General features: G+C 33.4%; 5 protein-coding genes across 9 annotated transcripts; 3 read left to right on the top strand and 2 right to left on the bottom strand.

Annotated features, from left to right (window-relative positions):
* Window positions 1-443: 443 nt before the first annotated feature.
* Window positions 444-5,365, bottom strand: LOC108321895 (protein LSD1). Its single transcript, XM_017553795.2, has 7 exons — window positions 5,022-5,365; window positions 4,612-4,725; window positions 4,265-4,375; window positions 1,777-1,883; window positions 1,075-1,155; window positions 882-953; window positions 444-782 (listed from the first exon to the last, which is right to left on the bottom strand). The coding sequence occupies exons 2-7, from the start codon at window positions 4,721-4,723 to the stop codon at window positions 741-743; spliced, it is 525 nt and encodes a 174-aa protein (XP_017409284.1). The 5' UTR covers window positions 4,724-4,725; window positions 5,022-5,365; the 3' UTR covers window positions 444-740.
* A 1,458-nt stretch (window positions 5,366-6,823) lies between these two features.
* Window positions 6,824-7,883, top strand: LOC108321886 (CASP-like protein 1B1). The gene is made up of 3 exons (XM_017553782.2): window positions 6,824-7,093; window positions 7,186-7,309; window positions 7,472-7,883. Exons 1-3 carry the CDS (start codon window positions 6,855-6,857, stop codon window positions 7,703-7,705), a joined length of 597 nt encoding a protein of 198 aa, XP_017409271.1. The 5' UTR covers window positions 6,824-6,854; the 3' UTR covers window positions 7,706-7,883.
* Window positions 7,884-21,478: 13,595 nt separating this feature from the next.
* Window positions 21,479-31,123, top strand: LOC108321893 (lysine-specific demethylase JMJ18). Of its 4 annotated transcripts, none has more exons than XM_017553788.2 (12): window positions 21,479-21,545; window positions 21,983-22,069; window positions 23,259-23,330; window positions 23,493-23,570; window positions 23,665-24,177; window positions 24,275-24,496; window positions 24,927-25,088; window positions 27,583-27,951; window positions 28,122-29,160; window positions 29,254-29,357; window positions 29,895-30,092; window positions 30,297-31,123. In XM_017553788.2, exons 2-12 carry the CDS (start codon window positions 22,028-22,030, stop codon window positions 30,657-30,659), a joined length of 3,162 nt encoding a protein of 1,053 aa, XP_017409277.1. In that variant the 5' UTR covers window positions 21,479-21,545; window positions 21,983-22,027; the 3' UTR covers window positions 30,660-31,123. The 4 variants fall into 4 exon arrangements, with proteins under 4 accessions (XP_017409277.1, XP_017409281.1, XP_017409276.1 ...); XM_017553792.2 differs by having other exon boundaries at window positions 21,534-21,545; window positions 23,264-23,330; XM_017553787.2 differs by lacking the exon at window positions 21,479-21,545 and adding an exon at window positions 21,557-21,714.
* Window positions 31,124-33,080: 1,957 nt separating this feature from the next.
* LOC108321894 (subtilisin-like protease SBT2.2) lies at window positions 33,081-39,443 on the top strand. 2 transcript variants are annotated; one of them, XM_017553794.2, is made up of 11 exons: window positions 33,081-33,566; window positions 33,860-34,019; window positions 34,183-34,580; window positions 35,059-35,154; window positions 35,804-35,876; window positions 36,209-36,269; window positions 36,339-36,491; window positions 37,298-37,629; window positions 37,884-38,154; window positions 38,347-38,628; window positions 38,819-39,443. In XM_017553794.2, exons 1-11 carry the CDS (start codon window positions 33,304-33,306, stop codon window positions 39,226-39,228), a joined length of 2,499 nt encoding a protein of 832 aa, XP_017409283.1. In that variant the 5' UTR covers window positions 33,081-33,303; the 3' UTR covers window positions 39,229-39,443. The 2 variants fall into 2 exon arrangements, with proteins under 2 accessions (XP_017409283.1, XP_017409282.1); XM_017553793.2 differs by having other exon boundaries at window positions 36,209-36,491.
* A 612-nt stretch (window positions 39,444-40,055) lies between these two features.
* LOC108321866 (putative receptor-like protein kinase At3g47110) lies at window positions 40,056-43,412 on the bottom strand. Its single transcript, XM_017553762.2, has 2 exons — window positions 40,671-43,412; window positions 40,056-40,556 (listed from the first exon to the last, which is right to left on the bottom strand). The coding sequence occupies exons 1-2, from the start codon at window positions 43,342-43,344 to the stop codon at window positions 40,141-40,143; spliced, it is 3,090 nt and encodes a 1,029-aa protein (XP_017409251.1). The 5' UTR covers window positions 43,345-43,412; the 3' UTR covers window positions 40,056-40,140.
* Between the last annotated feature and the right edge of the window lie 8,856 nt (window positions 43,413-52,268).

Genomic DNA, 52,268 nt, shown 5'->3' with positions numbered 1-52,268 from the left:
CAATTTCAAAGAAAAATCATTATATATGAAATATCATTTACGTAATTCAATCAAACAACTTTCACTTTAACTTGATTTTGATTATTTTCATATAATTAAAAATTATTTTCAAAAAGAAATGCCAGCCAACAGGTAGAATTTGAGCTCAAGTAATGACAAAAGTGTTAATCATTTTCCTGAAAATGTTTTTCAACAAATTTTTTCTGTTTACCTAAAAGTCAAATTAAGATAATTTGTATATCTCAGTTTCCAAATCCGCAGGGTACAATCCAATTTCTTTTTCTAAAAATGACCAGTAAAAATCAATCATATCAATAATTTTGTCAAGCAATGCTTGCAAAGCATCAACAAATATTTCAACACATAACCAAGAAAAGAACAAGTGTTTCACAAGCCATAAAAGAAAATGTAGCATTTACTAGTCTAGGATTTGAAGGTCAGCATAATCTGAATGAACCAATTGATTTGGATATTGAGTACCAAGGAAACAACAAAAGCAGGCTCTGGCAATCACACAAAATAGGTTTTTATGCCCTTTTCACAACCTGTCCGCCTCATATACATTCATACATACATATCCATCCCACTCTTGGAATGGAAAAATATTCATTTCAATTAAACCACTGCAGGCTGCAATATCATATATATATATATATTCATATACACAAACAATATCTTCATGTGACAGTAGCTGTGGTGATGCCTCGTGACATGTACTGTACCTTGTATGTGTGATGGTGCTATTTCTTATCTGTTGTGACGCCGACCACAACATTGCTCACCTGTGACACGCCACTTCTTTTAGGCAAAACTCGATATTCTAAAAATCACAGGTGGAATCATATATCCAGATTCAAAATTAAAAGCAATAATAATTTTACCAATTTCCCACTCGAATCCACAGACATTGGATTTTCTACTACTACTGTTTGACTTTGAGATTGAGGCATTGACTGCATGTTGACAATTAATGGCATAATCAGAACAAATAATCACAAAAAATAAAAAACATAATCTCACACACACACACACACACACACACATATATATATATATATAAGAATAATAGCGTACTGCTGAAGTAGAAGGTAATGTTCCAGTATTGGCTGTCCCATTGGGTCTATGGACAGGGATTGGAAGCCGTCCATTGTTCGTCTACAAAAGACAGTAAAGAGGAGCAAAAGTGATGAAACAGTATAAAAAATACCTACAAAAAGCTAAACAAATATATATCATATTCACATGAAACAAAAGTTGAGAAGTATGAAGGAGAATGACAATCTCATCATTATATATTCAGTATATCAACCCTTTACATAAGCATCAAACATTGATTGAAATTCCAGAAAGTTAGCGTAGAGGTAGGACGCATAAGTGAGGTTTTAACATCCAATGGCCTCCCATCTTTTAGGCTGGATCCCAATCAATGAAGAAAATAAAAGAATAGCTACTGGACACGGATGGTAACAGTACGAAATAAAAGAATAGCTAAATATCTTCAAATGATCTAAATATTAAGCCTTTCCTGTTAGAAAACATAGGTCATACATGAATATTGTTAGGAGTACCACCACATCAAGTAAGATGAGCTACTTGATGTGGTACTTGAGCCTTGAGATTCTCCCTCCCACCTAATGGACTAGTCTTTTGGGTAAGGCTCTACTCTTGTGTTTAAGTCCTAACAAATGTCTACAAGCAATATACAATGCCCCATAACAAATTTTATACTAAAAAGTTGATGCTCAGATTAACATAATTCTATCAATAGAAACTTACATTAGTAACATAGTGGCAAATAGCACATTTGACTGAGGGAGCTCCGTAAGGATACATGAGGGCTGTCCGGCAGTTCCCACAATGGACATGAGCTACCTGATTAGTTGCTTTATAATGCCAGATACAAATCCCATCAACGGATAGTCAGTAAACAACTAATTGAACAAGAAGCATACGTTATTAAAATATAACAAGGAATTTATCATTGGACTGGCATTAGAATAAGAAAACATAAACAGATAAAGCAGCATAGCATAGGCATCCATCATCTTGTAGCATGACAAATAACATCTTATGAATATGAGGTCCTTGTGGTAGCTGGAAAAGTGTAGTAAAATGAATTGCACTCATCAATACAAACAGTTGCAAAGAAAATGGACAGAATGAAAATGACACTAAACTTGAACTAAAGGAAAGTAACTAACGTGCAGTTCAGAATTATTAATATTGGAATTTAAAATAGGATGAGAAAATTATTATGAAAGTATATATTTTTTAAGCAAAGAAACAAAACTCAATGCTGGATTAACAAATAGCTGGCTATAAATACATATGCTTGTCATTTATTTATACAGTCAGGTTTTAGATCATTGTGATTAAGATTGTTCTTCTACAGAGCGTAAGCAATAGAAAGGGGGCGAGGGTAAATGTAAAGAGTCAACATATTCATTGATTGATCATGAAGGAAGAATTGATGAATGTGGCAGCTGCTTCTTGTTTTGGTGAAGGGGGGGGGGGGGGGGGGGGGGGGGGGGGGGGGTGGATGAGATTCTGACACGGAAATCTATTTTCTATATGATATGTTGGAAAATGAGTTCAGTAAAAGAAAATGTTCAACATTCGCAAAAAAGTTGTTTCAGGCTTCAAATCCATGCACTATTCCCATCCTGTTATCCATTTTTATTTCATTTGTGCTCCTCCCCCATGCTATCCATTGTCCAACATCCATTCATCAGCTTAGGAGCCTGATTGTCACCTTTTTTGGAAAGCATTTTAGCAAAACTAAACCTCATTTGAGTCAATAAACCCAATGAGTTCAAGGTCTTAATCACAATGCCTTAGATATATTGGGTTTTGTTTACACCAAATCTGTTTGTTCAGCTTCATTTTAGCCTTGCAAAAAAGGCTGAGGAATTGATACTTCAAGTTCAAACCCTAAACACTAAAGTTATACCAAGAAGCACGGTGAGAGTCAAAAGCTTCTAGAAACAATCAAGGTTGACAATACCATAGATCCTACGTTGTATAAGGCAGGACAAGTACCATGAGATGTTAGATCCTACTATCATCTAAAACTATATTCAAGAATATATGTATATATACACACACGTGTACGTGTAAAATGAGACAAGGCCCAATAACATTAAAATGGCGATAACAACTATTATATGATAAAATTTAATCAAAAGAAGTCACAGAAACAAGTGGAAAATGACAAATATAAACCCCAAAAACAAGCAGTAAATAACAGGACAAATACATAGGAATTCAGAATAGATGAAATAACATAAACTCAAGTAAAACCAATGGTGGATCTTGGCTACATATTTTGAAGGAACCAAAATAGTTAAATGAAGTACTAAAGAAATTGTGAAAGGCAAAATTAGGTTTTAGTTTGGGTGAAAACAAATGTCAAAACAGAGTAAAGAAGTTGTCATTTTAATATTTGAGAGTATGTGAAAAAATTATGCGCTGAACTTTAACTTCCTTTTGCCCAAATCATCAACATGCCTTTGGTGAAAGAATAATACTTGAACACGCACAAATGAGTTCCAAGGGAAACTACCATAACCTTTGGCCAAACCCCAGCCAACGGCAGCTATTTCTGTGAATGAAGTGGCTGCTACAAATCTTCCAGTACCATAGATAGATAAGTTCCAAGGGAAATCACCATAACCATTTTTCCCCAAGAACCACCAATACTAAGCCCTTGTCCTCTGTTAGCATTACAACAAACTCAAGTAACCAGACGACCTATTACAGCCTGCAACCCTGTGTCGTGTGAAAGGAATCTCACATAGTTTTTTCAATCTCATATTCCATCCCAAACGAATTTAGAACAAAGAGAGGTAGGTAATAGCAATACTAGATGAGGAGGACTGAATTGAGGTCACATGATCTCCCTCAAAAAGAGAAATCTTCTTTCAAATAATCAAGTTGGAAAACCTCCTTGCCCTCAAGTCCAACAGTGAAACGTTTCATTAAGTCCCCATTCACTGCCTTTAATCAACATAAAGATAAAATATACACACAGAATATACAGGAAATAAACAAAGGGTCACCTTAATGTACCCCTCGCTGACCCCTTCACCAGAATTTGGTAACAACATTCATGACTAGCCATATTCAACCACCAAGTAATCCAACAAATTATCACCGCAATTATAAAATAGAATATTCATATTAACAAGCAATTTGCAATCCACCAAAATAAATAGTAAACCACCAACCCTCAATCAAATGTCTGGAAAAATATTAAAAGCAGTACCTGGAACAAGGTTTACAGTATGACAGCAGGAACATCTCACACTTGTAGCTCCACGAGTATACATTAACAACGTCCTACAGCCTCCACAGTAAAGTTGAGACATTTCCATCCCTGCAAGAGCATTATTATGGTAAAGATACGCAGAATAAGCGTGAATGGAATCTGATTACATGCAGGTACTAAATCCAGTAGGTAATATGGTTTGTTTTAGCCTAATCTCCCTCATTTGTTCCAAATTGAATAATTAGCTCATACCAATAGATAATAAAGGCCAGAAACACAACGAAATATAACTCGTAAGTTCTCCTATCTTAAAATTCCAGTAACAGAAACATCAATGAGCTTACCAGGTGGAGGAACAGAGGTAATCGTGTTGCACAATGCACAACAAACATTGGTTGCCCCTCTCGGGTAAAGCAGAAGGCTCCTACAACCATTGCACACAAGTTGGCTCTGCATAGCTGCAAAGTTAAAGACCATCATCAGTAAAATCAACAAAATTGAAACCATGCAACCCCTACGAGTCACAGACAATTCAACCAAAATCCCCACTGATTTGTTTTGCAAGTAAAACAGGAAACCAGACCCCGAATGGCTGATCCAAATCAAAAGATTCAACACCAGGAATCAAGATTTTCACACTTTGAATACATTAAACACCAAAAATTAGAAAACAAATTATGCCCCGGTCCCAATATCCAAAAAAAAAACACCCCCCAAAAAAAAGTCATAGGAATAACAAAGGATCTGGCAATACCTGTATCTCCCGACCCTGCTGCGACAACCGATTCAGACAACCAAGTCAAATAACAAGAAAACAAAACCAAGATTATTTTTTATTTTTTTATGTTTCGGAGAAAACGAGGATGTGAACGGGAAGAGAAAAGATTGAAATAGGAATGAAGAAATCTGAAGATATGGGCGCAATAAGGAGGTTGAGGATTGAGATTAGATTCTCTTTGGAGAAAAGGAAGAAGAAAATCAATCCAACCCTCTCTCTCTCTCTTCAATTTCTGCTACCAATATTTCCTCATCGTCTTCTCACCCCACACAACACACTTTCGGAAATTTCTTCAGCGACTATTAGTCTCCCTTTTTCTAAATCATCACAAATGTATATAACATTCCCACCTTTATTTATTTTATTAATTAATGATAAAAAAACGCTTAAATTCATTATTATTCTTATTTCTATATAATAAAATAAATTCATTTAGTCGATAACCTCTTATTTTTCATTCCATTAATGAAAATTAACCTACCTTATAAGGTGCTATTATTTTTTTTCCACGACAAATGCTTACAAAATTATGCAAAGTATATATTATAAAATCCATGTAAATATATTTTATTTATATGTCTTTATCAACAAATGTGTGTGAGAGAGATACAGAAATATATTACTCTTGTTCTTAACGCGTACGCAATTTTTCTCTTGATAGCAATTCAAAGTCACCTATTTTTAACCTTATCGCAATTCACAATCCTAGTTAATATTTATATTTATTTATTTTAGTTTTTATATAAGAAGAAAACATTCCACTAAAATAAGCTACCAATACTCAAGACGATAGAGACTGATTGGTCGGAAACACATATTTTAAATATCTCTTACCGAAATATGTTTATTTTTTAATTATTTGGTAATAATTAAACTTCTTAAAGAGAAGTGAAACTTAATTAAATGATTTCTTAGTCTTCCACTGCTGGAAGATACCTTTAATGCAAACCAAGCAAATAGCTTAGAGTTGTTGTGATTATAATAACACTCACTCCGCGTCCCTCTTTTACTCATTGTTAAATTAAATGAGTTAGCATTGTCAAAATTGGCTAAAAAGTCATGAGTCAATACAATCTATCATATATTTGAGCCTGCCTGAGCTAAAAAAAAAAATAGTATGAATTAAAAAAAAATCAGACTCATTAAAAATTCAACTTAACCGAATTGAATCTACGATAATTATTAAAAAAAATAAAAGTTTTACATGTTTTTTAATTTCTCTAAGATTTTGGATTATACTGTATTTTTTGTGATTTTTAGATTGTATTTAAAATTTAATATTATTTTAAATTATATTTCATTATATTTAGATTAAACTTTATTTAAAATTGAAAAAAAAGAAATGATTGAGGAAGTCAATCCATTTAATCTACGTGATAATTGGCCGGATCAGATAATCCTTTTGACAATTCTAAGAAAAATAATGTAAAGAGGTCATAATATAATAAGATAATTCAGTAATAAAGCTAAAAATCCTAAACAAGAATAAATTTGGAATTTTAAAATTTACAAGGTGCAAATTGAAACGGTGGGGTGCAGAAAGAAGCGCCCTTTTAAATGACTCAAACAAGCATTAATCAAGTCCACCTTGCCAACCAAAGACTTCACACCAATTAACAACAACTAAATTTAGTTGGTTCGACAACCTTAAGAATTCACACATAGAATCCACATTTAACTTCTTAGACTTAACAATCTTATAGTTCATCAATTTTGCTTTCTTCCTAACTATAATAACTCATCTCTCACACCATTTTGCATCATCTGAAATCATTTTTCTCACTCCAATAACAGCCAAAAACTTGCAGAATGGCCTCAGAAAATGCAGAAAAACTAGACATCAGTTTCAACACTGCGTCTGATACCAAACAACAGAAGAAGGAATGGATCAATTTGTCCCTTAGGGCTCTCTCATTCTTTGCCACAGCATCTGCTACATTCATTATGGCACTCAACAAACAAACCAAAAGCTTGGTAGTGGCCACCATTGGCACAAACCCACTAACAATCACTCTCACTGCTAAGTTTCTCCACACTCCAGCATTCGTGTAATTAGTTCTACAAATCATCGTTTCAATTTTCCTCTATCCGTTTATAATTTTCTTGACACAGGTACTATGTCTTCCTTATTGTGCTGCAGATTCTTCGTGATAGTGAATGGAATCGTCAGTCTCTATAATTTGGTGGTGATAGCAGTGGATATATTAGGACCACAATATGATTACAAAGGACTTCGTCTTGGACTAACAGCAATTTTAGACGTGGTATATATATTTAAATTTTAATCAGACACCTTCAAATTTGTCTGCATATTTTTTTCACTTGAATGAAGAATCTAACTAGAATCTATTGCCAACATGAAATTCTGAATTTTTTTATATATCAAGAGTTGTATGACTAAACACAGTGACATATTTTTGGTGAAGATGGCAGTGGCTCTGGCAGCAAGTGGAGATGGTGCAGCAACTTTCATGGCAGAAATAGGAAGGAATGGGAATTCACATGCAAAGTGGGAGAAGATATGTGACAAATTCCAAGAATACTGCAACAGAAGTAGTGTTGCCCTAGCTACCTCCTTCCTTGGCATCATTCTCCTCCTAATTGTTACTGTCATGTCTATCACCAAACTCTTCAAGCTAAATCGTATTAGCATCTCTTAATCAATGTATCACTTCATAATAGTGTTATTATATTCTGCTTTATTTTCTTTATTCACCTGTTTCATCTCTGCCATGTATCTTGGACTTCTGTGAAATTTTCCAAGTTTTGTATAAGACTAGTGTTATACTGATATATAAATTGTGTGGTGAGTTTTAAGTTTATAATTTTTAGTTTTCATATAGTCGTTATTTTAATGTATTTTTTCAAATCATATATATATATATATATATATATATGTATATTCAGCATGTCATATATATTCTAATTTATGTTTAAAAAATACTCTTTTATAAATATGTTCTTTTGTATATATACTTTAGAAATAGTATTTTTTGTCATGTAATAGAATAAAAGTTAGTTATATGCAAAAGTTAATAAATTATTTTAGAAAAGCGTTGACACCATAGATGAAAAAGTTGTATGTTGAAGGCTATTTTCTTTTAAATATGTGTTTTTATGTCAAAAGTTCACTCTTATATTTACCTGTAAGATAACTCTTATGATCAATTTATACATAGATATTAATGTGAATCAAAAAGTTCTGTTTTTACTCAAATAAAAAGAAAAGTTTCGATAAAATTAAGTTAGAAGATAATAAATAAGAAAGAGAAAGCAATATGTCTATAAATTATAAAATTTACAATTACAAAATTTAAACATTGTTGAAAAATTAAATTAAAACAGGTTGTAAAATCCTTATTTTTATATAAAAAATAATTTAGTAAATTAATTATTTTTTGGATAAAAGGGTAACAAACAAGATAAACATATCCTTGAAAAATAAATTAAAAAACTTATAATGCATTTTTATTTTCCATACTAATTTAGACACTAAAATCATTTTCTAATAAAAAATCAGCAAAGTGTTTTCACTAAAAGTATTATATATATATATATATATATATATATATATATATATATATATAATATTGATATTATGATATCATTTATAAGTATAAATGTTTAAAATAAGAAATTATTTTCTATACAAAAGTATTTTTATTTAAATATACAAAAAAAATTGATTATATTAGGGATATGTATTGAAATTAGGTAGAGATAAATTATTTTATTTTATTTTACTAAATAATCAAACAAATGAAAGAAATTAATATATTTTTGTATGTACTTAAATGTAAATAAGATGAGTATAATGTAGCAAAATTGTTTAGATAAACTATCGTTGACCAGAAAACCCAAATTTTCCAAACAAAAAAATATTTAAAACAATATTTCTATTTTACATACAAGAGATATTAGAATTTAATATTAAAATATACTAATTTTATATAACTGATTTATAGGACATTATATCGGTAGAGTAAATTATATACTTAAAGCTCAAAAATGTTACACCAAGAAATTAAATATGATTTAAAAAGGTTATTAGTATTTAAAAATTTTAAATATAAATTATCAATATAAAAATTGTATTAAAATTATACTCACTTTATAAAAAATTGTTTAAGTATTCGGGTTAAATAATAAGGGACTTCATTCTCCATTCTACATTTTTCTTTTCACATTCCCAAATCTTTTTAGATGTTGTGAATGACTTCTTTTTATTTTGACTAGGTAAAAACATATTCATTCTCACCTCTTTTTAATTTTTGGGTTAAATATGTTTTTAATCCCTAAACTATCAAGCGATTTTGGGTTTCATCCCTCTTCGAAAGGTTTGTTCATTTTAGTCCTCTTAGTTTTGAAACTCTTATGTTTAGTCCTTAAAATTGAATGACGTTAAATTTTTGTATGAGGTGGCTAACGATGAGCCAGGTGTGTGTCACGTTCGAGGTTTCTCATCTCTTTCACACCCACCACTGTTCCCTTCCCTAAGTCTCCATTTTCATCCATTTGGGGTTTCTCATGGTGTAGGTTCAGATCATGCAAGGGGACAACCCTGATCATCGCCCCTACGCCGCCTCCCCACCAACAACAACAGCCTAGGGTCCGAGGGTCTCGTCAATGGTTTCGAGACAATTATGGAACACGGTTTTCTCGCGCTTTGTTAGGCATATTTTCTTTAGACGTGTTTCCAACAGAGACACCAAGAACCCTTCTTAGCTCTCTAGTATATTTTCTATTGCATTCGGTAATTGAATCTAGTGGCAAACACTGTGGCAAAGGTGGCATATCCGAAGAAGTTATCCCGTTGTTGCTACTACTGTTCAAATTATTTCTTGAACTCAACATTAAGTTATCAACCTCACTAAAGCTTAGAAGGCAGGTCAAAAGATATACTTTCTTTTGCACTGCAAGATCAAACTGAGTCTCCCAATTCCTGCCTGAAACCTATTAATGCAGAACAGAAATATTGATTATTACCCGCTAGAAAACTTTTAGATAAACTTTTCTGCAAACATTTTAAGAGAAGAAAATAAGATAAAATGAATTGAATTTCTGTCATTAGTTAAAATCAACTTTAGCACTAAACTTCAATATAAGTTTCTCATTAAACTTGTCCAAGGGTTGAAGATGGTTAGTTTTAGAAAAACCCAATTCATTTTACTTCCTTATGTTCTTCTCCTTAAGTGTTTACGAAGAAGCTTATCCAAACAATGCTAACGTACATTATTATACTATAAACAAATTAATAACGAATCCATTTACAACTCCAAATATATTTATAGCACGAGATTGAGCAAGACAAAAGGAAAGCTGAAACAAACTACTTATGAAAACTCCTTACTGCATGACGCTCAATATAAAAATAAGCAAGCACCCACTAACATCAATGCAGCCATCCCATCCCATTTCAAAGAAGGTTGACACTCCCTAACATACATTGCCAATTTCACGAAATCACAACACCAAATTTCCCCGCAACGAATAAAACTAAATGTCAAACATCGAATAGTTCAGAAAATACTACTAAAACCAAAAAGGAATTTCCCCTCACTAAAGTTAAAAAGAGAAAAAGAAACAAAATTGGACCGAAATTCTTTAGTAAAACCGAAACGACAACAAACAAAGAAATGAACTAGATAGTGGCAACCATCATACAGGCAAGGGTGTAGGAAAATTCACGAAAGATCAGAATTGGGGATACATGGGAGAATCAATTCGTTGAAAAAAAAACCTAGGTTGAATTGGAGAAATTGGGGAAAAGAGGGTTGGAAACAGATTAAAAGAGAGAATTGAAGCAACAGAGGAGACCCTCGGACCCTAGGCTGCCGTTGGTGGTGGGGAGGCGGAGGAGGCAACGGAGGGACAGTGAGATTGGGGTTGTCCTCTTGCATGATCTGAACCTGCACAATGAGAAACCCCAAATGGATGAAAATGGAGACTTAGGGGAGGGAACAATTGTGGGTGTGAAAGAGATGAGAAACCCCACATGTGGCACACACCTGGCTCACCGTTCAATTTTAAGGACTAAACATAAGAGTTTCAAAACTAAGAGGACTAAAATGAACAAATCTTTCGAAGAGGGACGAAACCCAAAATCGCTTGACAGTTTAGGGACTGAAAACATATTTAACCCTTAATTCTTTGAGCAACTTTCAGCTCTTACATTTATCCTAACGTCACACACTCACCCTGATAATCTCTTCCTATCTCACAAGTTTTTTCTTCGAATTCCTGCACCCCGGAAGCTCAACCCTTCCTTCCTGCATTTCTCCCTTAAAAGTAAGTTTTTATTTATTTTTTTTTTATTTACTTTTGTATTGCTTATTGATTTAGAAATAATTTGGGGATCAAAGAATTTGAATCTAGGGGTTTAGATGGTTAATTTTGGTTGATAGGTGAAACAAATTTAAAAAGTTCTAGTGGGTGAGATCTTACCAGAAAACATTATATTTGAAGGGTAAAGATTGAATTTCAAAACTATATTTTTTTTAGAAAGCACCCAATTTAGAAATTCAATTTTGAAAAACACCAAATTTTGAAAACCGGTTTAAAGTTTTATTGGATTTCGAAATCCAGTTTAGAAGTGTACCATATGTAAAAATCCAATTTGTCAGACCCGTAAACACTAGATTTTGAGAGTAAATACATAATTTCAAAACTAAAAAGTACCAAATTTTGAAATTATGTTTAGGAAAACATAAGATTTTGAAAACCGATATAGGAATATATCGAATTTTGAAATTTGGTTAATGATTCTTTCAGATTTTAAAATCCAATTAAGGAGTCTCTTGGATTTCGAAATCTAGTTTATAAGTCTCCAAGATTTCAAAATCTGATTTTGTTATTATATATATATATATACATATATATATATATTGGATTTGCTAACTTATGTAATCGGTGTACCAACTTTTAGTTGACAAAAATATCCTCATATATTATGGATTCTAAATTTTAAGATTCAGGGTATTTGAATAATTTATGATTTTTATTATTTATTTTAAATTAAAAATAAAAATTATTAAAATACCTTCTCTTTAAAGTATGTCTTTTTTTTTATGAATAGAGATTTTTTTGTTAACTAAAATTTGGTACATTTTAAGAAATTACATAAATTAGCAAACCCATATATAAATAATTTGATGTGTTCTACTTATGTTTTTATTGTTTATTTATTACAATATGGTAAAAACACAAGGTGTCTCTATACAAGGTGAAGCTAAAAGGAGACTCTTTAACATTTCTTCATAAATGAGGTCATGATGGTGAAACTGAAGAAGCTGCACCATTAGCTTTTCTTAATGTTGATGGCCAATATAACGATGGTTTTAGGTAAGCAGCGCGATGATGTTTTTTAGGTGACTAGCAAGAACATGAAATTGGTAAAAGAAAGAGAAATCATGAGTTGAATTGTGAAGTCATTGATAAAATTAAAAAAAATTATGAGATGAAGCTCTAATTTAGTTATGATTTTATAAAATTTAAAAGATAATGTTCTACCTTAGATTCCAATACTATAACCACCTATAATAAAGACATGAGCATACAATATCAATAATAATAACTAAAATGGAAATCAATAATAAATTCATAAAACAAAAAACACTAAATAAGAAAAAAAAAAGAATTAGATTTTGAAATTCAGAGGCATCCTTTACCAAATTTCAAAATCTAAGAGATCAAAAAAGAATTTCAAAATCTTGTATTTATTCTAAATCGAATTATCAATTCTTCAAACTGGATTTGAAAATAATAAATAATTACGAACAGTTCTGACAAGAAGACTAAAAAAATAATGTAAATTAAAAAGTAAATCCATTGAAGAAGAAGAACGTGAAAAAGAAGAATCCATTAAAAAGAGAGAGGTTCTTCCTGCACTTCACCCATCTCAGCCTGCACCTCCAAATTTTTTCAATTTTTCATGTGCCCCTGATGGAAAGAATATTTGACAATTTAAAGTTTGCTTTCTTTTTAATTGACCCATTCCCAACAATGAAACCCTATCTCTTGCCGCATTTCATTTATCTCTCAGTTGCGTAAACAAACCCTACACCCCTACCTCCTCTCTTCTCACACTCTCAACGTCACTCTCGTCACAGTTCGCAGTTCTCTCTCACAGTTAACCTCAGATAGATTGTATCATGGATGGTTGAAGTATGAAAATGTATTATGTAGTTGGATGTATGGTAGAAGGCTTAATGTATACATGTGGTTGATGTATTTCTGGGTTTGTGCATGGTTGGATCTGTTAAAGGGATGAAGCTGGAGCACTTGGAAGTGCGCTTAATTCTCCGCCGGCGTTGGAAGTGCGATTAAGGCCTCCGCGAAATTCCAGCTGCGGTTCATACTCGTCACATTACGAGTTGCGGTTACCAGCATGCAGGGTTTAAGTCACACCTTCAACCTGTTTCTCTAGGAGATGATAGCTCAGTTGGATTTTATGTGTTTCAAAATAATGTTTCAAACAATTTTATAACAGTTTCCTTCATGCTCTCTACCTTCTCTACAAAATAGCTTTACTTTTCAGTTTACATTGTCATTTTGTTTTTAATTTTACCAACTGTGAGCTTATATATATTTTATGCAACTATCTACCCATAAAAGACGATGATAATTTAGTTCAAAAATGACAGGATGTGGGATATCAGTAGGGTGGGAGGGTAACTTTTCGTACTACATAGATAAGGATTTTGATGGAGGAGTCAACCACGGTTGCAGTGCCATTGAGAGTAGGTAATTCAGTGTGTGATAAGCCAACCATTACTAACCACATGGATGTGTCCAGAATTAAGCTGATGACAAATGTAGGGTTGTTATCCAATTCTATAACTAAGGTTTCTACTGATACTTTTATTGTTGATGAGGATCTGGACATTAATTGTTTTGGGCAGGAAGTTGGTAGTGCAACAGTCACACCTCCAGAAAAGGGAAGAGTAGAAGAAATTCCACTGTTGGGTATGGTGTCCCAAAATATAAACTCTTTGGTTGTCGGTGAAGAAGTTTTAACCCCATAAATTGAGGATGATGATTTGATATCACTAGAAGGTGATCCAATTATTGATAGTTCTCTTTAAATAGGCAGCGAGAATAATAGTTTTTGTAGAGATGAGTTCATCGTGATTTCTGCAGATTTAGGGACAAGAAGTTCTATATAAATAGAGAAAAGCACCAACACTGTGAAAAATGCTGCTAGGGCTACCGAACGCCGGTGCACCCCTGTTGGAAACCATCATTACAGTTGTACATGTTTTAATAAATGAAGGGTAAAAATGTGAAATGAGAGGTGCAGTGAGATGAGTGAGGTGCTGGGAGAACCTCTATTGAAAAGAAGAAAAAGAACGCAAAAAAAAGACATTGAATGTTTCTTGAAAATGACTTAGGTGCTAGAAGAAGTAAATATAGCAATGCCAATATAAGTTGGTAATTGTGAGGCCTTGGAAAATTAACCGTAAGACATCTGTCCAATCTAATTAATGCACTGCTGAGTCACTTTGTCAGCTCTCATTAATGCACTGCGCCACACACTCAGTCTCATTAAAACGCACTCACACACTCTGACGCACGCCTGCCAAGTGTCACAAATGGAATGTTCCGAAATTGTAGTGGAAGACAGGTGTCCGTGTGTGAGAGAACGTCCGTTTGACTTGGGAAGAAAATCAATTTTCTGAAAAACCTTCTTCTCACTCTCTGCATGCAATCGTCTTCTTCCTCAAAACTCAACTTTTCATATTCTCCAACTTCTCTCTAGAAAGCCTTCAACTTCTCTCTACTGTTACTCACCCATTTCTTCTTCGTTCAACATTCAGAACCGTAGGAACGTTCCCTGCGCCGTGAGCTTCAATCTGAACCGAACAGATCCAAGTTCTGTAACCAGTAAGTCGCTCGACTCTGGACGTTTGTTTCTGAGTTACATGCAAACTAAGATTCAGTTGCATGCAAGGGTAGAAGCTAAATTCTTCTACGTTTCTTTTGGTTAGATTTAGTGAAGAGCTTAAGAAAATCGTTGGGGGTAGAAAGCCATATTTGAACGAGACCAAGGCATACTATTAGGCGTTCACTACTGATCCAGGTAAGGGAAGCTTAGTAATTTAATTAATACTTGTATGTTGTATGCAAGCATGATATGAACTGAATGTATGAAATGTATGCTGATTGAGTATGCATGAACGAACGTTATTGTACTGGATGAATAGAGTATATGTTGGTTGAAATGTATGTTTATGGTTGATACGTATGAATATGAGATGAGTTATCACTTTGAGGTATGAATGATTAATGTGAATCATATAAAGTTTGGAAATTGATATTGATATGAAGTATAAAGTATGAACTGATATGTTGAAAATTGATAATTGAACTAGATGAAAATTTGAAATATGAAATCCTTGCTATGATAAAATACGTTCGTCATCGTACGGTCTTATACCGTTCGGTTTCTAATCAATTGCTTAAAAAGGAATCCTTTCATTTGGAAAGAGTTCTGATCGAGAACGAGCGTTCCGTGAAATACTATGTTGAGCGTTCGGCTCAGCCTAGTGGTAACTGTATATTTAAAAATTAAATCATAAAGTGTTATCCCCTTATACTTACAAATTAGTAGCGCTCGGTCTTATACTGAGCGTTCGTCCTCATTAGTACTCCGTCTTATACCAAGCGTTCGTCCTAATTAATTATCGGTCTTATATCTAGCGTTCGTCCTAAGAAGTGTTCGGTCTTATACCGAACGCTCGTCCTTACCTTTGATTTCTAAACGGGTGTAAATAGCGTTCGTCCAAATTATTAGTAAATGTATATTATCGCGTTCGGTCATTGACTGGCAGTCGATCCCTTTAAACAAATTGTTCTCAGTATAATTAAATAATTGTCTTGTTGTATCTTTATCCATTTGGATTCGGTCTAGAGTCTTTGTACCTAAATTATTCTGAACATTGATTGTATATCTTTAAGAGTCGGTTCATTCAACTGATTCGAGTAGCAGTGACGTTCTTCCTATAGGTATGTGTTGACTTATTTTGATTGGCAACGAGTCATTCTAAATCTAGTCTTTAGCGTTCGTCTTCGTTCTTCAGAAGTATGAACGTTCGTTATTTTATACTTTTAAAACTGAAGATAAAGATGATGATAAATTATAAGATGTTGAAGTGTGAACATTATATTGAATGATTATACGATTATGGAATTTGAACGAGCGTTCCAAGGAGGAACGACTCTTACATTTATTGAATATTAAATTTGGTAAAGTATGACTGTGGATAAGTTAAGACTTGCTGTCCATCCTGATGTTCCGTGAGTACTCATCCTCATGTAGATGGAGTATGTCATGTGTGGGAACGGCAGGAGGTCCTTAGTCCATAAGTTAACATGGGCGACGTAAGAACGGACTAACCTCGAGTGGCAGCTGTTGAGTGTATCCCAGTTACTACATCACTCGGGTGCAAGGAGGCTTGTAGCTACACAGTTTCATACAGTTCGGACGGTCGGTCTAGTATATATATATATATATATATATATATATATGTTTCGGATGATGTTATATGTTGAATTATGTGCTTGTGTGAATTGAAATGTTTAGTGTATATGTTGATGTATAAATTAAATTACATAAGCTTACCCTTTCGTTTTCCTTGTGTTGTCTGTTGTCTCTGTACGTTCGTCTTGTCCTTGCAATGATCATCCGTGTGGATATGAGCAGATGGAGGTGCGTCTCTTGAAGAAATGCTAGAAGAAGAAAATTTGGAAGACGCTAATCTGGTTGAAGTAGAAGTTAAAGCCGAGCCTTAGATCGCTCGCTAGGTTTTATTCTAGTCGTTCAGCCTTTATTATGAACGTTCGGTTAGATTTTTGTAAAACCGTTCGTCTTTGAACTTTTCGTTACTGTGGTATTTTGTAATTAACTCTGTACTTACGCCATTCGGCTTTGGAAGTTTAATTATAGTATAAGACTGCAATTGTTTACTGTTAAATGTAATTAATTCTAATTTATAGTTATTACTGTATTTTGGGATGTTACAGTAATCAATAATTACTACCTGTCTAATTAATTTAATAATTTGTATATATATTTGGGCATCACAATAATATTTGGGGTGCAGGAAAAAACAAACGTGAGATAGGGAAAAAAGGCCTCAATAATAAGAGTGTTACTTCTTCCACCACCACACATTACTCCTTACACTTTTACATTCCTTTTTTATCCTTCAGTAATATTTAGTTTTTGTTTTTATTATTTTACTCAAATACCAACCAACCGCTTGAATGAAATCATCATTGTTTATTCAATTATAATTTTGTTATCATATATGTTACTACCGAGGGCGGGCAACCGATCGATAAGGTTTAGACAGCGCCGAGCGGGTAGAAGCAAGGCTAATATGTCCGATCGGGTGTCTCAGCCTGATATGTCCGATCGAATCTCTTAAGTGCAATATGTCTGGTCGGGCAGATATCTAAAACTGTAAACTGGAGACAACAGTGGAAGGCTCATGAATGTGTAGTTAATGAGGTAACGATCATTGTCGAGTATTTAAGAGGCGCATTGAAAGCCATTAAAAGGTAATTTAATGGGTAATATTATCTGAAATCATATAAATAGCAGTCAAAGGAGAAGGTAAACTCTTTGTTCTTGATAATTATATAGACTTGCAAAAAGCCCATTCTGACTTGAGCATCGGAGTGTTTGCTGCAGGTCAACCCATTTGTGCGGAGAACAAGCGCGAGAAGAGCGACGGGAGAAGGACCGATTGGGCGAGGAGGAGTGCTTTCGGGCGGAGGCAGCAGAAGTTTTCCCTGGTCCCATTCAGCAGAAACAATATATATATATATATATATATATATATATATATATATATATATATATATATATAGATTTTTTTCTTTTTATTGATTACAATTTTTTCCCTACTTTTTTGCGTTTGAAACATAGACTATGGAGGAATGAAAACTTACTGAACTGTTATGTCAACCTATAATTCTTTGCTTAATCACTAAGCTTTCAGAGTTGCTTTCTTACCTTGCTATTAAGTTGAGATATTAGTATTTATCAACACTGGTCTGCATCTTGAAGAATCATTTTTTAGTGAAATCAGGTAATTTAAATCTTCAATCTCTTTCGCAGTCGTATTCGAGGTTGTTCTTTTTATTTCATTGTCTACATCTTAAAAACACCACACATCCTCGATATACAAATGAGAATAGAGTTCTTATAAGCTTTCAATAAGAGATTAAAGAAAGAAGAAAAACGTATAGGATAGGACAGGTGGCATAATAAGGAGATAATTATATAATTTTATTGTTCACTTTCACCAAAATCTGTCTTTACCAATGAGTAATATCAGACTCTATATCTAACAAAAATCTTATGAACTAATAATAGGTTACTTTACAACAAATATGTCCCTGAATCATGTAAAAGCAGAGGCTATTAATGCTATCTTATGATCATATCGCTATACATATGTCACACTTATTTTTTGAGGTATTAAAAAACTAACAAGTCTATCCCATCATCTCCTTTGGAAATTGAAGGATTTAATTGCGAAGGCAAATATAACTGCGAAAAATATGCAGAACCCAACCACTATAACAGCTGTAACGCACAAGAAATCATGCTTGTACCCTTATGCTCATCTTGTTCCCATCAGAGAGCTTCACCAAATGATTGTTCTAGAGAATGTTGGGACAAACATATGTCGATACCACGGATGTTGACATCCGTTTAAGAAGTAAATGCATATCCACATCCGCTCAACATAGAAGTGATATAGAATGGTCTTAGACAACAAAAAATGATTAAGCATTACATTCACAGAAACACAGGACCAAATGCAATGTAAAGGTTAGGTTGAATCAAAATGCACATGCAATCCTCTAGTAGTTTATGCCTGACAAGAACACAACTCCGTTTTTGAAAGAGAACCATGAGGGAAACCATAAGTTATCCAACTCAAAAAGTTAAAATATTAAGAATACAAATTTTAATAACATTAAAATTTAATACACGACACACGTTATATGATTTCAATCTAATAAATATTCTCATTTAAATATTCCCTTCAATTAAAACAACAAATCACTTGAAAGAGACATCGAAAGCAGAATTTCAGGACAAAAGTGAAGCATAAAATCGACATGCATGAATCCAGAAGCAGCATTGGGGCACAGAACAAACATCAGGTCCAAAAATGGATTACAGAACCGCAAATCCAGAGCACAAACCCTCATTCTCAAAACTATTTAACAAAAAGACACAAGAGAGAAACTCCGATAGGCGTAACAGTGCCCAGAACCACCATACCACCACCGCATCATGAACATACAACCAAGGGATCAAAATGGAGAAGAAAGAACGAATGAAGTGAAAACGGATATGGAGAATGAGATGTGAAGAAATAGGATGGGAAGAAACGAATCTGGAGAGAAAACGAGAAAGTGAGAGTTGGGGGTGGGGCTGCACGACTGTCAGTGAAAATGAGAGTTAGGGATTTAGTATTTTCATAAAAAAAAGTAAAAAATTAAAATAAAAAGAGTAGTTTTGTAATTTAAAACAATTGGAGAGATGTAAGAAGTGGTTGAGGTGGTGGAGGGAGTAGCTCTCCAATAATAATTGGGTGATTCTTGTGGTAGATTTTTGGGCTTTAGCTTATTGGGCTGAACGAAAGGAAACAGGGGAGCTTCTTCCTTCACTTTTATAATTTCAACCTCCAAATTCATAAATTTTTGTATTCTAGAATGTACACTGTATACAACTTTTATATTTTTAATTTTATATTTCAAATATATAAAATAAAAGACAGAATAAATTTGTATTCTGGATATATATAAATTTATATTTCACTTCTCTATTTTTTTTCTCAAATCTACCAAAGAGAACAAACATAAAGGATGTTGAACCTTTTCAGGGACAAGTGTGGCACAAAATCTTTCATATTTGTCATTGTAACTATTTGATGTTTGGAAAATGATATTATATTTAGGATACGTTGACTTTCATATTGTTTTATACAATTACTTTTATAGCATAATTTAATTTATATTTTAATTAAATATTTTAATTATTAAAAAAATTATCAGGGTTGATTTAAGAAAAAAAATAATTGTTTTTAAAATATCCCTTTTCCTGTTAGAATAATAGAAGAGATGTAATAGATATCTAAAGAAGGTGTTATTTGGCAAACGCGGGTTTGCTTGTGGAATGCGTTGAAGTAGAAAAGGCCAACGTGTAAAACAGACAACACTTGGCAACAAAACGTGCCATTCATTCTCTGCTTTACTTTCTTTCTCTGTGTCTTTGTTTTCTGTTAAGAGTAATGATACTTGAACAACCATTTTTTACAACATTTAGACACGCGCACACGTGTCAAAATCTGAGTGGTCCAGTTGGAAAAATTAAATGAAAATGGACCACTCATATTTTGACACGTGTGCGCGTGTTTAAATGTTGTCAAAAATGGTTGTTCAAGTGTCATTTTCCTTCTGTTAATACTGCGGCCATTGCACAAAACCTTCGCCTACAAACTAAATAATTTCATACTAATACTTCTAAATAATTAAATGATTGAAGCTACTTTTTAACTATATTTTCCCCTCCTTTTACTTTGGTTAAATAGGTTTATAATTCATAAATTTAAAAACTAAATTAAAATTTTTCTCTATTTCAAAATTTCGATATAATATTTATATAGATTTTTGAGGACATTATCTTATAGTAAATGATTAAGCTAATGGTAATTAAGATAAGAAGAATAGTATTTTGTTATTGTTAGTAATATAGATTTTTGAGCACATTATCTTATAGTAAATGATTAAGCTAATGGTAATTAAGATAAGAAGAATAGTATTTTGTTATTGTTAGTAATATAAGCAGAAAAGTGTTGAAGTACACCCACACAACTTTCAGTGTAGAATCTTGGCCGCTACTTCTGCCACGTCAGACACCAGCTCACTTGCTTTTACTTCCCTTTATTTTCTCCTCGGATATAAAAAGATTTCTTTTTCCTGAATCTATAACCATATAGATATAGATATAGATATATTTATTTTTCTTCTATTCAATCTCCCTTCAAATAATCCTAAACAAATTCAACACTCTTAAGTATTTTTTTTCTCAAACTAAAGTTTCAAATGCGTTTAATGTTAAATTTGCTTTTTCTAAACAATGTCTCAAATTTTCTATGTTACTGTGTAAAATAATACTTAGACCTTAACTTGTTAAATAAAATAAAAATAATAATTAATGTTGTCCTTGTTTTATTGTGTACAAAATATTTATTATAATTAATAATGGAATTAAAATATTTTGTAGTGTACGGGGTGTAAGCACGGTTGAAATTTCACCTGGTCTGGGACTTTGTATCTGTTTTATTATTTTCAATAATATTGATTTAATTTTGTTTCCTATTCCACCTGTCAGCATATATTACATCTTTTCTACGCCCACTCTATTCTTTTGTTTCTATTTTTATCTTTCCTGCCTCTGTAACTATTTGATTTTGGGTATAATAATTAGAATCCAAGATTTCTAGATTTTATTTTTGCAATTTTACAACAATTTTTGGGGTTTGCTAGATTGATTGGTACATACATAGATATAACAAATAATAATACATGCAGATATACACACATGCAATTGAATTTGCATTTGGGTTATCGTTGATTTGTGAAGGTATTTTCTTGGTTAATTCTTTTATACGCAACTGCTGTGTTTGCCTTCAGAACGTGAAAACAACTTTTTGGGAAGAATTTTGCTGCATTGAGTACGTTTGTGTTCTGCATTTGATTTTCATATTTCTTTTTCTTTTTAGCAGTTTTTAAGATTTGTTTGGGTCAGTTAGTTGGGTAATAGATAAGTGGGAAACTGTTCTGTGAAATGTCTCTTTGGTTGATTCGGAGTCTGATAAGGTTAGTTACAATGGTCTCTGTTCTTGTTTCAGGCACAATAAGTTATTCAATTGGGTTGATCCTGCATTTTGCATGGAATGAAACAGTTGAAATTGGCTGCAGAATTTCACGCTGTAGAGGTTGGTTTTTTTTTCTTTTATTCATTCTTTTTTTTTCTTCCATTTGGTGATTTAAACCTTCACAATGTGGTACGTGCGTTTTTTATCATGTGCTGCTCCTCTGTTGAAATTTTCTATCCTCTGTTATTATGGATCACCACTAATTGTAGATCTTTTCCTTGTTTATGAAGTTTCAAACTTTTGTTTTCTTTGTGTTTCTTTTTTTTTCTTTCTTGTTAGTCTTTTCTCATTATGCTTAGCAGTTAAGACATTGTGATTGTGTGTTTTCGCCTGTGATAGCTATTGTTCTGTCATGTTTGATATATCTAGTTTAGTGCATGTGCTAATTTCTGATACCCAGAAGGATGTTAAATTTTTTCCCAGGAATTGTAAACCCTTAATCTTTTACTGTTGGCTGCCCTTTATATTTTATATGACTTCTCCGAATGTTTTTCTCACCCTGGGGATGGTGACTAGTTTGTTTAACTTTTCCGAATGTTTTATGTCTGGTACTGGATCGCTTAATTATCTGGTTTCGAGAGCATTGCATGAATTTGAATTTGAAAATACTGATGTAGTGCTCTGCGAATCTGTCTTATTAAAGTTTGGAATAAGAGGTAGCGTTTTTTAGCTACATCACTTAATTTAATGAGTCTTTATATTACCGCATGAAGTGTTTTTATTCAACTATGATGTAAGTAACCAAAATGATGCCGAAGTACAATAACTGTCTTGGTTCTACGTTTGATACTGAAATTTTGTTTCTACAAGATTGCATCATGTTATCTTTTAATTCTGAGAGCTACCTCCAACAATGCAGAATCAATACTGCTCTTCTTTCATTCATCTGATAATTGATTTTTGGAAATTTCTTCTGCATATGAGAAGTTCTTCTTGAGGCTTCAATGAAGCCTTAAAATCCGTCTTATGGCATACACTGTGGATACTTAACCAGTGAAGCATGTGAAGGGCATAGATGTTGTATAACTTGTTTTAGAAGATCAGACAGCACTGATGGCAGGACTGAGTCGCTGTTCTGCCTTTACCTGAAACTCTAGAATTTCCATAAGATTTCTTGCTGGTGTAAAGTATTTGAATCAATCCTTTGGAAAGGCCATTCTGCGTTAAACTTTGCTAGACTTTAATGTTTCTCCCTATCATTTTTTATCGAGTCAACATATTTGGTGTTCTTACATGTGATACTTTGCAGGATAGTCTTCTTAGGCATAAGCCAGAAATGGAAATCACATTTGAGTCTTCTGCCAGTCCGCAGCATAAAAAGGTATTTAGGATGATCTATTGTGCTGTGAAGGTGTCTTGGCATACTCAATGAAGTCAGATACTAGTTTCAGCCTTTTATCATATTTCCTATGAATATTATTTTTGATATTTAGAAGAATTGATTTAAAATTTTCTGTATTTATATATTGTTGTCATGTTGCAGATATCAGCCAGATGGGATCCGGTTGAAGCATGCCGGCCTATAATTGATGAAGCACCTGTGTTCTATCCAACTATTGAAGTACTTACAATAATCACTATCATAGTATTATAGCTTTTGGTGGTGGTTATATTGTATTTTAAATAAAAATTTCTGTTTGTACTCTTCTTATCAGGAGTTTGAAGACACACTTGGTTACTTAGCTAAGATTCGCCCCCAAGCTGAACCTTATGGCATATGTAGGATTGTCCCTCCAGCTTGCTGGGTACCACCATGCCCTCTTAAGGAGAAAGATTTATGGGAAAATGCAAAATTTCCCACTCGTATCCAGCAAATTGATTTGCTTCAGAACAGGGAGCCCATGAGAAAGAAAATTAGGGGAAGGAAGCGAAAACGTAGAAAGCAATCAAAGATGGGAGCAGCTAGGAGAACTGCCAAATCAGGCTCTGAAGTTAATGTTGCTTCTGAGCCTGAGGAGAAGTTTGGATTCCAATCTGGGTCAGACTTCACACTTAAAGACTTTCAGCAATATGCTAAGGTTTTTAAAGATTGCTACTTTGGATTGAATGATGCCAATGAATATGGAAAAGTTAGCGATTATAATCACTGGCAGAAACGGGAGCCCTCTGTGGAAGACATTGAAGGTGAATACTGGAGAATAATAGAGCAACCAACAGATGAGGTTGAGGTACTAATTTGGGTTCATTGATAACAAATTTAGTCTTACTTACCAGCATATAACATAACTAAGAAAATTTTTTATATATCATTCCACTGTTTTGTAGGTGTATTATGGAGCTGACTTGGAAACTGGATCACTTGGAAGTGGCTTTCCTAAGACATCATCTTTAACTAATAATGATTCAGATAGATATGCTGTGTCTGGCTGGAATCTGAATAACTTCCCGCGATTGCCAGGTTCTGCGTTATGTTTTGAAGGAAGTGATATCTCAGGAGTTTTAGTTCCATGGCTGTATATTGGAATGTGCTTTTCCTCATTTTGCTGGGTAAGTAGTTTAAATTACATTTCCTTAAGTATAATCCATTAATGAAACAAAGTTTAAGGCATAACAAATACTACTAGTTTTCTTGTTAATCACTTTCTGTATCTGTATGTCAAGTTACGGAGTTAAGTTATTTTTCATGAAAGCTGGGTTCGAAATTTCAGCATCTGTCTGTTATATTTGAACTATAGTTTAATTTAAGGACCAATGGAGAAAATAAATGGCTAGAAATATTATACATTGAGTAGAATCTAGACAGGGGTGACTATAAACTGCATAATTATCTCAAGAGTTCTAGTTCCACTGCTTTATGTTTAAGTATTGAGCTATAAAGAAAAGTAATAAGGTCTTGAGTTTTGCATTTTTTTTTTCTGATATTCATACATTCCTAAAAGGACTAACTCCTTTTCTTGTTTCTTTCTCCTTGAAACAGCATGTCGAGGATCATCATCTCTATTCACTTAATTATCTGCATTGGGGTGACCCAAAAGTATGGTATGGAGTACCTGGAATCCATGCTCCAGGTTTGGAAGCTGCAATGAGAAAGCACTTGCCTGATTTATTTGAAGAACAACCGAATCTACTCAATGAATTGGTACACTACTCGGAATTGTTCTTGTTCCTTGATTTCAGTTTTTTGGTTGCTTTCATTCTGTTTCCAAATAAAGGTTTCATAAGCACACAAAGATTCTAGTTTATGCTATTTTGTTGGAAGTTTGCTAGGAACTTTGGATGTACTTGTGAATCTTAAGAAAATAAAACCATGATGACATTTTGAAATCTTCAAAGTCATTTTCATGTTTATATAGTTAAAGGCATGACACTCTGATTAGTTTTGTGTGGGATACTTTTCTATGTAAATATATGTAATGAAAACTAGAGCTATTGTGTACTTTAGTGAGAGAAGATCCCCGTCCCCCAGTTTATTCTGTGCTGGAGATGGAAAACTATTCTTTGACCACGTTACAAAAGTATTTAGGATATCCTTGACATAGTATTTGTGCCACTACGAACAAGTGATCAAGATTTTGATACTTAGAGCTCCCATTGTTTGAAGTGAAGAAAATTTGCACTAGGTATGATGGTTTATGCACTATCCACTCTTCAAGCCTTAATCGCCCTTGTGAGAGGCATCTTGTAGATATAAAAATTATTATTACATTTATTCCTAATAACTTAAACTTCTAGAAGAGTTAATCCTTGGTCTTTCCAAGAATCAAAGTTCACTTGTTTAGTATAGAGTCTACCTGGTAAGCTCCCAATGGGTTTGGTTGGGACAAAGTGATGGCATATGCCCTAGCCATGGTAAAATTGTGTGTATTTTAGACCTTGTATTAAGGGTCAAGTAGTATAGGGTATATTTTTAGGCCTTGTATAATGGGCCAAGTATTGTATGGTTTGTAATATTAGCTTAAAAGAGTGTGTCCCACCATGGGACATGATGGCCACATGGCAAGCTCTTAGTGAAGACACTTCTTAAAAAGGAAGTGGCCATGTGTCACTTTCCAAGTGGAGAAACTCTTCCTAAAGTGGATTGCCACATGTCACTCTAAGAGTGGAAAGCTTTTGCAAAAGTGGATTGTCACATGGCACTTTAAGAGTGGAGGAACTTTGCAAAAGTGGATTACCACATGAGTGGAGAAGACTTTACAAAAGTGGATTGCCACATGGCACTCTAAGAGTGGAGAAACTTTGTAAAAGAGGATTGCCACATGTCTCTTTAAGAGTGGATAGTTTTTAGGGTTTCTTGTCTACTTTGGAGACACCTTTCTCTATAAATAGAAGGGTCTCCTTCCTTGTAAAATCACTTGATGAATTTGAATGTTATTATGCCAAAATGTGTGCAAACATATCTTGTCTCAAGTCAAGGCTAGAGCATCCCATGAGGTCCCTCTAACCACCCTTCTCTAGAGTTGGCCCAACCTCTCCGGAGATCCATCAAACACCTCCATCCTACCACAAATACTCACCAAAATTGTGAGCCCACCACCATATCCATCGCTTCCGCACAAATTCCACCTCCATAGCTTCATCTTCGTGCTTTGGCCCAACCTAGCTCGAGGAGGACGCTATCACAAAGTGTTGATTATGAGTAAGCATAGTCTAAATGACTTGTTGGTTCTGGTAGACAAATGTCCTGTGAGATGAATTCTGTATGGCACATAAGTTTCAGCTCTATTGTTGCTGTAGTAGTTCTCATATGTTGTCTACTAACTTAGGCTATGCACTTGTTTCGTACCTGGTTTTGAATTAATTGTATCATTCTGTATTACACCTAAGTTTCAACTCTATTGCTGTTGCAATAGTTCTCATATGCAGTCTACTAACTTCGGCTATGAACTTGTTTCATACCTGGTTATGTTTTGTATTAATTGAATCTAAACTTTAGATAATATGTCCAATGGCTTGCACTGGTGCATGTTGGGTTTGGTTTGGGTTCAACCTGATAGCCTGTGCAATGACTTGAATATAGAAAGGCCTGCGTGTCTGACGAAGAGTGTTATATGTTAAAAGTTGTGCCTCTGCTAACAGCTTAGTCTTTTGGCTTGGTTGTTATTGTCCTTCTCAAATCATTTGGAATTACAGTCTACATGGGTTCAAAATTTGATATGTATCCCCTTATCTTAAGGTGCAAGGGTGAACTTTCTGTTTGAGGGCCAAAATGATATGTGCCTGGGGTCGCAGGGTGAGGTTGAACCTGGTGACTTTAAATAGGGATAGAAAATGTGCAGTGTCTGATGTTGGATTTTATGTCAAAAGTTTTACCTTTGCTAATAGATCAAGCTTTCGGCATGGTGGTAATGCTCTTGGTCATATCACCTACATTTGTTAATTTATCGTTAGTTCCTTACAAGACTATTAAAGATTTTGAAATTATTAGTTTAAGGTTTTGTGACCTTTCTCTTATTGTGTAGTATGCTGAACTTCAAAATTCTGCCAAAATGAAACCATCTTATCTCTTCAGAACTCTCTTAGCACATTTGTTCATCTCTCATAAAAGAGTTAGATATTTTAGCACACTTTGTGCAGTACAGAGATTTTGGAATTGTATCATGATTTCTGGTGGTTATGATTTCATCTTTGATCAGGTGACTCAGCTATCTCCTTCAATTCTTAAATCCGAGGGGGTGCCTGTACATCACACTGTTCAGAATTCAGGTGAATTTGTTGTTACCTTTCCAAGGGCGTATCACTGTGGCTTCAATTGTGGCTTCAATTGCGCAGAGGCTGTGAATGTGGCTCCGGTTGATTGGCTTGTGCATGGCCAAAATGCTGTTGAGCTTTACAGTTTGCAGTGCCGTAAGACTTCATTGTCCCATGACAAGTTATTATTTGGATGTGCTCAAGAAGCCGTGTGTGCCCTTACAGAGGCAACTCTTCATGAAAAAGAAAATCTAAAATATATAAAATGGAGTAGTGCTTGTGGGAAAGATGGAGTTCTTACCAAGGCAATTAAGGTAATGATTCTTGCATACTCTCATCTTTGATCATAATCCCATTCCACATATTTAGAAAGCTTCGTAGCTCTTTGGTTGGCATTTATTATTTAATTTTAGTTTCTATGCACATATCTGTTCTCAATTTCATTAGTACTTTTTTCATATTTTGCTACTCTTATTTCTGACAGACAAGGATAACTATGGAAAAGGAGAGGCTTGGCTGTCTTCCCACTCATTTAAAGAAGCTTAGGATGAACAGTGAGTTTGATTTGTTTGAGGAAAGAGAATGCTTCTCTTGCTTCTATGACTTGCACCTATCCGCCGTAGGTTGCAAGTGCTCCCCCGATACTTATTCATGTCTAAAGCACTCACACTTGTTTTGCTCATGTGAAGTGGACAAAAGCTTTATTCTGTCTCGTTATACCATGAATGAACTAAGTACATTGGTTGAGGCATTAGAAGGAGAAACACATGCTATTCTAGTGTGGGCAAATAGAAACACTGGACTGGTATCTGCTAATCCTGAGGATGCTTGCATTTATAAACAAGATGCGGAGAGTTACAAAGGATGGAAAAGCTTAACACATTGTGCAGGAACTAATAATAAGTCAAATTCAAATATACCTAGCAGTTCTCATAGCCACATTTCTGCGGAGTTAGAGCACTCAGAGTTTCACCGTGAAATTTATAGTGCACAATATGGCACTAAAGATTGTCAAAAAGATATTGAGAATGAAGAAAAATTGGTCATGTACAATGAAGATAAGATGAAGGAAGGTTCTCTGGATTTAAATATTGACGTTATGTTTGTTGAACGTGAAAATCGTTTTCTGCATGCTGCTGAATACCATCATAATAAGAGTGTTCCATATGTTGGAAAAGTATGCTATTCAGAGGTCAGAAAGAAACAAGACAACATGGAACCTGGGGCTGGATATATAGCTTCCTTGGAGAAAGAATTTTCATCATGTTCAAGGAACGTTCAAAATTCTTCTACACTAGATGGTTATAAATTGTTTGGGGTGGACCTACAGTTGCGTTCTGATTCGAGAGAACAACTCAACGGTGTATTTAAAATAGGTGATGTTGAAACTTCCAATGCAAGTGTATCTTTGACAAACCAAAACTTCTTAATGCAGAAGATTAGTGTTTCTGTTGAGCCTGTGAATTTGGGCATTGTTATGTGTGGTAAGTTGTGGTGCAGTAGGCATGCAATATATCCAAAAGGTAAGATTCAGTACGATCTTTTCTGGGCTGGTATATCTTAAGTTACTTTTATGGGAGTTTAACATTTATTCCGTTCTGGTAAAACTTATGTAGGATTCAAGAGTCGTGTTAAGTTCTTAAGCATTCTTGATCCACCAAGAATCTGTAACTATGTTTCTGAAGTCTATGATGCTGGATTTCTTGGGCCTCTTTTCAAGGTATCATTGCTGAGGTTGTTTCTGTTTTTGTGTTTAAAAATTAAAATCATATTGACTACTTTCTGTTTCTAGATGTATCCACTACATAACCTATTTAATACTATAAGTAGGAGTTTAAGGGGTATGTACAGGGCTATTCACAAAAAAGCAAGGATATCTCTCTGCAATCCCTTTTTTCTCTTTATGCTGTATTGGTATTCCACCTTTCATAAACTCTTCTCTGATCTCAGACTTTAAAGTTATAGTTGCTCGATTATAAAATTGTTGGGACAACTCTTGTACTGTCTTCTTTATTGCATTTTTTTTCCTTGGATATTGTCTGCAGAAACTCATCTGCTACTATATTTTCATTGAACAGAAAAGTTTTTGCACAGCATTGCTAGTTGAAAATTCACGGAATCTGACAATCTAAAATAATATTAATGAGACTAAGCTATAATAAATTTCTTACTATTTTACTTTTAATGTTGTGATATTTGCATGGATAAATTTTCTGTTAAAGTATATTTCTTTCTCATTTAGTAAAATATATTTCAGGTTACCATTGAAGAACATCCAAGTGAGATCTTCACAAACACCTCGGCAGATAAGTGCTGGGAGTCAGTTCTTTTGAGACTAAATCATGAAACCGAGAAGCTAAGGAATCAAGGTCAAAGAGAACTTCCTCCCTTGGAGCTTCTGAAAAGCATTAATGGTCATAAAATGTTTGGATTCCTTTCACCTTCCATTATTCAGGTAATTCATAAAATGGACATTTAAGATACTCACACCTTTGTTTCGCTAAAATAACATCACGGTTGTACTTCTTTTCCAGTATAGAATTATATTCACAAAGTTTTAGAATATTGATCTTTTCTTTAGCCAATTTTGTTGAACTAGGTTAATGTACTTATATGATGATCTGATTATGATGTTTCAATCCGTTCTGAACTTTTCCAGGCTATTGAAGCTCTGGACCCCAATCATCAATGCATCGAGTACTGGAATCACAAAGAAGTTGTCTCTGAATCTTCAGAAAGTGGCATTGATGACTGTAAGCTCAGTCACGGTTCAAGTAACTCTCTAAGTGATGTCAAAACCAGACTTCTTGGTCCTGGTTTGAGAAAGCTGGAACAAGATAGCAGCAGAAGACATTGTGATTCATTTGAAGAGATGAAATTGGTGGTAGAAGGGTTATTGAAAAAGGCGAATGCTGAAGAATTAAGTGCCATGCACAAGTTATTCAGCTCTGATGCACAGTTCAACAATTGGAGAGTGGCATTTGTAACGCTGATTGAGGAAATCCAGAAAGCTTGTGCATAAAATAACATCTCACAACTCTATCTGACTTTGGATAGCCATATTTCAATTAATTCTTAGTAGAGTCATTTATTTCTGTAGTAGATGTCGATGAAGGATTCTTCGGGTAGAAAACATTGGAATATGACTAAACAATCGAAACATCATCATCAAAAAGGTCTGCAATAACAAATTGTAGTTGATCATAGGGGTAGCAAGAAAAAGAGTTAAAAGTTATGCTCTACCGTAAACATATATATAATAAGTTACTTCTCCAATAAAACCGGTAAGAAATTAAAGCATTTCAGGAAAAAAAAAAAAAGGATCCCTGGGTATTTCAAAATATTTTAGAATGAAGAATGGTCAAAGATTGTGATTTTTGAAGGTCCAAAGGTTTGAAAAACACAAATAGAATCCTGAAATTTCGGAACTTGAGAGGATCATTGATACAAAATTGGAAGGAAGAGAATCTCACACACCCCAAAAGCCTTTTCTTGTGGCATCAGAGACAAATGCACAAAAGTCATCAATTGTAATAGAAACAAAAAGCCATTCTAAACTTTTACAATGGGCTTCTTTTACAATGGCCTTCCTTTGCCATTAAAAGAACATCTTTTTCATCAGTTTAAATATTTATAAGTGATTTAATAAATTCTATGAAAAATAATACAATAATTTTAATAAAATAATTTTTTTATCATTTTAATAAAAAAAAATTATATCTAATTTAAGTTCATAAATTAATTCATAAAATTAGTAAAATTTTATAATTTAATCATATTTATAGTCGACATACATATTTCTAATAAATTTCCAATAACTAAAACAAATGTTTCAAAATAATTGTTCTTAATAGTATCTCAATTTCACAAAACTAATAAAGTTTATTACTATGTAATGTAATATAAGTATCTCCTACTAACCAAGTTTTATAATATTTTAGATGTTATAATTAAATCTATTAATTTGAGTTAGTTGTATGAAACATATATATATTTTTCATTTCTAACTCAGTAGCTCGTCAAGCTCTTCCTAATGATGGTTTCCAACTTATTTTTTACAAAAGGGGTTAAAACGGATTAAAGTATCTTAATTTAAGTGATAGTATAGTAATGTAATGCAAAGAGATAAGAAAGGAATATTGCAAAAATTATTATATAAATAATCTACTTCATCTGATTACATGAATTTATAATATTAATAGCAAGCACGTCCACAGACAAGTTTGCATATTTTATCAGTTTACTAGTGAGTGGTGAGTGCACATCAACCATATTTTACTTAGAACAAAAAGTTTCATAAAATGTGGCAATCTTGCTTAAAGAAAAGGAATGCATGCGTGGATCTCATAATGAAAACTAATGAAGAAAGCAAAAAGAGATTCCAAAACATGCAATTTGAAGTTAGAATTGTATGAAAAAACTCTTTTTGCACAGAAAGTGGTGCACTATCACTATGACATGTGCACAAAGGCACTTTGCACTTGAAATTAATGCCACCGAACCATCATGCATTCACTTTCTTCTTTCACCCCATAACCACTATTTGAATGTTAGGTTGAAATATCATCTACATTTAAAAGGTTTAGTGTAGGATATCAATATATTCCATTCTTCAATGTATACAACAGCAAATGGTGAAACACTTTAGTTTTTTTTTTGTATTGGTCATTATTCAACCTATACGAAAGTTATTACGAACACATGTTTAAACTCTTAGGTTTATTAAGGAAGGCACATTGGTATACTTTTTCTCCACCTGTATTCTAATACGATTACTTTTTTTCGTAATAATTGATTTTAACACTACTTCAATCTAAAACTTCAATCATAAATAAGTATCCAAATGTATATTTTTATGAACTGTGTAATTTTTTTAATAATGTCTTATCAGTATTGTTAGATGTAAAATGACTCAGTATTAGTTTCTAAGTTCTTGAGAGTATGCATGTAAATTGCTTACAGAATTTTCTTGCAGTGATTTGGTCTTTATTGTGTGTGGTATGTCTAAATAAGAAATATGTCCACAATGACAAAAAGAGGTTCATGAGTAATGCATATAAAAAAAAGAAGTTAATTTGTTAAAAGGGTAATGTTCTCTGCACTTGCAATTTTTTTAAATTATAGCATGAGTTATTTTCCATATCCTATTTTAATATGAATTTCATGCAGACTTCCACCAAAAAAATAAGTTAACAAATGTGAAAAAAAAAACTAAATAAAAAAAATGTTTATTTTCTCGTTCATTGTGAATATACAATATTTATATATCATATATAAATATATTTTGTTAAGTTTTAAACTTTTTATTATTTTCTACTTAGAATGTTTCATTTTCAAAGTAGTTGAAGCCATAAATTTCAACGAAAAGAGTGCCACCAATACCAACACAATGGATTATTTATCAAAAAGTGGTAAAGTGAAGAATTAAAAACATCAACTTCCACATTTTCTCAGCACCTAAAAGTTTCTCCATACTTGACCTGTTAATATCAGTGTAGAATTGGCTTCACTTCACCCTTCCACTTCATAAGAAACTGCAAAACCAGCCAGACACAGTTTCAGTGTTCACCGAACTTGTATAAATGTTAAAGGACAAGTTTTGCAGCTGAAAATGGACTATAAATGCTCCTGAGCTGAACAATAGTTGTCTTGTCACTATCTAGTTCATGCTTGGTGGGGCTTTGCATTCCAAAACCCAAATGGGAAATTTGCATTGGTCGCATAAACATTCACTGGTGCTCTGTTTGTTGGCAATGCTTCTAATACCTTCCTTGTGTCAAATTGAAGTAGCAACTGGTGTGTACATTGTTACTCTGAGACAAGCTCCTGCTTCTCACTACCATCATGAGTTGATCACAGTGGGTAACAAGTCTGTAAAGTCTGGACATGGTGCGTCTGGGAGAAGAAGAACTAGAATGCACAAACCAAGGTACCCAATATTTGTTTTGAAGGTCTGAAAAGTGTATTGATACACCTTTATAGCTAAGGCTTCTTGTTGAAGTTATGGATTAATGTTATGATGATAAACATCTGTTAAAATGATTGCCATGGTATCTACACAACTCGTGGACAAGTTGTTTGAGAATCTTATCATTATATCTGTTTGATATTCTAAACTCTTGGTGCTCTGTCCATTCTTATTTTTATTTTCTTCTAATTTCTTGACTTTTTTGCCTAGTTGTGCTATATTTGAGAGATTGTATGGTCTTTTGGTTCTTTCAGACATCAGAATGTTACAAAGGCAGATAAGGGATATGGTTCATACTTTGCCCGAGTTCATGACTCGTTGTTGAGTAAGGTCTTTAAGGGGGAGAAATATCTGAAGCTCTATAGCTATCATTACTTGATTAATGGATTTGCTGTGCTGGTTACCCAACAGCAGGTATGGTATGCTTTTACTTTTCTGCATCTTGATTTTGTCTTATTCTGTGAAGAAACATGTGCTTGTTTATTTCTTGTTTCCATTTATTCGTGGTTTGGTGTTTCTATCTGTGATTTGATAAATTTCTTCAACCAACACGTTCTTGTTTTCTGAAATCTTGAAGGCAGACAAACTTTCAAGGAGAAGAGAAGTTTCCAATGTGGTTTTGGATTTTTCTGTGAGGACTGCAACCACCCACACTCCACAATTTTTGGGGCTGCCACAGGGAGCTTGGTTTCAAGCAGGTGGGTTTGAAACTGCTGGAGAAGGAATCACTATTGGGTTTGTTGACACTGGCATTGATCCTACACACCCTAGTTTTGCTGATGATAAATCTCAACATCCTTTCCCTATTCCTGCTAATTTCTCTGGCGTCTGTGAGGTTACTCCAGATTTTCCATCTGGTTCTTGCAATAGGAAGCTTGTTGGGGCCAGACATTTTGCCGCTTCTGCTATAACCAGAGGAATATTCAACTCATCTCAGGACTATGCTTCTCCCTTTGATGGAGATGGCCATGGCACGTGAGTTTTTTGCATTTCCAACTTAGTTTTGTGTTCATTTGTTGTATACAACAATTGACCATTTCCCATTTAGTGCTTTCCCCTCATTTTTTCCATATTAACAAATCTGTCTTTCAACAACTCCGTTATCTTTCTGAAGTTCTTTCCCTCGTCTACTTGAACATTGATGAATCATTTCTGTCTACCTTCTGTTCATCTGAATTCTGAACTCATCAATTGGTTTTTGCCCTGCTCTTTCCTGTTTCAATTGTTTTGGAAAAGAATTGTTGACAAATAGTCTGGGATTTCTACTTACAAATCTGATTCTAGTCAATGCTTGAAAGTTTAAAATGAACTTATATGTCAGATTTATGAATGTTTCTTTGAATCAGAAGTTCAAATTATGATGGTCATTTGAATTAAGTGTTCCACAAAACTAAAACTTCATTTTACTTGTTTTTCCACTGAAAGTTCATTCTGATGTATCTGTAATATACAGGCATACAGCTTCTGTTGCAGCTGGAAACCATGGAATTCCAGTGATCGTTGCTGGACAATTTTTTGGAAATGCTAGTGGGATGGCTCCTCATTCGCAGTAACTAATACTGAACTTTATAAAAGTTAAAAACTCATGTGTCATTATTATTAGTGCGTTGGTTTGGAGAATAGTTAGAGAAGATGAGACTAAATGAACCACAGGACTTAAAAGGGACAAAAAAGAAGAAAGTAGATATCTACTGATACAAAGATAAATTTTATCTGAAAAAATACTAAACGTCTTTTGCTTTGCAGATAATTTCTCAACTAGGTGCTAAAAGGTCTATAGATAATAAGACTTGGATTTCAGAAGGAGAAAATATTTCCTGTCTTTTTAAAATTACATGATTTTCTAGAAAAAAAAAAAAACTTCAATGCTTGGGCCAGGTTCAGAACAAAAATAGTTATTTGTCCTATGAAATGGACCACTCCAATGTCCCTGTGTACATTACCTGTCATTCATAAATTTTCCCCACATTGTATCATAAATTTTCCCCACTCCAATCTCTTTTTGTGCCAATCTCCATAGATTTTATCTACACATAATTTTGTTTTCAACATCAGCCAACAAATTATGAAAATTGTTCAAGAACAAAATGAAACAATGGATCTGTTCTAACCTGGATTTATAATAATTTCATGCAAGCATAGATAACTTTTATTTTATATATATGTAACTCAATGCTTTCTATTTCAATCTTTTACAGCATTTCCATTTACAAGGCACTATACAAGAGATTTGGAGGATTTGCGGCAGATGTTGTTGCAGCCATTGACCAGGTACCTCTACTTTCATTGGAAATGAAATTTATGCGTAAATGTCAGCAATATTTGATAATTTTATTTGAGGTGAATTGCTGACACTTGATATATTTTGTTCTTCTGCTTCATGTTTAAGTTACGTGTTCCTTCCTATTGTACATACCAATATGTGATTACTTGGTTAACTACATAGTTATTGTTATCCATATTTTCATTAAGGTATGCATGGTATTGAATCAAAGAGTTGGTGTTAAGTGCTGATAATTTCCTTGGTTATTCCCTTGTTTTGAAAATTGTCTCCACAAGTTCAAATTTATGATAAGGCTTGAAGTATAATCAATTGTTTACAGGCAGCTCAGGATGGTGTTGACATAATATGCTTGTCAATCGCTCCTAATAGGCGTCCTTCTGGTATTGCAACTTTTTTCAACCCAATTGATATGGCATTGCTGTCAGCTGTAAAAGCAGGTATTTTTGTAGTGCAAGCTGCTGGAAACACTGGACCATCACCTATGAGCATGTCCTCCTTTAGTCCTTGGATCTTTACAGTTGGTGCCACCTCTCATGATCGTGTTTATAGCAACTCCCTATGTCTTGGAAATAATGTGACCATACCTGGAGTTGGACTTGCACGTAAGGTTCTGTTTCTCTTATCCCAGTTAGCTATACATGACTGTTTAAGACTAGGACTTCTGACCTTAATGGTGCAATTTGGTTTTGAGATTACTAAAGTAAAGCAGATGAGAAAGTAATTACTTGCATTCCTCTTCAGAATCCCCACCACCTATTTTTTTGTTAAGGTTGAGTTTGTCATGATCTAGTATGCATTCTTGCATTTGATTAGGAATAACATGATCTTCCACACCATCTTTAGACATCCTTAAGAAGCAATTCATCAAATGACTAGTGAGTTTAATGACATGTTCAGTTCCTCAAATGAGAATCATCTACAATGTTTTACAACGATTACCTTCTTCCAAACACAAGAAATACATATTGGCTTATTGGCCAGAGAATCAACACCTTTGCAGGATTTGTTTCATAGTATTGATTCAGAAGTCCCTTCCGGTTTCAACTTGTATGAATCAAATTAGGCAATGTTTGAAACTACATTTTTTGGCATCATTTTCACGAGACATTATTAAATGGTCCTGGTCTAAAATAGTCTCAAGTACTGCTTAATAATTTCTCCATTGTTAGCATGTTACAAGTGACTTTTTTTTCCTACATGATGAATCCCAATCAAGGACAAAGAAATCCAAGATCTAAAATCGACACTGCTACATTGTGAACAGCCACTTTTTGGCAACTTAAAGGCTTTATATCGTGTTACATTGAAGTTCCTCTGAGTAAAATTGATTCAAATGTTATATCAGCGTGCCTTATGAGATTTACTTGTTAGTTACTACCCTACTCTTTCATTTTTTTAATTTTCCCAGCCGGCACACATGAGAACACAATGTTCAAACTGATTCATGCACGACATGCTTTGAACAAAACCATAACAGTTGCTGATGCTATGTATATTGGTGAGTGTCAAGATGCAAGTATATTCAGTCACGATTTGGTTCAGGGCAACCTTTTGATCTGTAGCTATTCAGTCCGATTTGTGCTTGGGCTCTCCACCATCAAACAGGCCATGGAAACAGCCATGAACCTTAGTGCGGTTGGAGTTGTTTTCTCCATGGATCCTTTTGTGTCTTCTTTTCAGCTTAACCCAGTTCCAATGAAAATGCCTGGCATAATAATTCCATCTGCAAATGATTCCAAGGTGCATTACTAATTTTCTCCTTTGAACATGCTTGATTAAATACACATGTCTACTGTCTTTGTTCTTACTTTCTTGGGCTTGAATTTTACATGGCATATGTATGTCATCTTTGTTGCTCTCTTTAAGTACTTAATGTCTCTATGAAAACCACATGGTGTGGATAGTCAACTTATTTCTATCATTTGCTTACATGTGTGGGAATGATACCTTAATGCCAACTATTCACTTTGTTTTTTTTTTCTTCAACTGGACAGATATTACTGCAATACTACAATTCTTCACTGGAAATAGATGGGGACTCTAATAAAATTGTTAAATTTGGGGCTGTTGCTAGTATTGGTGGGGGATTAGAAGCTAACTACAATAATGAGGCCCCAAAGGTTGTGTATTACTCTGCCAGGGGACCAGATCCAGAGGACAGTCTTCCTCATGAAGCTGACATTATGAAACCCAATTTGGTAGCACCTGGAAATCTTATATGGGCTGCTTGGAGTTCTGTTGCCTCTGATTCTGTTGAATTTCTAGGTTTGTCAATACATAAACAAATTTACTTAGAAAACAATACAATGAACAGATCTCAGGTGTTCATTTTGTCTGTCCCTACTTAAACATCTTCATAATCTATATAGTCTACAATAGGAAATAGGAATTTTGGTTAATTAACCATGTCAAGTCAACACAGTGAAATTGAATATCTGATCTGCATTGTTGCAACAGGTGAGAATTTTGCATTGATGTCTGGCACAAGCATGGCTGCACCTCATGTTGCTGGTCTTGCTGCTCTAGTTAAGAGAAAGTTTCCCAATTTCAGTCCTGCAGCCATTGGATCTGCACTTTCCACCTCAGCTTCTCTGTATGACAGCAATGGGAGGTCAATAATGGCTCAGAGATCATATCCTGCCACAGACCTTAACCTATCTCCAGCAACTCCCTTTGACATGGGAAGCGGTTTTGTGAATGCTACTGCAGCATTAAATCCGGGATTGCTTTTTGATTCTAGTAAGTCTCACTTAGCTAATGAACTTTTAAATCATTATAATGTCCTTGCAAGTTCAAATGCTTCAAAATTTCAATTTCAACTTTAGCTCAATATCTCACTGTACTAGCTTTAATCTGTGAAAGCAGTGTCATTAATAAACAAACCTGGGTTCTGAATTTGAAGTGTCACTACACATATTTTTCTTCGTAGGTTATGATGATTACATGTCATTCCTATGTGGTATCAATGGTTCAACTCCTACAGTGCTAAACTACACCGGTCAAAATTGCTGGACTTATAACTCTACAGTTTATGGCCCTGATCTGAACTTGCCCTCAATCACAATAGCAATGTTGAACCAATCTAGAGTAGTGCAAAGAACAATCCAAAACATTGCTGAAAATGAAACATACAACGTTGGTTGGAGTGCTCCATATGGCGCTTCTATGAAAGTGTCTCCTAATCACTTCTCTATTGGCAGTGGGGAGAAACAAATCTTGTCTGTGATCTTCAATGCAACCAGCAACAGCTCTTCTGCCAGCTATGGGAGAATTGGGTTGTATGGTAACCAAGGTCATGTTGTCAATATTCCCGTAGCAGTCATTTTCAAAATCTTATAACAACCAAACAGGGTTACTGTCTTTAATTTCTTCTTCAGCAACTCACTTTATTTTGTTTTGTTTTCTTAATCTCTAGTCCTTGTTTCATTGGGTTGCAAAATGTATTGGCTATTTTTTCATTCGTTATACTAAAGTGTAAAGTTTAATATGTATAATATCAGATAGTGTGTGTGGATGCATCTTCAAGTGATTAGTGAAAATTCTGATTTCTTATATGCTTTGTTGAGTAACTGTTGTTTCATCTTTATTTTCCATAAACACGAAGGTGGTATACATATTTTTTGTTCTGTTGTGCATTGATAATACATAAAGATAAAATTGAAAATTTCTTAGTATTTTAAAATGTAACTTTTCAGGAAGTGAACCTTGTAGTATGAAGGATTAAGCCAAAAGGAATAAAGTCAAAATAGTTATAAAAAGGAAAGATAGAGGTTGTGAGGTTATAATGGTTACTAACAAATTGCTAATTCAGTTTATCAATTTTTTTTTACGAAGAAAATCATCATTAATAATTTCAACAATAATATTAATTATGAAAAGAATATATATTTTTATAGAAAAATGAAAAAAAAATAGTTTGCATTGCTAGGAATTTAAGGATAAACTGAAAGTGATATCTTATTTTCTATACAAATTTGTTTATGGCTTAGTAAGAACAAATGTTTATTGTTTATTGGTGACAAATATACCTTGTCTTCTTGGAACAACTCACATTGAGAAAGTATACGCCATAAACAATTAGAAGACATACATAAGTTTTACAAGTGCAATTAACCAAAAACATAAACACCTATATTTTTTTTAGCACCCCAATTTCTATCATTGACTTGGACAAACTAAAACATGTGATCATTTCATGGTCAACAAAAGTATTATTACGTTATACATTTCCCTGATCATAACATTTCAGCATTATTTTAGTAAAACTTTTAAGTAAGAGTTGGTATGTGCAGCAGAAGTATGATCAAAGTGATTCAAAAGAGAGTCTCTGGAAGATTTGAGTTGACTAACAGCATCTCTAATGCCAATGCGTTCATCTGGGTTGTCTGCAGTGCAAGATATGGCTACTCCTACAATTGCTTCCACACAATACACTTGTACGTTATTTGGTCCCTCTGAAGGGTCGTCATTCAAAATGAGGGACACCAACTCGGGGTCAATGGCTTCCATTGTCTTCTCTTTGAATGCTGAATGCATCCATCTTCTTATGCTTAGGCCTCCAGTGAAGCATTCATCAGTTGGACTTTTCCCAGAGAACAGCTCCAGCAACACTATACCAAAACTATACACATCTCCAGCTGCACTTACTTTCTCTCCCCATCCATATTCTGCATTGCAAAACCAACCATACTAATTATTCATCGTGTTTCATAATTTGTTATGAAATGAAAAGGTTCATAAAGAGGGAATAGAGAAACTAATTAATTGGAAAATGCATTAACCTGGAGGTATGTAACCAATAGAGCCCCTAAGAGCATGAGTGGAGCTAATGGAAACTTGATTGGTTGATCTTTGAACAAGCAACCTGGCCAATCCAAAATCTCCAACCTTTGCAGTCATGTCTTCGTTCAAGAGAATGTTGCTAGGCTTCAAATCACAGTGCACAACTGGGATTTCACTATCATTGTGCAGGTAGTCCAGTGCACACGCAACATCTATTGCTATGTTCAATCTCTCCATAAGGTTCAATCCATTTCCATTTTCATGCTTTCTCTTCCCCTTAATCCAATCTTCCAAGCTACCATTGCACATATACTCATACACCAGAGCCCAAAAGTCATTGTTTTTGAAGTCAACACTGGAGCATGATGTGATAAGCTTAACCAGATTTCGATGCCTCGAGTTCTTCATAGCCTCACATTCTGCAAAGAAACTCTTTAGAGAACCAGTTCTTAGGGTGTCAAGAATTTTCACTGCAACAGTAGTTCCATCACTTAGATTGCCTTTGTAAACTGAGCCAAAGCTGCCAACTCCTAGTAAGTTTTCCTGGTTGAACTCCTCAGTTGCCAAACGAAGCTCGTCATAAGAGATCATTGGTGCAAGAGGTTTTAGCTGTTCAGATGGTGATGATGATGATGATAATGTTGCTACCTTCACCTTTCTGCTCCTTATATATAGTATTGAGCCAACTGTGAGACACAGTACCAATGCTACTGCAACGGCTATGATGATGTAATATCTCACATTTCTTCTTCCTTCGCCACGATTTACACATGGGGCTTGCAAGCAGAGATTTTCATTGCCTTCCAAATGTACAGCAGAGAGATTTTGGAAAACTCCACCACTTGGAATGGCTCCTTCTAAATCATTGTACGAGAGGTTTAAGAACCTAAGAACCTGTAAGTTTTGAAGTTCAACAGGAATGGCTCCAGATAGTCGGTTGGTGGATAGGTCCAAAGTTTCCAAGGCTCTCACTTCTCCAAGAGCCTTTGGAATGGAACCCGAAAGCTGATTCCGGTTCAAAAACAAATTTTCCAAGCTGAGACAATTGCTGAATGAACTGGGAATGTCACCATCCAATTGATTGCTAGAAAAGTCAATGGAGGCAACACCACTCAATCTTCCAATTTGAGGTATTGCTCCACTCAAAGAGTTCATTGACAAGTTCAAAACATTGCTCAAAGTTGGGAGATTGAGGATTTCCACAGGAATGCTTCCATTGAGTTGGTTGCTTGATAAGTCCATGTAAAGCAGACTTTGCAAATTCCCAAAACTAGTAGGTATTCTTCCCACAAATTTGTTTCTTGACAAATCAATCAGGTTTAACTTGAGGAGATTACCAAGGGAATCTGGAATGACCCCTGATATCTCATTTCCAGCTAGAGATAGTTCTTGTAGTTCCGCTAACTGGCCTAACTCATGTGGGATTTCTCCAGAGATTGAATTGTGGCTTATGTTTAACAACTGCAAGCCACTAAGAAGGCCAATGGAGCGGGGTATGCTTCCATTGAAACGATTCTGTCCCATGTATAACGTTGACAGGTCCTTGGAGAGATTGCCAACGGTTTCAGGAATCACACCTTCCAGCATATTTCCATCAATTGCCAGAAAGTTGAGTCGAGTACTGTTTGTCAAAGAGGTAATGAAGTCTAAACCTCCAACACCTGAACTCACTATCCTATTATAACCAATATTATACATGCGAAGAAATGGGAGATTTCCTAAACCAGGTGGCACTGTTCCTTCCAAAAAGTTGGAAGCCATGCGAATGACCTGAATGTTGGTGAGGTTGTGCAAAGACCCTGGAATTCCACCTGTGAAATAATTGAAGCAGATGTTGAACACTATGAGTTTTGGAAGTTTGAGACCAACATCCTGAGGAATCTCACCCCCCAGAGAGTTTGAAGCTAAGGCAAAGTTAACGAGGGAAGATAAGTTATACACAGAAGGTGGAACGGTCCCATTGAGATTGTTAAGAATGAGATCAAGCTCAATCAAATCATGAAGCCTACCCAAGTCACTGGGAATCGAACCAGTGAGAAAGTTGGTGCCAAAACTGATATTTTTGAGAGAAGAAATATTTCCTAGAGAAGCTGGTATTGCACCATAGAGGCTATTCTTTCCCAGCTTCAAAACCTCAAGCTTTTTCAAGCTGCCAATGTCTTGAGGAATCTTGCTGACAATCTTGTTTGAGGATAGATCAAGAATCTGGAGCTGATTCAAGCGGGTGATGTTGGAAGGAAGATTTCCTTCTAACGTGTTAGAGCTCATATTTAGAACTCTCAAACTGAATAGGTTGCCAATTTGATCAGGAATGAGTCCAGTGAGTTGGTTATCCTGCAATTGGAGGGACTGAAGAGAGGAGAGGTTACAGATATAAGGACTTAATTGACCTGAGAGTCCCAAGCTTGGAAGTTCCAAGGAAATTACCCTTTGGTTAAGGCTGTCACATTGGACACCAGTCCAATTACAAGGGGATGAACTTTGGTTCCAAGAAGATAAGGGAGTAAGAGTGTCATTTCTCAGTTGAGACTTGAATGAGATCAAGGCTTCTGTGTCAGTGGTGATGCTTAAAGTGGCTGCTGATACACCAATGAAGAGAAAGTGTAGTTGAAGGTGGTGAAGGATGATAATCAATAAGCCAAAGTGAACAAGTAATTGACAAGAGAAAGCCATACTTTCCTCCTTTGGCTTATGATATTCAACTCTTACTCAGACATGTATTTATAGGTCCAAATGCACCTGCAGCAACACACGGAACCATGCTTCGCTTTTCTCTTTGATTACAAACCCTTAAAGAAAAAAAATATATAATTTAATTTTTATATTTAAGTTTTTATTCTATTTGGTCTTTATATTTAATTAACTTTTTATATGTTTTTTATACTGAGTCTTTTTTACAAAAAGAATAACTCAATTTAGTTTTTATCGTTAAATTGGTGTTAACAGAAAGATAACACCTACTACCAAAATCGAAGTATTTTTTACTATTAAATTCTTCCAAGTATTGAAATAAAATTTTGAATTTAATTTATTTGGAATTTTTCTGGATTTACATCACTAATCTTACGTGTGGAAAGTGATAAGAGAGAGAAAGATAGAGAACGATAATCGGAAGGGAAGAAAGATGAAAGAAAAAAACAAAAAAAAAAATCGATAAACTATAGGTTATAAGAAAAAAAGAACCTAAATTTTAATATCTAATGAAAATAGTGTTAATGTGAATGTAACTAACTTGAATTTTTCAAAGTTAAGCCAAAATGTTATGTGTACACTAATTTCTATAAAAATTTCTTACGAAAAAAAGAACTTTCAATCGGTGTATGGTCGAAGGTGGAGAATAGTCCATCACCGTATTAAATGGCCTGTTTACTGAAAGTGATAGTCAAACTAACTTGATTAATTGTTTTTAATTTCAAATACCTAATGGTGTAATATCTTATGGCTTAATTAAGTTTTAAAAAATACTGGATATTTTTTTTATTGAATCACTGATATATATTTTTTTCTATTAGATGTTTGAAAATATTTTTTATTTTCGCTTAGTTTGAAGTTTTATTTTAATTTTCGTTAAAAGAATTGTAATTTTTTTGGTAAACTTAAAACTATGTTGTAAGATTTAACTTCTAAGAATTGTTTCAATATTACAAAATGCAGTCTCCATATATTAACAACATATTGGGGAAAAGGACAATCTATATAGTGTTTCTTTTCATATTAAAGCTTTAATGTTTGTATTAATACATTATAGTATAGATACAATTTATCTATAAAAGATGGACAATTGCGTATTGGTAAAAATGAATTTATGTAAGTTAAAAGAAGTAAATTGGTAGATGTTTTTTTGTTTGTTTTAATATCATTTTTTATCTTCCTCCTTTATTCAATGCATTCAATGTGGGATTTGATTTTTTTTTAATATTTAATATGATTTTAATTTTCCTAATTTTTATTTAATTTAGTTTTTTATGACGTTTTATATCATTAACAATACATTTTCCACGTGATAATAATTATATTTATATTTGTTAAATTATAGTAATATTTGGAAGAAAAAAAAGAGTCATAGAAATAGATATATAGAAAGAAGTCAAACTTTAATTGTGAAATGCAGAAGATGTCGGATAATTGTTGCGCGTATAGCAGATTTATGCAACCAACGTCTTTTTCTCCCATTGAAACCCTCGGGCTAATGCACACTACTCTTAATTTTAGACGCATTTCTTGTATTTGCTGGAATTATATTGTTCACATAAAAACTAAGAAAAAAAAATAGTTTCATACCCTCTCAAATAAAAAACATTCGCATTTGATAACATCTTCTAATAATATTATAATATATTATTATTATTATTTTAAATTGAAAATAAAAATATATAATTAAAATATTAATTTATTGACTTATTGAGTAGATATTTTGATTTTTTTTTTCTAATGTCAAAATATCAATTTTTAAAAACTTATTTGTGTAATAGTTCATAATTACAATTGTTTGTATAATAGTTCATAAATTTCCAACGATTAGAGAAAATCAAGATGAATATGTGCGTAGTTTTTTAAATTTTTTTAAGGATACAAACTTATATTTATGCTAATTTTATGGAGATTATTTATGCTTTGAAGCATGTTTAAAAGGAAAGTTTTCATAGGTTTTGGTTTGAGAGTAATTCTTTTTTATTTTGTCATGGTTTTTGGATCAACGAGTGTTTTTTGGAGTCTAAAAGGGAGGTAGCATCAGTATTTGCATTTTTGTAAGCATATGCAGTTCAAAAATTTTCATATTTTTTGTAAAGGAAATTATTATATTAAAGTAGCATATATGATAAAACGTGGAGAGAGACTCGCGTGCGGAAGCAAGGTGCAGAGAAAGAGAAACAACAAAACCCAATAGAAGAAGAAGTAGCAAAGAAAGGTAAGAACTTTAACATTTAATAATATTTCTGTATATTGTACAAGAAGAGAAAAGGGGTGAAGGAACCCTAGATATATGGGGTTCCTGAAACGTAGAGAAAGAAGAGGGATTTTTTAGTTAGAAAATCTCTATCTCATAACAGAAAAACTAACCCTACAACCAATTGCTCTCATTGAGGAACAATCAACCTAAAACAGAGAACGTTAATACATTATACTGATAAATTAGCTCATTTAGCTCTGAATCATGGATAACAAAGTGGTTTAATATTTTATCTCCATATATTTATATAGATTTTTTTTTCATAATAGGTATAGTTTGCCTATGATTCTTGAAATGTAATATTATCATGCATTTGGTGTGGACCTCTTATATTTTGTATTCTTTTATTTTATTTTTTCTTTTTAATAAAATTTTATGTGATAACAAATTATTGATGGGCTTTGAGGTGTTAGCATAGCTAAAATGTCAAAAGTTATAGTTATGCTAACATGATCTTATTTGGAGTAGGTATTTTTAAAACTTTTAAAAAGGAGTTGTTCTAAATTAGTTCATTCGATCATGAACTCTTTTAATAGATTTTGACATGCTAGTTGGAAAGTTTGGAATATAATTTAGGCTTAATTACTCGGATGGTTCCCACTTTAGGGAGAATGTGTCAACTTGGTCTTCGCTTTTAATTATGTGTCAATTTCGTCCCAAAATTCGTTAATATGCATCAATCAAGTCTTTTTTTATCAACGTCGTTTAAATCGTTAAGTTAAATGATTAGGCATGCTTTGAAATAATTGGAAAACACTAGAAGAGAAAGGGTTGAATAGTGTTATGAAAAACATTTTGCGAAAAGGCCGTTTAACAACTCTTTTAAAGATTAAATGCTATACAGGTTATCAGAAGTTTGATTTGTAAGGTACTATTTAAAATGTAAGTTCAAGGATAAAATGTTTTCCAAGTGTTTTAGCAAAGCTATTGCAATGTTTTAAGAAAGACAACTCTTAAAGAAAATGACGTAATGCATTTATCAATAATTAACTTTGGCAGCAAGCAACTGTAGTGTTTGTAAATAATATGTTTTGCAAAGATGAAGCAATAAACACACAATTATTTTATACTGGTTCACTCAACTAAGTTACGCCCAATTCTCCTCTGAGACCTCTTAGAGGGTTCCACTATATTTTCAATAAGGTTACAATTAATTGAGTATTAACATCACTCTTGGTTACACTAGTCAATCCTAACAACACTTGTTACGTTGACTAGAACTGAGTATCATCCACTCCTAGTTATGCAGTATTCTTCATCATTCCTAGTATCCCTAAACAATTATGGTATCTACCTGATATGTTGTCTAGTTGAGTTTCACCCATTTCTGGTTTTCACTAGACAATCTTAGTATTTTCCTTATATGTTGCCTAATTGAGTTTCATCAAGTTTTGGTTTCCACTAGACAATCTTGGTATCTTCCTGATATGCTGCCTAATTAAGTTTCATCCACTATTAGTTTTCACTAGACAATCCTGGTATCAACATGATATGTTGCCTAGTAATCATTTAACTCAACTAAGTTAATCAACAAGTGTTTGAATTCTCTTTAGAATGTGTAATCAATCAGATTGCTTACAAATCTTAGACGATTACTCTCACAAAAAAAACGTGTTTACAATACAACTCTATATAATAGACTTTGTAAAATAGTATCTCTCACTATTAATGCAGTAGTTGTAAAGCTAAGCATGTAACAAGTTATAAAAAGATTTTGCTATATCTTAATTAACACCTAATATTTTGATTACTTATTGATGAATAATTGGCCAATAATCAAATTTTTACACTACTAATCTTAAGACTTGGTTGAATCAGGTTCACCAAACATATCCCTATCTAAGTAGAAGTCTTCTAATAATAATATAAATAATTAATCATCTCAAAGCATAAATTAATAACTATTATGTATTTACTATCTTATTTATTCTTTAGTTAACTTAAACGTCAAAGTATTTTTGTTTATATCCTAATTTAGTATTGTTAAAGTGGATAAAATTTGTGAACCAACTCAAGTAACCACATTACAAGCTTAAATTAGATTGAACTGAAAAAGTTATAAATTTTTATGCAAACAAAATTTTACCAACCCACTCAAAACTTTCTCATTAACCCGTGGTAAAAAAAATCTTGATACAATCCAAATTGTATACATATTAATATATAAGTGGAATATGTTTCAATTATCTTGCAACGACAGATTTTTATAGACAAAACGGGATATAACATCAATTATCTTGTGTTGAAACACCTCAACAAAATGGAGTCGTTGAGAGAAAACATCAACACATTCTCAATGTTGCTAGATCTTTAATGTTTCAATTCCATTTGCCCATAATTTTCTAGTATTTTGTTATTCGTTATGTTATGCAACTCATTAATATTTTACCTTCCAAAATTTTGGTATATTTTTCTCCATCTCAACTGTTACATATTGTTAATCCTGACATTACTTACTTACGAGTTTCTGACTCACTTTGCTATGCTTCAACTCTTCAAGTTCATAGAACAAAATTTCAACCTCGTGCAATAAAATGTGTTTTATTTGGTTTTAAAAAAGGAGCGAAAGGCTACCTTTTGTTAGATTTCAACTCTAGGGAAATTTTTCTATAAAAGAATGTAGTATTTTATGAAAATATATTTCCTTTTTTTACTAGTGAGAAGCACTCACCTATTGATACACAAAATTCCTTGGATTTTGTCACCAAAATTATTTCATCTCCATCACCTATTTTCTCAGAAGTTACTGATCAACCCTCTTTACCACCTACATCTCATCCTTCTATTTGTTCCAGACCCTGTTATTTTTTCTTCTCAACCTATTTATGTTGAACCTACCATTACTACTCCACAAAGGAAATCAACCTGGCTCTGATACCATATTAGAAAGTGGATTTTGAACCCAACTCAACCCCATAAAATCGGTTTGTAAGGTGAGGTTTTCATCTTCTACCTTTCGTTCTTGGCTTTCCTACAATTTCTTCTCCTTCTATGGCTACTCTCTTTGTTACTCTCGCATCGTTATGTTTCATGTTTTGACTTTGCTTTCTAGGGTTTTCAATGAGAAACAATTGGGTGATTTAATCACTCGTAGCCTTGGATTGATTTTTGAGGAATCTGAAGGAGTTTTCGGAGATTCGGGTTGTGAAATTTTGTCCAATTTGAGGTTGTGAAATTCAATGGCTTCTGCAGTTGTTTCTTCTTCTAATAATTCTCAAGCACAACCACATTCATCAACTCTGGTACTTTCTCAAGAGCAAATTCATTGTCTATTGGCAATTCTTCCTCAATCTAATCCCACAATCACATGTTCTATCGATATAGTGAGTTCTCATAATGTTTCCACTTCTTCTCAGGATCAAGGAAATATTTATTCCCAATGGATTCTAGACATAGGTGTTGCTGATCATATATATCCAGTTCTTTGTCTCATTTTATTTCTTATCATATAGAATCTCACCAATTACAGTGTCACTACCCAACAAGAACTCTTCATTTGCTCATTTTTCTGGAACAATTTCTCTTAGCCCACACCTTACTTTACATAATGTCTTGTTTGTTCTTAATTTTTCAGTCAATCTTATTTCAGTCACAAAGTTAACTAAATATCTATATTGTAAAATTACCATTTCTGAATTTTCATGTGAAATACAGGACAAATACAGGACAAGTCAACCGTGTAGATGATTGGAAAAATTGAAGAAAGAAATCCATGTTATGAGAAAAGAAAGGATGAAAATTGTGTATCTTCCCATTAATTTCTACTATTACGCTCAAGATGTCTATACCTCGACGTGAAGGGGGTGTGTTGGAAGTCCCACATCGACTAGAGAAAAGGCCAATTATAATATATAAGTGGGGTGCAAACCTTACAACCTTACAAGCTAGTTTTGTGGGATTAAGTTAGGCTTAAAGTTTACTTCTTAACATGGTATCAGAGTCATGGTTAGAGTTTATCCTAGCGAGATCTATGTAGGCATTCTATTTCCACCCTTGTCGGGCCGCTATCGGACCACCCATTAATTTCTACTATCACGCTTGAGATGTAGGATAAACCTCACTTTACAAGCTGGTTTTGTAGGGTTAAGTTAGACTTAAAAACCCAATTTCCAATATACATATTAATAAGATATTTAGAATTATCGACAATATATATATATATATATATATATATATATATATATATATATAACACATGTCATGGTTATTATATTTATATTAATATATGATTATTTTTGTCATGGTTATTTTAATAATTTTAAATTTTGATTTCAGTTTTAATATTAAGTTAATCGTATTGAAGAAAAAAAAATTAAGTCGTATATTTTTTTGAATTAAGTTAGTCCGTTTAATCTATCATTAAACTTTACTAAAACTCATTTTTAAGTAAGTCAAGTTAACCTATCAACTTACAATCAATTAGACCGGGTTGAATTACATATCCATTTGGAAAGTTATACCTTCATTGTTTCAAAACAAATGAATAAAAGGAAACATCGTTCCCAAAGACAACAAAAATGACATTATTAGCTTTTTATTTCAATTTTTTAATTTCTTTTATTTCCATAACTTTTTTCTTGAAAAGATATGACATTATTAACGTTACATGTTTTACTAAGTATTGTGTTATACACACTGATGTTAACATGATATAATTATCACTAACATAACACATGATAAAATTAGTAATTCTGATTTTATTTACAGAAAGAAAAGAAGAAGCACCTTAAATATCTGGATATAAAAACCTAATTAAACCTAAAAGTAAGGACAACGCGAAAGAAAATGCATAGCAGATATTTTATATGTAATATGAAAGCATATTCACCGTTGCATACGGAAAGTACATATATTTGTGAAGACTATTGTTATCTTGCAAGTTTGTTGACTTGGTTGGATGAAGCAATATATGATGCAAGCGAAGTGCAGTGTCATAATCAAAAGCTTGTGGACAATAAAATCCCAACCAGCAATGAACACAATAACCTAGTTTTTCTACGTTGAAATGGTTTACAGCAGAAGTAGGGTTCCAAGTCTTTAATGCACATTATAAATTCTTTTATCAGTATGCATTGAACTAGTTTTCAACATATATTTAATTCTATCTCATACGTTCGTCACTCAGTGCGTCTACTTTTTTTCTCATTGGTCTACTCTGAGAGCGAGAAAAAAAAATCATTCATCCTCCCATTTAACATTTAAAACAATATGAATTATTATCTTCTTGATTATATTCTTTATTTTACTTCATTTCATGATTACTTTACACGTTACCATAAGATGGAAGAGAATAGGGTAAGTTATCTTAAATAGGAATGAGCAACTCAAGTGTACTAAATTATTAATTAATTATATTATATTAAAACAAATAACTGTGTATAATAAAATTGAACTTTTACTATTTTATAGTTCACTTTTAGAAAAATAATTTCTAAAAGTTATAACTAGTTAATTCCTCATTAACTTAAAATTAATTTGTTTTCCATTTTTTTTTCCTTGTTTGAGATTTTTTAAAATTGTAGTTTAGTTTAGTTATTGCTTATTAGACCAAACTTTAGTCAGAGTCGACCTAGTTGATTTCGGTGAGTGTTTGACTGGAGTTGACTCATCGAATTCAGTCGATTTTTTGTGAGGGTTGACTTAGTTGAATTTTGGTTGAGACTCACTTGATTAAGTTTCAGTTATGCCCGACTTGTCAAATTCAGTCAGTTTTTGTGGCTCGACTTGACTCAGTCAAATTCGATAAAATTTCTATTGAGACCTTCTCGACCATTCATTGTCGTCCGAGTTGAATTTCGTTGATTTTCAACCATGGTTGACTCGGTCAAATTCGATTAATTTCGATTAGGACCAACTTGACTAAGTTTCAGTCATTGTCGTCTTAGCTAAATTTGAACAATTTCGGTTAGGGCTAATTCGGTTATTATGACCGAATCGAGCGAGTTTCAATTGTGGCCATTTGAACCAAATTTGTTTGATTTTTTACCAGGACCGACTCAATTGAATGTTAGTCGAGATCAACTTGATTAAGTTTCGTTTGTGGCCTTCCTAGCCTAATTCAGTCTATTTTAGGTTGGGATTGACTCACTGAGTTTTAACTATCCCCGTCTTGACCAAATTTCATCCCCGACCTGTTTTGACAATTTGCCCCTACTTGATCTGTCTTAACCTTTTGTTTGACCTGACTTATCTTAATTTTTTAATTTTATTGTTTATGGGAGAACCTGTTATTGAATGAAGAAAAATCTTTATTATCTATTTAGTTGATTTTTTTTTCAAGGCTTTTAAATTATAATTCAATTCAGTTAATTAAAATAAAAAATAGTTTAGTTGAATTCAGAGGAACTATTTTTTGGTTTAGTGCAATTTTTAACCGTTAAATGCAGTTTAATTAATTTTATTCATCCTTATAAATCTATGTATGTTTAATTATTTATAATTTTTCTTAATTTTTTATTAAAGACTTAATTAAAATTAGTTCGGTGAAGCAATTATGAAAACATTTAAAGTTTAATTGTATAACTAGGATAAAGATTCAATGAGAACTCATCCTAATACATTTTTTTAATCAATGGATTTCTAATATTATTATAATATTTACAACAAATAGTCTTAATTAAACTTTAATGTAAAAAGAGAAGTTATT

This window comes from Vigna angularis, chromosome 1 (assembly GCF_016808095.1).
Source record: "Vigna angularis cultivar LongXiaoDou No.4 chromosome 1, ASM1680809v1, whole genome shotgun sequence".
Classification (NCBI taxonomy): Eukaryota; Viridiplantae; Streptophyta; class Magnoliopsida; order Fabales; family Fabaceae; genus Vigna; species Vigna angularis.
The sequence above is the reverse complement of the archived record's forward strand: the minus strand, read 5'-3'. Positions and strand labels throughout refer to the sequence as shown.

What these genes read in the sequence shown, in the direction of transcription:
- LOC108321894 (XM_017553793.2), top strand. Translation starts at nt 33,304, where the DNA reads ATGCTTGGTGGGGCTTTGCATTCCAAAACCCAAATGGGAAATTTGCAT. An exon ending in GGGATGGCTCCTCATTCGCA is followed by an intron (nt 35,155 to 35,803) that starts GTAACTAATACT and finishes AATCTTTTACAG; the next exon opens with CATTTCCATTTACAAGGCAC. An exon ending in ACCTGGAGTTGGACTTGCAC is followed by an intron (nt 36,492 to 37,297) that starts GTAAGGTTCTGT and finishes TAATTTTCCCAG; the next exon opens with CCGGCACACATGAGAACACA.
- LOC108321895 (XM_017553795.2), bottom strand. Translation starts at nt 4,723, where the DNA reads ATGCAGAGCCAACTTGTGTGCAATGGTTGTAGGAGCCTTCTGCTTTAC. An exon ending in TACCTCTGTTCCTCCACCTG is followed by an intron (nt 4,376 to 4,611) that starts GTAAGCTCATTG and finishes ATGCTCTTGCAG; the next exon opens with GGATGGAAATGTCTCAACTT. An exon ending in TTTGCCACTATGTTACTAAT is followed by an intron (nt 1,156 to 1,776) that starts GTAAGTTTCTAT and finishes TGTCTTTTGTAG; the next exon opens with ACGAACAATGGACGGCTTCC.
- LOC108321886 (XM_017553782.2), top strand. Translation starts at nt 6,855, where the DNA reads ATGGCCTCAGAAAATGCAGAAAAACTAGACATCAGTTTCAACACTGCG. An exon ending in CTCCACACTCCAGCATTCGT is followed by an intron (nt 7,094 to 7,185) that starts GTAATTAGTTCT and finishes ATTGTGCTGCAG; the next exon opens with ATTCTTCGTGATAGTGAATG. An exon ending in TAACAGCAATTTTAGACGTG is followed by an intron (nt 7,310 to 7,471) that starts GTATATATATTT and finishes TTTTTGGTGAAG; the next exon opens with ATGGCAGTGGCTCTGGCAGC.
- LOC108321866 (XM_017553762.2), bottom strand. Translation starts at nt 43,344, where the DNA reads ATGGCTTTCTCTTGTCAATTACTTGTTCACTTTGGCTTATTGATTATC. An exon ending in TATTGGTTACATACCTCCAG is followed by an intron (nt 40,557 to 40,670) that starts GTTAATGCATTT and finishes TTTGCAATGCAG; the next exon opens with AATATGGATGGGGAGAGAAA.
- LOC108321893 (XM_017553788.2), top strand. Translation starts at nt 22,028, where the DNA reads ATGAAACAGTTGAAATTGGCTGCAGAATTTCACGCTGTAGAG. An exon ending in AACCAACAGATGAGGTTGAG is followed by an intron (nt 24,178 to 24,274) that starts GTACTAATTTGG and finishes ACTGTTTTGTAG; the next exon opens with GTGTATTATGGAGCTGACTT. An exon ending in TTCTTGGGCCTCTTTTCAAG is followed by an intron (nt 29,358 to 29,894) that starts GTATCATTGCTG and finishes AATATATTTCAG; the next exon opens with GTTACCATTGAAGAACATCC.